This window comes from Homo sapiens, chromosome 7 (genome assembly GCF_000001405.40).
Source record: "Homo sapiens chromosome 7, GRCh38.p14 Primary Assembly".
Classification (NCBI taxonomy): Eukaryota; Metazoa; Chordata; class Mammalia; order Primates; family Hominidae; genus Homo; species Homo sapiens.
Window position 1 is genome coordinate 79,537,707 of NC_000007.14, and position 72,089 is coordinate 79,609,795.

Here is a 72,089-nt window from a genome sequence, read left to right on the forward strand (position 1 = left end):
ATGAGGTGGAAGAATAGGAAATATTCTTGAATTCACTACTGCTAGAATATAATATTGCCAGACAATCCTTTTCACTTAACTCCTTTTGACTTACTACCTTGTCCCTAATTCTGCTGTTCTCCTACTTTCCTTCACATGCTCATCTGAACTCTGATCCTTGGTCTTAGCATAGCATTACTGCTACCTCTGGAGAATGTCACAGCTGCTTGCTGAAGGCCCTCTGAGTGTCCTGTCTGCACCTAGGAATCTCTTTACTTTCAGTCTCTATGTTGTTGTTGTTACTATTATTATTATTATTATTATTATTTATCTCTAAGAAAGAGTATTCCCCCTTGATATAGTTCGGCTCTGTGTCCCCATCCAAATCTTATCTTGAATTGTAATCCCCACATGTAGAGGGAGTGACCTGGTGGGAGGTGACTGGATCATGGGAGCAGTTTCCCCACGCTGCTCTCGTGATAGTGAGTGAGTTGTCATGAGATCTGATGATTTAAAAGTGTGGCACTTCCCCTGCTCTCTCTCTAGCTCTCACTCCTGCCACCATGTAAGAAGTGCCTTGCTTCCCGTTTGCTTTCCACCATGATTGTAAGTTTCCTGAGGCCTCCACAGCTATAGAGAACTGTGAGTCAATTAAACCTCTTTCCTTTATGAATTACGCAGTCTCAAGTATGTCTTTATAGCAGTGGAAAAAGAGACCAATACACTCCTTTCAAAGGTAATTTATCACCTGCTTCCTTAAGGCATCTCCTGCACTAATTATCTACTCCTGTACATTCCTGTCCAATATCTTTGCTTTAGATTTTCCCCTGAGTAAACAAACTTAGTAATGCTTCAAGCTATTATTCTATTTCTCTATTTTCTATCACCATCAAAATGAGTTTTTAAAAATATTCTAGTTACTCTTTATTCTCTCACTTCCTACTCACTTGTTATTCCTTTATATTTTGCATAATCCCCCTGATTTTTCTCATACACTTTTGTTCGGATAAATTCTACCTCTACACCTCTAGAGTTAGTCTCTGGTTCTTGTTTGCAAGGAGCAGGTACCAACTGTGCTCCAGTTAAGTAGAAAAGTAATTTAATGAAAGAGTATCAGATCATACAAAGAATAGATGGGAAGACTATGCAAACGGTTCAAAAATTAAGCAAGAAAGAACTTATAATTGAGCAATAAAAAGACAACCCAATTTTTACAAAGGTAAGGCCAAACCACAAAGAAACCTTTTTATACCCGCTTGGATGGCTACTATAAAAGGACACATAATAAGAAGTATTGGCAAAGATACGGAGAAATTGGAATGATCATAGATTGCTGGCGAGAATGTAAAATGGTGAAAATACTTCGGAAAACAGTTTGACAGTTCCTCAAGATGTTATCAGTCTGTCCATTGGTGAGTGAATGGATAAATAAAATGTGGAGTAAAGATACAAGAGAATACATTTCAGTATTTAAAAAGAAGTTACTTTTGTCATTTGCAATGACACAGATTAGCCTGGAGGTCATTATGCTAAGTGAAATAAGCTAGGCAAAGAAAGACAAATACTGCGTAATTTCACTTATTATCTGGAATCTAAAAAAGTTGAATTCATAGAAGCAGAGATTAGAATGTTGGCTGCCCAGGCCTGGGGGTGGGAGAAAGGTAGAGGGAAATGCTGGTTAAAGGGACAAAGTTTAATTTAGACAGGATAAACAACTTTTGGAGATCTATTGTACATCATAGTGACTACAGTTAATATATGATCTACTTGACAATTGCTGAAAGATTAGATCTTAAATGTCATCACACAAAAATAATAAGTATGTGAGGTGATGGGTATGTTAGTTATCTTGATTTAATCATTTCACAGTGTGTGTGTGTGTGTGTGTGTGTATACTGAAACAGCACATTGTAAATCCACAAATATATATGATTTTTATTTGTCAATTATACTTTAATAGAGTTATCAGTGAAAATCATCTGTTAAAACAGAAGGGCAGAAAAAGTTAAACATGGTGTTGTCGTATGGCCCAGCAATTCCATTTCTACATAGCCAAGAGAAATGAAAATATGTGTGTCCACATCAAAATGTACACACAAATGTTCATAACAACATTATTCGTAATAGCTAAAAGGTGAAAACAACATGCATGTCTGCTAGCTGATGAATGGAAAAATAAAATGTAATATATCCATATAATCATTTGGCAATTAAAAGGTGTGAAGTACTGATACATACAACAACCTGGAACTTTGAAAACATTATGCTAAGTGAAATAAGCCACTCACAAAATATTGCACATTGTAAGATTTCTTTTAATGAATGTCCAAAGTGGAAATATCCATAGAGATGGAAGGGAGAATATTATTAATATTTGTTCGGAGGGAGGTGAAGGTTGACTGTTAATGGGCACAGGGTTTCTTCTGGATGATGAAAGTGTTCTAAAATTAGATCAGAGTGATGGTTGCAAACTCTGTTAATATACTAAAAGCTACTAAATTATAAATTTTAAATGCGTGAATTTTGTGTTGTGTGAATTATGTCTCAATGAAGCTGTTTTTATTAAAGTCAATCAGGGACCAAGGAAGGTCATTCATAATAAGGCATATCTAGCTCTGGCCACAAGACCAGTCAGATTTCCATGCTGCCAACGGTCCTGTTACACCTGAATACATGCTGCCTCTGCCACCAGTGGGCAAAGATATTGAGTGTTGGTGGTGACATGAGGCCTTTTCTCTTCTCTCTTCTCTGTGTCAGCCACCTCAGACTCATGCCCTGAGAGGGAACATCTGATTGTCCAAGTTTAAGACAAGTCTCTGAGGTCTAAGGTCAAGGAGTCTGGGGGAAAAGTACCTGATCTTTTATATAAAACAAAAACAATGCTCTACTCTCTAACTATAGACAAGGGAGTTCAAACACTAGGCAGCTATAAAATGAAAACTGTTACCTAGGGTCTCTACAGGAAGATTTGGATTTGTTTTCCCTATGGTCAGTTGTACTATCTAACTAAATGACCTGCCTAAACTTGAACATTAGAATCCTCAAGATTGGAGCTAGGAGAACACTCTGGCTTTAAAAAATGTGGTACATGTATGCCATGGAATACTATGCAGCCACGAAAAACTACAAAATCATGTGCTTTGCAGTAACATGGATGCAGCTAAAGGCTATTATTAGCCTAAGCAAATTATTGCAGGAACAGAAGCCTGAATACCTTATGTTCTCACTTATAAATGAGAGCTAAACATTGAATACACATGGACATAAAGATGGGAACAATAGACACTGGGACTACTAGAGTGGGGAGAGGGGGGTGGAGAAAGGGCTGAAGAACTACCTACTGGGTACTATGCTCACTCCCTGGGTGATGAGACCATCCATACCCCAAGCCAATATACCCATGTAACAAAACTGCACATGTACCTCCAAATCAAACAAAAAAGGGTGCTCAAGACAACCCCTTAAACCATTATTGGATACTGAATTACTGCATTCTCTCCTTTATTGGAAACTCTATTCATCCTGACAATGAAACAAATGTTACAGTTCTTTTTGATTTCTCACTTCTCATTACTCCCTACCACCAACAAGTGGCAAAGTCTTAAACTCTGTTATTATCCACCCACTCACTTTAAAAATAAGTTATTAGTACTGCTAGTTTTAATTAGTTTAAGCCTCTGTAATTTTCCATTCAATTTATTTCAATTAAATTGTAGCAGGATTTCCTTCTCTCCTAAGTTCAAACCACTTCATATGCCACTGCCTAGAACAAACTTCTCAAGGCATAGCTTGATAAGCTATTGCCCTTTTCAAAACCTTCCACGATAAAACATGAATTGCATGTTAAACCAAAGTGTGATTGATATTCAAGGTCCTTAAAATTTTACCCAGTCTCCCTTTCCATAATACTTTCCCAATTTTCTCATTTAGGTAAACATGTATTGACAAATAAGTTTTGCTTTTCACTTAAAGTATATAATTCAGTGATTTTTAGTATATTCAACGACAATTTTGAAAAATTGTTTCAAAAATAGATAAAATTAAAATCCACAGGAATAGACAAATTTGTGTCATTCCTTTATCACTACAAATCTAATAATTTCTTACTAGAAAATCTGTCATTTAAATAGGTTTAAATTTAGATAAATTAGTTAAAATTTCCTAAACATGGTAAAAGGTATTTCCCTGATCCCTTAAAAAATCTGAATAAGCATACAATTATTCAACAAGTGGCAAACTTTATTAGTGGCTATCAGATATCAGTTATAGGTAAAATGACATAAAATAAATAAGCTTTTGGCCACTTACAATAGACATGTCTTTTTCAATTATAAATACCTACCCTAAAGTGTATCTAATTTTAACTGAAAAGTTTTTTCTTTTTTTGCCTTTTTTGACTTCATGGAAGTATAACTGAAGTCCACTAAACTTCACATATTTAAAGTATACGATGTGATAACTTTTGGCATATGCATGCATACCTGGGACATGATAACCACTGGCAGGATAACAAATATTTCAATTTCTCTGAAAGTTTCTTTGGACCCATTTCTAATCTATCCCTCATGTGCCCATATATTTGTTCTGCTTTTTGTGACTATAAACTAGTTTATTGACATGGTCTGAATGTTTGTGTCCCCCCAAAATTCACGTGTTAAAATCTTAAGCCCTAAGTGATGGTATTAGGAGGTGGGTCCTTTTGGGAGGTGATTGGGTCATAGAGGCAGAGACCTCATGAATGTAATAAGTGTGAAGGGAGGTAATTGGCTCATTCTACCATGTGAGAACACAGCAAGCAGGTGCTATATATAAATCAGGAAACAGCTCACCAGACATTGAATCTGCTGGAAACTTGATCTTGGACATCCAGCCTGTAGAACTGTGAGAAATAAATTTCTATTGTTTATAAGCCACCTAGTTTATGGTTTTTTTTAAAGCAGTCTAAATGGACTAAGATATTGATTCCCTAGAATCTTATATAAATGGATTTATAAGATGTGTTTATTTTCCCCCTTTTTGCTTTTGATTTTTGGCCTGGCTTTGTCCACTTAGCATAATCATTTTGAGATCCAGCCATGTTATAGCATGAATTAATAGTTTCTTTCCATTGCTAAGTAGTGTGTTATTAAATGGATATATCACAATATGTTAACTCATCATGTGCTGGACATTTGAGTTGTTTAGAGTTTTTGTCTATTTCAAATCAAGTCGTTATGAATATTTGTGACCTGGTCTTTGTGCAGTCACACATTTTGGTTTCTCCCCGGTAAATACCTAGGAAAGGAATATCTCAAGTGTCTGATAAGTATATATTTAAGTTTACAATAAACTTTCCAACTCTTTTCCAAAGTGATTATACCATTTTACATTCCCACCGGCTATGTAGGAAAGTCCCAGTTGCCCCATATCTTTTCTGCTTCTGTTCTAATTTTTTTAATTGTTATTTTGCCCATTCTTCTGCATGGGTTGTGATGAATTTGCATCCCCAAACACTAGTGATGTTTTATACCGTTTCTATAGGTCATCTGTGTACTTTCTCTTTCAAGATAACTATTAAACTCTTTTGCTCATTTAAAAAAATGCTGAATTGTTTATTGTTCTATTATTGAGTTGTAAGCATTTTACCATTGACAATGTGACAGTTTGTTTTTATCAAGAAACTTTAGTAGTAAGTTTTTTAAAATAATGTATTGGTTTTATAATACACCAAGATGACAATCCATGAAAGGACATATATAAACAAAGATAATTAAAATGTGAAATACTATCTAAATTAAAAGACCATAATTCAAATTGCTAATAATAATCTTTGTGTAGAAGCAGCTGTAATTTATGAAATTCACCTACCTTCTCATGAAGACTACGAAGCCTTACCACAAATTCAATTATTTAATTACAGTAATCATGCTGTGTTTTTTGTGCTTAAATAAGCATGCGTGATCACAGACAGCACAAAACTTATTTACAGGGATTTTTAGTTTTCTTTAAAATGTATTCCAAGCATCCTTTAAAGTGTATTCCAAGCATCCTTTAAAGTGACAACAGGCTATGTCCTTAAAGAAAAAGCCTTCTTTCTAAAAGAAGTATGCAATAGCTATTCAATACTGCGGTAGTGGTTATATAACTAAGTGATGGAAATGAGCAGTACTCTGCTAACTCTGTTTTAGCGTAGCAACCTTCTCTTTGGTCGCGGAGTTCTTATGTCTTATGCTAGCAGCCAACACATATTGCTTTGGATACAAGACTTTCATTGTTTTTAGGTGTTTCTCTGTTAGAAATGATAGAAGCTCTGTATGCTGTAGCAAGAGGTCTCAGGGTAGAAATTCTAGAAGTATTTCCAGGTTGTATTGGTTTATCTAAGGTTTTGATTGGTGATGTAAAGGCTGAAGATGGGGATGATAAAGCACATCTGTCACTGTTTTCTGTAACACTTGCATCAAAACATGGTTGTACACCAATCATGATGAATTCTCTAAAAATTCTCCTGTCTTTGCTTAAGGCTTTCTAGGCCTACAGTTTAGATTAATAACAAATATGCAATTTCCTGTGTGTTAGACATAACGTATTTTAAGATATTCCCATAGTATGCAAATTATAATATGTAAAAAGCAGGTGCTTGAGGAAACCCAAACACAATCACTCAAGTGTCATTGAGGTGATATTCTGAAGTCAGAGGATATCCTTGAGTATAAAAGGTTCCAAGTGGGCGGGAGATAATGCTGTCTTTCATGGCTGACTGATATGTGCTAGACTAAACATACTTTGCCAAGTTGCAGGAGTAGTTGTCTTAACTCCAACAAGAGGACTCTGCATTAATAAAATGTTTGACTCTCTTCTTGAAACTAAAAGTGTTGATCCAAGCCCTGGTCTAAAAATGTCATTTTATATATACTTCTAACTGGTGGAGCTCCACTTTTATCTTTATAAGCTGGTGTAACTGACTATGGCCGTGATGAGCCACCTGCAAGTAAACATGATCTCATTTCCATTACTCGTACTAGGACCACTAATTGATTGAACTTATAGACTCACTGGAAAATCCATCATTAAAAAGACAGGTAAGAAGTGGACATTATCTCCTGGCTTTGGAGATGTGGATGGATGAACTCACCGTCACTGGTTCAGATCCCAGCGTGGGCACGTATGGTTTCATAGCAAAGGCTGCCACTGTGGCAGGAACTACGCTAATCCTGGGACCTTGAGAGTTGTAAACATTCTTATATCTTTTTCTAATTTATGTGTTTTGAATATTTTCTCTTAGGTTATAGCTTGCCATTTCATTTCTCCACTATATCTTTAGAATAATATGTTTTAAATTTTAAATAAGTCCAATTTGTATTTTTTTTTTAATTTATGGTTCATTGCTGTTGTTTCCTATGTAAGAAAACTTTGATCACCAGGAGGTTGCAAAGATTTTCTCTTATTTTTTTCCTCCAGGAATATTATAGCTTTTGATTTTATATTTAGGTCTATGATTCACTTTGGGTATATTTTTATGTGCAATGTATGATAGGAGTTGCCACTCATTTATTTTTCCATATGGGTATCCAGTTGATACCACATTTCTTGGATTGCCTAGAAGGCATTGTTCCATTGATCTATATGTTACTTTTCTCAAGGTCCATAGTCTTGATTACTGTACTTTTAGAATATGTCTTGAAATCATGTATAGTAAGACCTTCTCTACTTTGTTCTTTTTTTGAAAAAATTGCTTTAACTATATTAGGTTTTTTGTGTTTTCAAATAAATTTTAAAATTCCTTTGTTAAATTCTACAAAGAAGGCTGCTGCAATTTTAATTGTCTCCTCATTTGTTCAATTGCCAAAAAATTATGCCCCTATTATTATTTGCTTTATCTTATAATCTTCTGGGAATTGATATTTGCTGATTGAATACTTCGGGAAAGAGCAGCCCACCTGCCACGGGTATACCATGTCGCATTGTACCAGATACAACCTTTTTATTCCTGACACAAAACACTGAATTCAGTGGTAAGTGGTTGTGATAATACTGACAATATTTATATGCTTAGAAAATAGAGGAAGCAGTCATGATTTGACATCATTGAAACCTCTGCTGGGTGACCAGTATTGAGTTGCCCTCTGAAACTGGATTTTGGCAAAGCTAGTGGAGACTCTACATATTCTGCCTCTAATTTAGTTTTCTTGCTTATATATTGATATTTGATATATATCATATATTTGTATGTGTATATACATGCACAAACACACATATGTTTATGTGTGTGTCTGTTTTCTATCCTTATGCCTGTATTCTATTCTTAATCCTATTTTGGAATAAATAGTTTCTGACAGGATGATGTTCAGCCTTGAGTCACGTAATACGTTATATTGCATATTCCATTGAAACAAAATCTCTAGGTTTATCTATATTTTCTAGAAAGTTACTAATAGAGTTATACTGATAGAGTGCATCTGGCAGAAATTTACAATAAAACATATTGAGTGAGAATTATTTTTGAGAATTTATAAATATTTTAATTATTCATTGTAATTGTTTGCTTTTCCAAGAAGCCAACACAGCATCAAATGATGAACTTCTATAGGTTTATTAATTTCTGCTTATTCAGCCCCATAATTCTTACAGATGAATTTTTATCATAGTCTTCACAATTTCATGGTATATATTAATTTCCTTTAGAATTTTGGTTTTGTTGGGTTAGTCTGAGATTCTATGATGATTAACAACTGTATACTTGTTCACTAAAGAGCCCTAGCGTAAGAATACTTTTTTTTTTTTGAGACAGAGTTTCGCTCTTATCACCCAGGGTGGAGTGCAATGGCACGATCTCGGCTCACTGCGACCTCCGCCTCCCAGGTTCAAGCGATTCTTCTGCCTCCGCCTCCCAAGTAGCTGGGATTACAGGCATGCACCACCACGCCAGCTAATTTTGTATTTTTAGTAGAGATGGGGTTTCTCCATGTTGGTCAGGCTGGTCTCGAACTCCTGACCTCAGGTGATCCACCCACCTCGGCCTCCCAAAGTGCTGGGATTACAGACATGAGCCATGGTGCCCAGCTAAGTGTGCCTTTTTCTAACACCTTTTTAAGGGAACCAAATGTATCTAATATACTTATAAATTTTATGTAATTTTGTATACAAGAAACTACACTGGTGTATATACAAGTGCAATCACTGGTGTATATACAAGTGCAATATTTTTAGAGGAGAGATGGGCTCATGCTCATGTTCATCTTAGCTGCCTGGCCCACTGCCTTCTGGTTTCATATTAGCTATATTTTATTTATGTTTTCTCTTTTTATCAGAGTTGTTTATAATCTACAAAATGTCAGAAAGAAATTCAAGGGCATTTATTATACCATATATTTCATTATGTTACATAACCCATGTAACAATAAGTCCAAAATCAAAACTAGAAAACATATTCTAGAGGTAGAATGCAGGTAAAATATCTTATAAGTATTATTGGAAATAAAGGGATATCTTCCACCAAAAGAATCATTATTTTGAGGTGGTGGTGTTGAGGAAATTAAGACCATAGCATTGGAAAGAATACAGTAAGATAAGTTATTGGGCAATTTGACAGTTTTGTTTAATACATATAGCAAACCAGAATATATCACCTATCTCACCTACTTTTACTGTCTGCGATGATATTTTTCACTGTGATGCAATACTTAGATAAAAGACATTTGATGGTAAACACATTTTTTGGGCCTCTATCTAATATGGCTTCAGTGATGGTGCACGACTTCATTACCATGTCAAGAAAATATATGTGAGAGGGCATTTCAATAATTACATATGCTCAGTTTGAATTCTTAATATGTAGGAGGAAGAGAGAACTATAATTTTTTTTCTTAATGTTGAACTCTGTATTGCCTCAGTTATTTATCATCTGGGAGAACTGAGAATGAGTTCACATAAGGGAGTTTGAAGCTAACATAAAAGGAAATAATTGATAGTCATGTGACACACATACAACAATTTATTTTTTAGTAATTATTATCTTTCCTTAACTGTGGTATTTATTTTTTGTCTATGAGCTTGAAAACACTTAGCTGATACTAACTGGTTGAAAGTCAGTTGCCAAAGAACAATCTATTATGAGAAGGTATATACTCAATTATTTTCTTTTGTAAATCATGATTGAAGGGGAAAAAGAAATGGAAACAATATCTCTTGAAAGTCATTGCAAAAACAAATTTATACAACTTCTACTTCCAGCCAAGATAGACTAATAGAAACATGAGGAATACCCTCTTGCCCCAAGGAGCTTAAAACTAGAAAAAAAAATGATGCTCTATGTTACAACTTACCAAATTTTGCACTTTAAATGAATGCAGGATTTATTTTTAGATTTATCTGTCAAGAAAACTATTTGTAAAAATACCTCAGGTTCTAAATCTCTAAATCTGTACTATGTGTATTTTAGCCATGAATACTTATCCCACTGAAGTCTGGATTCAGCAAGAGTTTCATGGTCTTGTCTGGGATACAACTATTGTTATTCCAAAACATCTTTTTAATTTTGGATGTTTTCTACACAAAGAAATGATAAATGTTTGAGGGGATGGATATGCTAATTACCCTTAATTGATCATTACACATTGTATACATGTATCAAAATATCACTCTGTATATACCCCTATAAGTGTGTACAATTATTACATGTCAACTTTTTATTTTTTTTTTATTTTTTTTTATTGTTTTGAGACGGAATCCAGGCTGTCATTGAGGCTGGAATGCAGTCATGCGATCTCGGCTTACTGCAGCTTCGCCTACGTGGCTTAAGCGATTCTCCTGCCTCAGCCTCCCGAGTAGCTGGGATTACAGGCACCCACCACCATACGCGGCTAATTTTTGTGTTTTTAGTAGAGACAGGGTTTCACTATGTTGGCCAGGCTGGCCTCGAACTCCTGACCTCAAGTGATCCACCCACCTCGGCCTCCCAAAGTGCTGGGATTACAGCCATGAGCCACTGTGCCTGGCCCTACATGACAATTTTAAAAGATAAATAATTAATTTTAAAATGAGTTTCAGGCATTAGATCATGTGAACATATTAATTATGTAAACTACTTTTGCCCAACTTTTGTATGAATCATTGCTTTAAATTATGTTGTCACAAGCATGCAAGATACTCATTGCTATTGAGTGAATTGCATCACCCTCCAAAGTCATCTGTTGATGCACTATACCCCAATGTGTTAATATTTGGAGATAGGCCTTTGGTGGTAATTACGTTTAGATAAGATCATGAGGGTGGAGTCTGCATGATGGGATTGTGCTCGTATAAGAAGAGACGCCAGAGAGGTTCCTCTTCCTCCATCCTGTTAGAAGGCAGCCATCTGCAGGCTAGGAAGAGAGCCTTCACCAGTGCCCAACCATGCTGGCAGCCTGATCTTAAACTTCAAGCCTTCAGATCTATGTGAAACTTTCTGTTGCTTAAGCCAAAAAATAAAAAGTATTTTCAGCTCTTCACTTTGCCAATAACAGCACCCATCATTTTACTCTCAATATAAATGGCTGAAATGAAATTATTGCTCAATTCATAAAGAGGTTATAAAATTCACTATTAAAATACTATTAAAAGGTATTTATGTGTTTACCAATTCTCAGGATTTTATTCTTACGACTTACGTATTAACTCCCTGGGGGTTCAGACACAAATAAATTCAGTTCAGATAAATCCTGGAGTGGCTTCACTCACGTGCATTCATACTATTCAATTATTATTGGCAGAAAATTAGGCTACAGCTAATTACATGATTTGGTAATTACTTGCATTAGTCCTTTCTCCCTTTTATATATTGTCTGCATTTAGGAGTGAAATGTATTACTGCATCATCATAGTTAACAAACAGCCAAAATAGTAATAGTTGTTTATATGCTAATCAACTAAATTAGTCTCTTGTTTTCTGAGATTTAGAAGTTAGTAAAATTTTATAAGTATTTAAATATGCAAGCACTTTGGCAGCTTCTTCTGAGTAACAAATTAGACAATAGCGAACAGCATAATGTAATCTGGTTTTCTTGACACTGTGCATTAGAACAAAACGATTTGAAATTTGCAAATTATTGAATTTTGGTATATTCTTAGATTAAAATTATTTCATTTGTTTAACTGCTGATGGTTCTATATTTGTAGTAATTAGTAATTAATTCAATACCTTATTTTTTTCAAAATTATATCTTGTTTTCTTTGTGTTAGATTCTAATACTTTCAGAATGAGTAAGATAGTCCCTACCCTGAAAGATTGCCTGTATGGTGGGAGAACTATGTAAGCCAAATACTGTAAGATAAGTACTATGGTACAGAGAAGTATGCAGGGAGACACTATTTAGCTGGTGGGCTTGGCAAAATTTTAATTTAAAAAATGTTTATTTATTTTTTTATTAATTAATGATTATTTTTTAACGATTAAAATTTAATACCAAATTCAAACAATATCTGCTTCCTCATCTGTTCTCTACCATGTTGACTTCACAGAAGCAATAACTTTTGTCTGTTTTTACATCTTTTGACAATTACAGTTATATCCTTATTATCAATATGGTGTGTTTTTTTTTTTGTCTCTTAGACATTATTTAGTTTCTGATAGAATACATATTTAGATTATTTATCACCTTCTTTCCCTTCTTTTCCCAGCAACTATTCTCACTTAAATATAATTTTCCTTTTTAATTTCAAGTGGAATACTCAAAACTCTAGTTTTTATTCCATTAACCATAGACTTTATCTTTGGACTCCTCATTTATAAAATGGAAATATTAGCCCTTGCACCATTGGCATCTCTACTCTCCCAGCATCCCACCTCCTAACTTTGATCAGCTATACTTTTAGTGTAATGTGGTCAATGTCCATAACATTTAATCCTCTTATAAGCCTCCATGCTCCTGAGTTGGAAATAATCACTCTGAACAATCTATGGGACAATGCATGTAAAAGGATTTAAAATAGTACCTGGCACACGGGAAATGTTCCATCAGTGGAAAGATTTTCTTTGCAATTATAAAAAGTTAAGTAACTAGTACAGAGAATGACACATGTTTAGTTTTAATAACTTTTAGTTTCCTCCATAATTCTCATCTCTTTCTCCTGTTTAAAGATAGCAAAATACAAATTATCTCAGATGTGATATTTAATATTCTTTTTACGTAGAAATTAAGATTTAAGAGTTTGACTATTAAAGTTTATGTAACCATTATTCACTAATTTATTTTTAAAACAAATATATATAATATTTTATACTTGTAATATTTTATAAGCTATACATAAATCATATAGGAATTCACTAGTAACCTAATTTTTATGCTATGCTAATCTGTTATTTCAATATTCTTAACATTGTAGAGTGGTAGTGACACTTTCCTTTTCCAATTCAAATAAATGTTATAGAAGTTAAAAATTAAAAATATACATCAGTAATCAATTATATTAAATTTCCATTTAAAAATATTTTATTTTATATACTTAAATTGAGTTTTTAAATTTTGGTTTTATCATCATTTATGTGAAAATATACTATATTAACTGCCATTCTAAGATTTAAGTGGATATATAGTTGTGCTTAAAATTAAATCTCTCTGAAATTTGAGTACTACAACTTTATTTTAATATATACATTTAATTTTCAAATGTATTTGACCTGGCTAGGTCCAGTCTAACACATGTTCATATAGGCACATTTGTATTTATTTATTCATCGTTTAATTTACAATTTGTAGCAAAAATGACATTTTAAAATCTGAAAATATAGTAAGGGCATAGTTTATATTTTATAACTGGAAATATCTTAGAATCGCAATGTAGTATTCGGAGGTCCAAGAAATAGAGAACTTCCATACTATCATGGGTTAATGGATGGTATTGGTTTAAATGAAATATGATAGCTTTGATGTACCTTTAACTTGTATAAGTTATTTTCTAAAACTAGTTTTATGATAATTATAAAGGCAATCCATGTACCATATGAAATATAAAATTAATACTGACATGTATGAGAACATAAATTATAGTTTCATTACTCAAAGAGAAACACCATTGATATTCATAAATATTATCTTCCTTTAGTTTTCCCTAAGAAAGACATATCTTAAGGTAAATGAAATATCATATATAATATTTTATGGCTTACTTTTCAATTAAAGTTATGGGCCACATATCTCTCCACAATAAAAATTGTTTTTGCATTCCACTTTCAGGCATAATAGTCTACACTATGATTACACATCAATGTGTTTAACCATTTCCTTGAATTTGGATATTTAGGTTGTTCCCAGAGTACCCTTTCAAAAAATAGTGTTATGATTATTTTTTCTATTAATGTTTTTAGAATAAATTCGCAGAAGGAGGATTATAGGATCCAAAATTATTGGACTTTTAAAATTTCTTTGAAGTTTGTCTAAATTTCCTAAAATGTTTTATCGGTTTTTACACATATTAACAGTGTTTGTCAAAGTTCATTTTACTTATCTCTCTGCAACATTGGTTAATTTATTTTTACCGTTTTAACACTTGAAATATAAACATACACATCTCATTGCTCTGATGTATATTTAGTTGTTTACTAATATGGCAGAATAAAAAAAATATATATATATGCAGCTGACATTACTATTTTCACCAAAATTCATTTGCCCTCTACTTTTAGAAATATGAAAGGGTTATAGTTTCTTATCCTGTGGAAGTTATAGATGGCCATATGTCCTGCCAACTGAAATATACTTTATTAATCTGCCTACCTATTATATTTTAGTTACTTTAATTCCATAATTTATTTTCTATCTAAGAGATATAGTCCCCCATCAATCTCATCAGTCTCACTATTTCCTTTTCAAAATTTTCTAAGCCTGTCTTCCATGTTTATTTGTTCATTTTTATGTTAATATTATTTTAAAACTTTGTAAAATTAAGTGCATACTTTTGCTTAAAATTATACTGGCAAGAATAATTTTTTTAATTAAAAATAAAAATTATGCTGAAATTGCACTTTGATTTGAAAAGAACAGCTATTTCAATAATATTGTCATTGTATGTCAGCACTTAATATAGATCCTCCAGTTTCAAAGTAGAATATTTTTGTAGGTGTTTTATAGTGCAATATATCCTTCATTAATATCTTCCAATAATTTTTTGTTTTGTTTGTCATTATGAACAGTAGATTATGTTTTCCAACAGATTCTTTATCAATATTATTAGAAGATTATTATTAATTTTTGTATCCATAATTTATAAAGTACTGTTAATTTCTAATGATTTTCAATAAATTATTTTGAATTTTCTAGCAATGTAATTATTTTGTCTGTGATAATAAAATTTGGATGCTCTCTAACATTCATTTTTATTATTTCTGGCTCAAATTTTATTGCAATGGCTTAAACTTTTAGAAGATGTGTTAAGTAAATTGTTGACATAAATCAAAGTTGCTTACTTCTTAATTTTCTTAGAAATGTATCAAGTACTTCCATCTTAATTCACGTATTGTTGGTAGCTTTAAGATATACAGAGAGGCATTTTAGCATAATAATTATACTTACGGATTCTGGAGGCAGTGTGCTGAAATTTAAATCATGATCAACTTATTTAAACTCTCTGTCCTATTTTTCTCTAATAGAGGAGTGTCAATAAATGAGAAAAACTAAGAATAATAGATAAAAAAGACAAAGTATAGTGCCTGGGTCATATTAATAATGCAATATATATTAACTATTTTTATTATAATGGTTTCCCAAAGTCTTTGTTTTTGTAGGCACCCCTTTCTCCTGTATTACAAATCTTTTGTAGAATCTCTTATCTCAGAAAAAAAAAAACACATTTTTCACCTCAGATTCCCCTCTAAATACTGTCCCATACGAATGTTGTTCAATCTTCCTAAAATAATTATCTGCAATTCTTGTCTCAGAACTCCTCACATCCCTTTTACTCTTCAACCCACTGCTATCACCACTTCTTAAAAGCAACTGTTCTTGTAAATATAGAAGTCTTTCCTTCTCTGTAGAGAATATGTTCCAATACCCCCAGTGGATGCCTGAAACTACAGATAGTACCAAGCCCTCTGTATACAGTGTCATGTTTTTTCCTGTACGTGCCTATGATAAAATTGAGTTTATAAATAAGGCACAATAAGAGATTAACAACAATAAATAAAATAGAACAATTAAAACAATATGCCAATATCACTACTTTTGTGCTTTCGGGCCATTATTAAGGAAGATAAGGGTTACCTGAACACAACACGGTGATACCACAATAGTCAATCTATGACTGAGATAGCTACTATAAGACTTATGGCCTAGTAGTGTGTGCAAGGTGAATACCATGGGCGAAAGAATGATTCATGTCCTGGTCATGAGGGAGTGATACAGCAAGGGATTTCATCATGCTACTCAGAAAGCTGCCATGCAATTTAAAACTTATAAATGGTTTATTTCTGGAATTTTCCATTTAATATTTCTGGACTCTGTTGACCTTGGGTAACTGAAACCGTGGAAAGTGAAACTGCAGATAAGAGAGGACTACGGTATTGCTAATGATCTCCATCAATCCAAATCCAATGGCTACCTTTATCCTCATTTCACTTGGTAGTTCCAAAGGATTCAGTACAGTTGACAACTCCTGCCTTCTTGCATCTTCTTTCTCTTTTACTTTCATACATTCCAGGGTTTCTAGATGTTTTCCTAGTCATTCTTTCTCAATCGTGTGTGTGTCTGTGTGTGTGTGCATGTTTGATGTCTAAATATTCAAATTCTGTGAGCTCATCCTGGATAGCTTTTTCTTCTTAAGTCTCTCTTTAGTTGGCCTTATTCAGTCCTATTGACTAATATTTTACCTATTTTCTGTGTCAAAGACAAAAACTACATAGGTAAGGAGTCTGATTTTATTTAGGCTATTGCAGTAGATGCAAAGATCCAGACTGTCTCAATTGGATAGTTTTGTCTTAGACTTTCACTGGAAGGAGCAGACAAGTTTCAGTTGAGATTGGTTTGCAATAAGGGAAAGTATCAGTCGGTCAGCGGAATAGGACGTGTGAATCTCTGTTTCTAGATAGTTACATTCTAATCTCAGCTAATCACTGAGAAGATACGGAATAGAGAGATGGCTAGAGGTGAAAGAGAAAGGATCTGTGTTTGGCTTTTTCAGTAGGTTCAGGCAGAAGAGGGAAGATATCCGTGCTTAGTCTTGTCACAAAGGAGTGATTTGTGCATCTTTGGGGAGTTAAGAGAATGAGAGGATAGGGAGGTTTTTGTTTTGTTTTGTTTTTTGTTTTTGTTTTTGTTTTTGTTTTTGAGACAGAGGCTCGTTCTGTCACCCAGGCTGGAGTGCAGTGGCGCTATCTCGGCTCACTGCCAACCGCCACTGCCTGAGTTCAAGCGATTCTCTTGCCTCAGCCTCCCGAGTAGCTGGGACTACAGGCACCCGCCACCACGTTCCGCTATGGGTTTTTTTTTTTTTTTTTTTGTATTTTTTTTTTTGTATTTTTACTAGAGATGGGGTTTCGCCACGTTGGCCAGGCTTTTCTCAAACTCCTGACCTCAGGTGATCCGCCCTCTTTGGCCTCCCAAAGTGCTGGGATTACAGGCGTGAGCCACCGCCCCCGGCCAGGTAGTCTTTTTTCTAAAATATATGAGGAATAATATTCTCTGAGGTAAGTCATTTACTGGAACATAAAAGAGTGGGGGGATTTCTTATCCATTTCTGTTTTGGGGAGCACAGGTCTCAGTTAAAGTTCAACATTGTCAGCTGATAACTCCAAAACCGCATCCTGGCTTTCTCATCTCTTTTTAGCTTTACTATCACTTCCAAGTTTATGACAGCCATATTTATTGTAATAGTCTTATGACTGATGTTTCCTGTCTTATTTTGGATTCCTTAAAATACCTTGCCTGTATACCAGTTAAAATTTTGTTTTTAGTAAAATAAACTTTTCCATCAAGAATCTCAATCAGAAACTATTTTGTTGATGTACACATTTATCATCATCTTCCTCCACAGAATGGAAGCTGAGGTTGTGCCAGTGTGCCTTTCTGTAAGTAAATGGGTACTTAAATGCAGCCCATTGTCTGATGGCAAAACAAGTGCCCTGGAGTGGGCATGAGTCAGTCCAGAGGATGGAATCCCTCTTTTTATCTGAGGACCATAGAAAGGGAGAATTTGTATGTATGAGAGGCGGTCCTGGTAGCAGGCATTTTGTCAATTTTATTCACAGATGTATATGCAGGCCTAAAATGATCTCTGACTCATAGGCAGCAAATGTTTGTTTAATAAAGGAAACAAATTTGATATTTTACTATATTTTTGGATATTTTGAAACAAATTTTATAAAATAAATTATCAGCTCCTTAAAATTTTGAAAGAATTTAGGCACAAGCTTCACTGTGCTGATAAAACATTTAGGAAGCAACAGTTTCATGTAGCATTCATTTTTTTATACGGTTTTCTGTAATCTTTTCAGACTTGTACCCCACAAATGTTGCTAGTTAAAATATATCCAAAAATTATCTGTTACCTGGATAAAGCTATAAGTGTTTCTGTGTCTCCATATTTTCTTCCTTATCACTATGGTTGAATTTTTGTTAATTTAGTCAATGTTAATTTGTGGTCAAAATATTAGCCCTCGGATTTCTTTTTACAAACTTTACCTAGTTAGCATTTTTAATTTTATTAAATTCTATTTACATTGCTATTGTTTTGGCCTTCTCACCTTTCTAAAATTTTCTTGACAACTTTATTTTTAATAAATTTTATTGGCATTATAGATTCTTTCATACGTAAAAACTAATGATTGATTTTTATCTCTGAGTATATTTTTGGCCATTTTCCATGCCATTGTATTATTTTCCTAAATTTTCTTTTTGATAACATGGATATTTTGACAGTGTTTTTAAAAACATTGTAGTTGGTTGAAATACCTTTTGTTATTAACTATACAACTACGGGTAGAAAATAAATAGGACCTCTATTATTTCCTGTATTTAGATTTACTTGTGTGCTTGGATGCGTGTATGTGTGCAGGTTATTATATAACAAAGTTGTAATATCTGTGCACTTAAAAAGAAAGTGATTTTTAGTGTTCTTCATGCTTTTAATTAATTAATTAATTAATTTATTTATTTATTTATTTATTTTGAGACGGAGTATTGCCCTGTCACTCTCTTGCCCAGGCTGAAGTGCAGTGGAGCAATCTCCGCTAACTGCAAACTTTGGCTCTCAGGTTTTCCTGCCTCAGTCTCCCGAGTAGCTGGGATTACAGGTGCATGCCACCACGCCCAGCTAATTTTTTTGGTATTTCTAGAAGAGATGAGGTTTCACCATGTTGGCCAGGCTGGTCTTGAGCTCTTGATCTTAGGTGATCTGCCTACCTCAGCCTCCCAAAGTGCTGGGATTACAGGCGTGAGCCACCGCGCCCTGCCTTCTTCGTGCTTTTTAAATATGCAACTGTTATTTTTTTACACTGGATAAGTCTGTTGAAAATTAATTCATTTAAAAAATTTATCCAGTTTACCATAGATTAAACATTGTGCCTTTAATTTTTGTACGATTTGTGTGTGTGTGTGTGTGTGTGTGTGTGTGTGTGTGTGTGTGTGTGGCTTTCTTGTTTCTATTCTTTAGGTGGGCAGGAGGGACTGCGGCTCTTTGGCATTGTTTTAGCACATTACCATTCATGGCCTTATGTTTTTATTTTATGTTGTGCCCTTGAGTATAGAACTTCTAGGCAGAGCATGAAACAAAGCCACTAGGTTCTCATTAGTGAAGGATACACAGAGGTAGGGGCTCTTTCCTTGTTGCTAGCTGCTGTAGACCTAGTCATGGGAGTTGAAGAACACTCTCTCCCTAGGAGGTGGGGAGAGTAGGAGCCAGAGGGCAAAGGAGGCAACTTTTGTGTTCAAAGACATCCTGAACATCCCATGCATGTCCTAAAACATCTCTGACAGGGGCATGCAATATGTGGGGCAGATGAGCACACGACTCTTGGGGAGAAGTGAGCTGTGGAAAGCTATGGTGGGGATTGGGAATCACCGTTTCAGGTATTGCCTCGGGCCTGGCACAAATAAAACCATCCACAGACTGTAGGCTTCTCCTGCCCCCAGAGAATGAGAAGGCGGCACAGGGCCAAAGCTAGAGTGCAGTGTCTGGGATCCAAAGATTCTGTGCAGCATACAATGCACAAGCCAACATTTTAGGAGACTTTAATTCAAACAAACAAAAAACTAGGCAGATTCTAAAAAAGAAATTACCATTTTATGAGATTTTAAGAGATTATTCACAATAAATTGAACCAAAATCCAGGGAATGATACAAAAGTGAAATGGCTCAATTTTGTGGTCTGAATTTGCTCTGCTCTTTCAACAGGACTGTGTAATAGCCTGGTGTGGTATATAAGGGTAAGAACAAAATTCCTTGATCTGAGATGGACACTTCAGGTTTTCTGTAGGATGTTTCTACTCTCATACTTGAACTGAGTGGGATTTTAGACAACAATTGTTAAGTACTCTGACCTGACTTTGAGAATAGCTATTTTTCATGGGTTGGATCCTGGTTTCTAGGTTCCATATATTGTATGTATTATTTAATTTTTTTGTTTTATTTATATTTTTCTTTATCTTGCTTCAGAATATTTATTTACTATTGCCTTATTGTGGCAACTCAATTGCCTTTCATTTGGATTTTATTTCAGTTGAAGCATCTTTCAAAAATATATTTCCAATATGTTGTATTTTGTTCTTCTTTTTAATTAATTAATTTGGATCTTATCTTTCCATGTAATATTGTTTTTGTCTTATCTGGAATTTTTCTTATTATCTTACAACCTTTTCTCTATATTGTCATATTTTCAACACACATTTTATAATTGCAGCACTGACCCACAGATCTCACTTTTTGATTATTGTTTTAAAACAACTAGAATCACATAGAATAATTTATAGGGTTTTTTGTTTGTTTTTGTTGCTTTTGTTTTTGTATTTTGAGACAGAGGCTCACTCTGTGTCCCAGACTGGAGTGCAGTGGTGTGATCTCAGCTCACTGTAACCTCTGCCTCCTGGGCTCAAGAGATTCTTGTGCCTCAACCTCCTGAGTAGCTGGAACCACAAGCATGCACCATCATACCGGGCTAATTTTTGTATTTTTAGTAGAGACAGGGTCTCAGTACATTGACCGGGCTGGTCTTGAACTCCTGAACTCAAGTGATTCACCTGCCTCAGCCTCCCAAAGTGCTGGGTTTACAGGTTTGAGCCACCATGCCCGGCCAGGATAGTTTATACTTTGTCATTGGAACACAGATGCCCAACCTCAGCTTCCCAGATCTGTTATTTCCTCCATTTCAACCTTTCTAGATCAATTTTTCTCCTACCCCGTCTGGCACAAGGTTGCTTGTCCCAAAGCAAGCAAGTCATGCTGCCTCCCAAGAAGCGGTTCTTGAAGTTCCCCATAGCAGGAAAGGTCAAAACAAAATGAAAACCCTTTTGGTTGAAGCTCAAAGTTTTGACTCCTCCGTACTCTGCCTGATTTTATTTACAACTTAGTATCCTCTGGCAATTGTTTTTGTACTTTGTCCAGTATATCAGCTGTAGGGTTGCTCTGTAGGGGCTTACATACCTACACTGTCAGCAGAACTCTCTCCTGACATGACATCCAGGTACTGAACCATTGGGTAGGTTGGCTAGGTTGCTGGTTGAGAAAGTTTACATATTTTTTTCTTTCTTAGGTATGTAGCTTTATATAAACCAGAACTCTAGGTAGATATGATAGCAACATCTTTCACCATTTATTCAGGAGAATGAGTGGGAGGGCCCTCTGGCCCAGATCCTGCTCTCATGCATTGAGCCTGGTTAATTTATTCTGTTGCCTATGGAGTAATTTTATTATCTGTTATAGAGAGAAGAGACTTTCCAGTTATCTCTACTAGCTTCTAACTAGTTTAGTAGGCTCATAATATAAGCTAACATAGTGGTTTTGTGTTTATTTGTGGAGGTCTTTCCCTTTTTTTTAGTCTTATTATTTATGTTTGGCTTATTTATTTTATATTTTATCTGTCACTGCTATGTACCTGAAGCAAAGGTGGGGCTCCTTAAAACCTAAACCTACAAAGCCATCTTGACAATAACAAAGTACAACTTAACGTCATAGATTCCCATGCAGGGTTTAGCACTGTACTTTATAAAACAAAAAATGCTTACTAAAGCATCAGAAAAGGACTCCCACATGACTTTCACATTTACTAAAAAGTATAAAGAAGTCATTCTGATTAGAAATGTTTCCTTGTTTTTCAATGGATTCACAGAAGCATAGTTCTCTATTGCAAATTCCTTAAAACTAATTCAAATGAGATTCAATTTGCATAGTTTCAACTCACAGACAACATTGTAGAGTGAAATACACCATCATTCCTATGAATCTAACTTTCACTCCATGGGTACCAAGAAAAACGGCTACTTTAACTTGGTAAGGCATAGCTAGAAGACCGAAACTGTCACCCTCAATCAATTCAGTGTGCTTTTTAGTCACCTCTGATATTCACTGATTGTTGTTCTTTCCAGATTTATCAGGATATCTGACCTTTCTCAAACTATAAAACTTATTGCATTCAAGTGTTGTGATTGATCCCTGTCTTCTCTTCTCATTTGGCTCTTTCTTGTTGTAGCTTCTCCCTCTTTTTCAGTTAGTTTCGGGGCTTGAACACATTCTGTGAGTTCCTGAATTCCTTGCCATGACCTCTCCCCTGTTCTTTCATTCCTTTCTTTCTTGAGTCCTCTATTTCTTTATTCTCCAGCAACTTTCTAACAGAATTGCATTAATCCTGTTGGCCTTTCAAAATTTGAAGGAGAGCGAGTTGGTCTGAAATTTTCAGTGCTGTGTCATCACCTCTTAGCATAGTATCCAATATATAGTGACCTCCCACTAATATGTCTTGAATTAAATATTAGTTTCTGAGGCTATCTCCTAAATACCCAGTTGACACTTCATCTCCTCCATCATGACCCTCTTTGTTGATGCCAGAAGGTGTGGACCCTACTGCTTCATTACCACATTGTAATGTAATTACTTGTTTTGTGTCTTTCCCCCCATCAAGCTTCTGCAATCCTAGCAAATAGGAGTTGTGCTATAAATGATAATTGCACTGATCTGTTGAATTATTTGTTAATGTTTTGAAATCAGTCAGATCCAAAAATTGAAGAAGAGATGATGAACATGACAGCCCGTGACAGTTATATGGTATAAAAATGTAGAAGATGACAATTTCTTTGAAGGCAGAAACCATAGCTTTAAAATTTTATTTTCATGGGGCCTAAGAACTGCTAGTCAGAACATAAACTGACAAATAGTTAAATTCAATAAAGTGATAATAATCAAGAATTGAACAAGTATAGGTGAAGGTAGGACAAGTTGACTTTGAATACTTTTTAATTATCAAATTGAAAAGTTAATCTATTGGTTTTTAAAATATAACTGATTTCCTTGAATGCCATTGCTCTTCTACTTGACACTATAGTCCCAGATATTCTTCTTTTAGATATTTTTTGAATCTCAATTTCATTTTTTATGCTAATTACTTTCTTATCCTTTCAAGGTGTTTTCAGATTAAATTTCCCCTTTCATGAAGCTTTATTTGACAATTCAGTAAATATTCTCTATCTCTTCCATTAATTTTAATAGCCTTTACTATTTATGCATTAGAGTAGAAGGTCATGTACTTTGTTATTAAAGCACTTAAGAGCCAAATATTGGAGCCAGATTGCCTGGGTTAGAGTCCAATATGTACCACTTACTGGCTATGTCACTTTGGGCAAGTTTTTCAAATTTCCTGTGATACCGTTTTATTTTCTATAAAATGGAGATAATAAATAATTCCAGCCTCATCAGATTGTTATTTTGTTATTAAGTTAATATATGTAAACTACCTAGAATAGTGCCTAACACATATTAGGTGCTAAGTGTTAATATTTTTCCATTTATTGCATTTCAAAATTTTTTTCATAACTCTTTAAGTTTCATATACCTTATCTTAAAAATTGGAATGAAAAGATCTACTTCGTGGATTGATTATAAGGCTGAAATAACTGCAGCATGAGAAATAGTGTGAGGCAATGGCTGAGAGTACAATTGCTGGATTCAGACTGCCTGAGTCCAAATGGCAGCTCTGTCACTTATTGACTATATCATCTATAACAAGTTACTTAAAACCACTTGACCACTCATACCCTCAATATTCTCCCCTGTAAGCTGTGTATAATATCGCACTCATAAAATAGACTTATGTAGAGAATAAAATGAGTTATTATATGTAAGATGGCTAGAAAAGTGAATGGCACATAGTTACTATTCAAAGTACTAGCTATTTTTACTATGAAATCACCCAGCCTAATAAATTATCACATATTTCAATATATTAGTTTTAATGAAAGTTTCATTTCTCCCCTATATTAAAACTCTTAGTGAATGGAAATACTTTTCTTTCTAACATCCTAATTTGAGTAAAGGCTATAACCCTTATTCTGTGAGTAAACTTGTTCAAGTACTGCTGAATGTCAGTTTACTCATCAATTAAATAATATTCTTGTGTCACTATATTATTTGTTGATTGTTTTTGGCTGTATGTACCATAAAATTATTACCCTAAAGTGAGGATTAAATAAATTTGAGTGTATTTTATTACCATGCAAAAAGATGCCAAGAAGTAGGAAACCACTGTCCTTGATTTGTTATCTGATAGATTTCAGGGCCAAAGTATTGTGATGTTGTGAACCTTTTCTTTATTTTTTATTTTTATTTTACTTTAAGTTCCAGGATATATGTGCAGAATGTGCAGGTTCGTTACATAGGTATATGTGTGCCATTGTGGTTTGCTGCACCCATCAACCCATCATCTAGGTTTTAAGCCCCACATGCATTAAGGTATTTGTCTTAATGCTCCTCCTCCCCTCACCCATCCACCCGCGAAAGACCCTGGTGTGTGATGTTCCCCTCCCTGTGTCCATGTGTTCTCATTGTTCAACTCCCACTTATGAGTGAGAACATACAGTGTTTGGTTTTCTGTTCCTGTGATCTTTTTCTTTATAGTTCTAACATTACTGCTTTGGAATCTCCAACCTTTATGGCTACATCCCAGACAGGAAGCCAAAGTAATGGAGGAGGAAGAGGAAGAACTTGGATTAAAAAACACTTTTCTGAAATCCCAGAGACTTCTGTATATTTGCCTTAACTTGAATTGTGTCACATATCCTTTACTTGATGAAAGGAAATCTAAAAAGATACTACCTTCTTAGTATAAGTAGCCTTAAAATATAAGAAATAAGGGAAAACAGAGCCAGAAGGAATGCTGATTGAGTCACTTACCATATTAGTAGACTTACATCCTAAGATCTTTATGATCAAATAAGTTAATGGATGTAAACTTCCTTTTTAAAATTAATAAAAATACATATGCAAAAATAGAAAGTCATTGGATTTCCCAGAACATATAATTCCCAATATGTTAAACAGTAATTCACCTAAAAAGAAAATAGATAATTTACAACATTTGATAGTTGATTTTCTATTTACAAAGTAAAATGATTTTATTTACCTTAAAGCACTGTGATAGTTTGAATTCACTTTGTAAAAATTAAATTATTTCATATTCTCATGTACTATTTTAAGTGTAAATATTTGTTATCTTTCAAATAATAGAAAAAGACATAGACTTGACTTCAGTCACTCATTCATGCAATATAATAAAACCCTGCTGTAATGTAGTAATTGAGATCCAAAAAATCCAGTCTCACAAATGGAGAATAGGTATGTATCCTACCTTAAATATCTATTGAATTAATTGTCACTGGAGTAGAACATCTGGAGCAGTAATAATGATTTTCATAATCTTGCGGTGACATAGTGCCCATTATTTTGGTCGGTTGGAGGAGAACAGGCTGGGAGACGTCGTGAGAAGATCGAGAGTCTTCTTTTGTGAGATAAGGTTGCCTGTTGATTTCCCATGGCTAGTCTTACATCTTACCCTTGCTTCCATTTCTACTCACCCCTCCAAAGGTCAGAACTTAACTTCATCTCTTTTGGTAATAAGGGCTAGGTGAGTATATCTTACTGGGTGGTTTTAAGATAGACAGGCTGGCTGGTTTATGTTTTGATGTAGTTTATAAAAAGAGAACAAAAGGCCATTACTCAAGCTGTAGCTTACCTAACTTCTAGCCAGTCAGCAACAAAAGATCCAAGAAGCTATTAACCACAAGTCCCTGCTTTAGGGGTCTAGGGACTTCCCCAGGGACCTATACATGCAGTTAGACTTAAATTTCAACTTATAATGACTCCTTACTCATTTTAATATGAAAAAGCACACCCAGGGGTAGAAATTTAAAGTGCTAATGTTACATGTAATGTATGAAAAAGCATGTAAAGCCACTGTGCCAGTGCTAGCGAAACCCCTCCTATACAACCCCTCCTATTCCTTTTGTGATGCTGACTTCCTTGCGCACAAGCTAAAGCTTTTTCTTTCTCTTTGCTGCTATGTCTGGTAATCTTTCTTGATTTCTATCCTGGGAGATTTAAATAACCCAGGGGCACCAGTAGCAGTTTTACTATAATGACTTATTTAGTGGCTATTTATATAAAGGAAACAATTTGGAACCAGGGACTATTGGTAAATAAATAAATAAATAAATAAATAAATAAATAATTCTAATTTGAATAATTGCTGTGACAAAAATTAAATGAAGCCTATGAAAGAAAAAAAATGGTGTCAACAGAGTGGTTGGGAAAGAACTTGGTAAGAAATGTACATTTAAGCTAAGAAGTAATAAAAGGCTGTATCAAATTCCTTGCAGCAAAATATGGTACAATCCAAATGGTTAAATGAGAAAAATTTTTCAAATTTTTATTTCATATTTATTTTGTTTTTCATTTAAATATTTTTTAAATAAAGGAACAATTTAAGAAAAATGGGCATATGTGGTAAAACCACATTTAAAGAAAAACATAAGACAAAATAAATTTAACAGTTTATTTGTGCAAATGAAGATTTGCAAATCTGGGAGCCATCAGAACCAGAAGAGGTTCAAAGAGTTCCACTTCAGCAGTGGGGGCAGTAAGCTTTTAAGTGGAAGGAACTTAAAAAAAATGTATTGGATTGGCATAAAGTGGAAAGACTTGAGTCTACACTAGAGTGGAAAAGGGTAGAGGCTAGTTGACAGTTTCTGATTGGTAAAGTCTCTAGTTTCATTTTACTCTTCTTGGCTCTGGTCCATTTATGGAGAACCTAAAACATTGAGGCTGTCTCAGTTTAAGGATAATCCTATTGGGATGTTTTTTAAACAACCATAAGAGATAGTATAATACTCCAGAGCTAGTAATGGTGGGAATGTGTGTGTGAGCATGTGTGTGTGTGTGTGTTTGTGTGTGTGTATGTGTATGTTGGGAAGGGGACAGCTTGCCACTTCCTGAAGTGTCAAGGAAAAAGAGTAATTATTCTGGTATCAGAGTGGAGAGGGACATTTTCGTAAAGTTTTCATATACTGTAGAGGGATGCAACCAATGCCTGAGAGGATCACTTACAAAGTATTCACATGGTTATATGTTTTTGTGAACTTTGATAAACTAATGTTTAAAAAATGCAATCACTTTCCTCTGTGAATTCTATTACATGTATCTCATATTGGCTGATAATGAGCATTTTTTGGATCTGGCTAAAGTGAATGTGATTTGGAAGACTTGAATTTAGTGTACTATGGCATTTGTAATCACGTCTTTAAAAGTTAAATTATTTTTGATCATTCATGTGTAATGACAGGAGGATTTCTGCCACCCATTTGCTGAATCACTCTGGCTTAGTGACACAAAAATCCAAGCCCAGAGATCCAATCATTGCATAGGCATACAATACAGTGTCAAGCGCTGGAAATAATCAGAGTAGTAGGAGTGAAAGTAACAGAGTTTAAAATGTACACATCCAGAAGCTACTTTGTGGAAAGTTATTTTAACATTCTTATACGTCAAAATTTCAAGTGGAGAAATAGTTCTCTTTGGTGGCTTCTCAAAATGATTGTATTAAATAATATACGGGGAATATATAAGGAATATACAAAGAAAAGTGGAGAGAGTAAAATTAGAAAAGTACCATGCATTTTTAATTTTATGATGAGAATTGCACAAAATATAATTTACCAGTGTTCCTGTGTTTATAGAGTGCTGTAAACAGTAAAACAAACATCTGTATGTAAATTATGATACATACCTTACAAATCCCAACTATCAATAATTATTTTAACCACATTGGAAAATAGAAGAAATTATCTTTCTATTATCTTGATAGAAAATTGTATCATGGAATCAATGTCTCATGAAAAACTGAAAAAAATGTTTGCAGGCAAATAATATAGAGATGTGTCAGGGAGTTAATTAATTAATGTCTTTTTTATCCTAGATCTTGTAATGTTTGTGATATTGGTCACATTTTACTTATGTTTTGTTTGTGCTCTGCCTTCTTAGTATAAATAAATATTTACTTTAATATCAAAGATTGTGTTGATAATTTCTGTCTTGTTTTTCTTAAAGAGGTTCCATGAAACCTGGATCTGCCTTTGAACAGATAAAGGGTGTTTTCTGAGTACTCATCTTCTGCAGTGAAGGAGACAAGGAATATATATCAGGCTTCCAATGACTAGCTTCATTTATTCTTAACTAAAACTCAGTCTTGTGGCAGAACTGAAACCATTTCTGGGAAGGTACAGCTTAACTTTCTTATTAGAAAATGCCAACAATTTGCCATATCAATTACACATTAAATTTTAGAAAGTGAGATGCCTGTGTATAAGAGAGAACTGATTTCTGTTAATGATTATCTTGAGAACTGAGCTAACTGATACCATGTAAGTAAATTAGATAATAGTTTATTCTAATATTCTCTTTGATTAAAGACACTGCATAAAAATATGCACCAAAAGTGACATTTGTAGGGAACATTTTATCTAATAAATGATATATAACTTATAAGTATATTCCTTATATGTGTTTAATATTGAGAAGCCTTCTGAATTGTCCATAATTAATAAGAATTATGGACAATTCTTATTAATCTTATATATAATTATCAAGTAACATAATTTATTCAGTTGTAGTATTGGTTAAATAAACCAAGTTATTTTTATTTTCTGTGTATGTTAATCCCAAATATATCCCTTTGCTTCTAAGTCATATCTTTGGAAAAATGTATGTTAAAAATTCTTGTAATTTTAGATTCTAAATGTCTATACGAATGTGTATACGAGTGTGAAGCTCAAATAATGTCTTTTTTTTTTTTTTATCATATAAGCCTTGGTAGATCTTTTGGTGAATAGATAGGTTTCCTCAGGGCAGCCAGGGGAATATCTCTTGAACATAAATATGATCATCTCACTCTCATGCCTAAATCCTCTATTATTATACCTTCTCACTGATTCGAGGATACAATCCCAACCCCTAACTGTTCTTCAGGCCCTAGGTCATTTCTCAATAGATCTGCCCTCTCACATGAGGCTCCAGCCATGATGAACTCAGTTTTGGGACTAGATCCTTCTTTCTGTCATCCTCAGGCTTTCATATGTGTGTAGGACAATGCGCCCTCCTCCTCTTCAGATGACAGACTCATCCTTTTGGGTTTCAGTCAGAGTCACTTTGTAAAAGAGATCGTTTCCTGAACAAAATAGCAGAGGTTAGTTACTTGTACCTTACGGTGTCCCTAAGAAAGTCTATGAAGATCCTTGTTTAAATCTATCGTATTTCTTTAAAAACAGAACTTCTGTTAAAGGAAGAATCAAGTCCATCTCATTTATATTCCCAGTCCACAATTACTGGCACATGGTTGGCACGTTGGACGAATTAATGCATTCTTTTTTTTTTTTTTTTTTTTTTTTTTTTGGCAGACCTGGTTCGTTTCCCATTTCAATCCTTTTGCTAACTGAACAAAGATGAGTTATTTCACATCTGATTGCTCTACTTATTTCCTGACAGTGGCAGTGAACATAGCTAAAACTTACATCATTGGGTTCTACTTGGGCGACTTGGTACAGGCAGAGAAAACCGCACAGGCAAAGACGCAGCACCAAAGGATTGTGGGGCATATTCAGAAAACAAAGAGTAGGCAGTCCATGGTGGCTAGAGAGTGAGAGACCCCTGGCTGGAAGTCAGACTTGGAAGGTAGGCTGGGCCACAGCATTATGGTCTTTCAAAACTGTGAACTTTTTTTTTTTCTTTTTGAGACGGAGTCTCCCTCTGTTCCTAGGCTGGAGTGCAGTGGCGCGATCTCGGCTCACTGCAAGCTCCGCCTCCCGGGCTCACACCATTCTCCTGCCTCAGCCTCCCGAGTAGCTGGGACTACAGGCGCCCGCCACTGTGCCCGGCTAATTTGTTGTATTTTTAGTAGAGACGGGGTTTCAACGTGTTAGCCAGGATGGTCTCGATCTCCTGACCTCGTGATCCACCCGCCTCGGCCTCCCAAAAAACTGTGAACTTCAGTTGTTTTATGTTTTATATTTTAACTGCAGTCTCCATTGAAGATGTTTTCAGATGGCATTATCAAAACCGTTCTTTGAGGCAAATAATTATTCTGACTGTGGGGGTCTGAATGAAAAAAGCCTTTTCAGTAGAAGTCTCTTGAAAAAGTCCCAACTATAAGGCGTGGACACGAGTAGGAAGGGAGAGAAGACAGAGGCACAGGGGAGTGCAGAGCAGAGTAGTGTGAAATGCGGAGAGAAGGAAGTAGAGGATGAAAGAGGGGAAGACAGAGGGGAGAAGAAGGAAAAGAGGAACATAGGTGAGTAAAATCAGAACCATGAGTTTTTCCAGAATAACAACAACAACAACAAAAAGACGTCACCAAATGGATGTGGAAATGAGAGAAAAAGGTATGACTTTGCTGTTTCTGGCTTTCTTCCCATTTGATGCATAGGATTTTAGTAATAGGAGTATTCATGTCCCACATATAAGCCATGCAACGTGCTCTGTATAACTTCAGCTACAATGGTTTACTTGTGACATATTATTAAAAAGTTTCAAAGTTATCTTGATTATCAAGAGGCTTTTCAAAGGCTGAAAATTACCCTTCAGTGACAAAGGTCATGTGCTAATCTTTTGCTTCCTTTAAGACAGTATAGGCCGGGCGCGGTGGCTCACGCCTGTAATCCCAGCACTTTGGGAGGCCGAGGCGGGTGGATCATGAGGTCAGGAGATCGAGACCATCCTGGCTAACAAGGTGAAACCCCGTCTCTACTAAAAATACAAAAAATTAGCCGGGCGCGGTGGCGGGCGCCTGTAGTCCCAGCTACTCGGGAGGCTGAGGCAGGAGAATGGCGTGAACCCGGGAGGCGGAGCTTGCAGTGAGCCGAGATTGCGCCACTGCAGTCCGCAGTCCGGCCTGGGTGACAGAGCGAGACTCCGTCTCAAAAAAAAAAAAAAAAAAAAAAAAAAAAGACAGTATAAGCATAATTATTTTTAAAACTGAACTGTGTGCTTTTTTATTTTTTGCTTGGAACTATAATAAATACCACACTACTTATGGAAAAATTAATATGCTTACTTATACATGTGAAAATTATACATTTTGATCTGAATGATAAATGTTTTAATATAGAACTAGTGGAGATAGAAATTGACCTGTCAAATTTGACTTAATTAAAATTTTAAGCATTTTTTAAAATCCAAAAACATTGTTTTTAAATGAACCTGATATAGTAAGTAGTAACATGATATAATGACATCTCTTTTCATTCTTTTAAAATCCTCAACTTCCTTTTTGTAGACAGACTGCCATAAGTCAGGTCCAAAATTCTGTTTGCTCTAGTAGTTTCTATCCTGCTGGTCAATAAGTAGTTTGGCATTTTTCTGAACATTTTTGTTCCATTGTTCCCTTGATTTAATGAAGTCTGTATGGTACAATTGAATTCTCCCTCTGCATGCTGTCTATTGAAATTGAGGTCATGGATAGCTCTAGCATTTTCTGGATATTAAATTTTAGACACATTTTGAATCAAAATGAAAATTAATACTTTATTTATTGTTCTGTTCTCTTTTTATATTGACTTTAGTGAAACTAAAACATATCACAGAGTGTGAAATGTTAAATATCCCAATAAAATAGAATTCATTTAGTAAATTCAGACCCCAAATGTCTTCTGACTTTTGTCAAGTAGAAAACCTAATTATAAATATAGGAACATCTTATCTTATGGAAATTAAAATTATTTCAGTTGTTTTCAAGGAATTACTATAATTTTATACAAACAAGTAATTTAAAATTAATGATTTTGAAGCATGCTCTTAATATGCTTAATTTTCCATTTTTTAAAAAGTGTGTGTTTTGTGTTAAGTTCAGTGTTTCAGTGGTGGAAACAACTTCCAACATTATTGATATCACTTACTGGGAAAAGATTATTTGTCAGTTAAAATAAGATGCTATTAGTTGATCTTTACTGTGCTCCTAGATCTGAACTAGGTATTGGATGGCATAATCAAACATAAGAATCAAATTTAAGAGTAAGTTATTGTGTTTCAGGACAAGAGGACTCATGATACATATATGAGCATTTATATATTCGAAGAAACACTAAGCAAATTCTATTATGTGCATAGAACCATATCCATTAAGAGTTAAATATAAATATAAGAAAATCTATAAATGCTAAAGATGCTACTATAGAACGTTTTCCCAGATTAAGATTTCAGTCTGAAATTCAGTCCTGATTTAGCGACAAATTAATAGCACAAGTCTTTCTTTGACTTATTTTGCTTTGCAAAGCAAATTATCCTGACCTGCCCTGTTCTATCCTTTGCTTCAGATAGCCCTGACAACATGAAGAGTTTTAGTTAAGGAATCTATCCCCTTCTGTAACCACCACCTTCCACTCCAGTAGCTGTGATGACTACTCCTCATGCAAGTGTCTCCAGCCTAGGTAGGAAGCTAGACTCCTGGAAAGGAAGCCCAGAGAGACTGGCCTGAGTGGTATGAAAGACAAGCTTCATTGCACCTCCATATATTCACTCAGACCTCAATCTCCTGTTCATTCCCAGTCAAAGCCAGTACATACAGGGACCTTTATTGTGTCTGCATACTGAGGACAATTTCTCCCTGCTTCTGTGCTATGCAGTTAGATTTCTCACTATTCTTTTACTTTTTTTTTTTAATAGATAGGTGTAAAATGTTCTCATGGGACTAAGTCCTATCATTCTTTGACTTGGAAGGAAGGGTAGAATTTTCTCTAAAGCGTCTTTTTTTTTTTTCCCCTAACTATCGCTCATGTCAGACCCAAAAATCCACACTATTTTTGGTACTGAATCTTCAGAAACAATAAACCTCCTCTTGAAAGAAGAGTCCTTTGCTTCCTTGTCATCTCTGAACAGTTCCTACTGAATTTTTACAACCTGTATCCTCTGGTCATCTACTTTGACCTGTCAGCAGATTGAAGTTTTTGCTGAGGTGACATAAATAGGTGGAAGTGGTAGCGTAAGGCCAATAATTCCACAGCTGAATGGCCTCCAAGCAGGCCCAAGCAGGCAATTGCTGTGACTGGGTAACCAAGAATCAACACTGACATGGCTGAGTGGAGAAGTATCAGAACCTAATACTGGTTGTTGAGTGTTGAAAACTCCTTTATTACTAGAGTGTAAATAACAAATTATTTGAAGAGTTCCATATTTCTCTTCTTAGTTCAATCCTTACTAAGAATTATTAACATTTTAAAATGTTTACAATTGTGTCTTCTTTCTTTCTTCAAGACCACACAGGTGAATATTAGTAGGCTTAACTGTCAGAGTTCGAGGATTCTAGAAGTGCATTGCTCACATTTCAGTAATTCAGATTTGTGATCTTTCTATAGGATAATAACAGCTACCTGAATCCAAATCTCTCCACTCATCTTCCAAAAACCATTCAGGCCAGTAAGGGGAGCAAATGAACCATCCGTAACTCATGACTACAACATAGTAATATAATTAGGAGACAGAGAATACAATGAATTTATTTTTACATATACACAGGGAAATAAACAGGGCCCATTCCAGAGTACGGTCTGGCTGTACTATGTCAAATAAGAAAAAGAAAAAAAAAAAACAGTGCACAGAAAGAAAAAGATTCTATTAGTGGCAGAATAGAAAAGACATCAACCAAAGAACCAACCAACCCAAATACAGGTTTGCCAGTATTTACTGGCAAATACTAGTGTATTGGAACACTTTATACTCGGAAATCTGAAGGAAGATGTTTAAAAATGCATGGGATTAGAAGTGGCAGATCTTGGAGTTATCAGTTTTAGGGAAGAAGAGGTTGACTTGGATATAAATGAGAACATCTTTTGGGGACTTTATACAAAAGCAAATGAGGGAACAATTTAGAGATATTAAGGGTCCTAGAAGCACAAGAGAATATCATAGAATCAAAAGACAAACTGATTTCCTTTAAAACAGGGCACCCATTATTTGTTGTAGAAATTATTCTTCACTATGCCAATGTAAGGTGAAATTCCTTTTTTATTGATTCATAATAGATGTATATATTTTAAGGGTACAAGTGATAATTTGATAATCAATATAATATGTAGAGATTGAATCAGAGTAATTGAGATATCTGTCACCTTAAATATGTATCTTTTCTTTATGCTAGGAACATTTGAATTATTCTCTTGAAGTTATTGTGAAATATATAATTAATGTTAACTATTATATCCCTACTGATCTATTGAACACTAGGTCTTATTTCTTCTATGTAAAAGTATATTTATACCTGTTAATCAACCCCTCTATTGCCCCCTACTCCTACCCTTCCCGACCTCTAATAACCACCAATCTAGTCTTGATCTTCATGACATTCACTGAAATTTTAACTCCCAGATGTGAAGAGAACATCCAATATTTGTCCTTCTGTGCTTGGCTTATTTCACTTAACATAATGACCTCCAGCTCTTTTCATGTTGCTACAAATGACAGGATTTCATTCTCTTTTATGGCTGAAAAACATTGCATTGTCTCTATATACCGCATTTTCTTTATCCATTTATCCATTGAAAAACACTTAGGTTATTTCTATATTTTGGCTATTGTAAATAGTGCTACCACAAACATGGACGTGCAGATATATCTTTGATACATTGACTTCTTTTCTTTTGGATATATACCCAGTAATGAAATTGCTGGATAATATGGTAGCTCTGTTTTTAATTTTTTGAGGATTGTCATACTGTTTTCTATAGTGGCTGTATTAATTTACATTCCCACCAACAGTGTATGAGGATTCCCTTTCTCCACATCCACAGCAGCATTTCTAACTGGGTAGAGGTGGTATCTTATTGTGGTTTAGATTTGCATTTTTCTGATAATTAGTGATGTTGAGAATTATTTTATATACCTGTTGGCCATTTGTATGTATTATCTTGAGAAATGTCTGATGTCCTTAGCTCATTTTTAAATGGACTGTTAATTTTCTTGAGTTGTTTGAGCTCCTAATATATTCTAGTTCATAATTTCTGATCAGATGGATAGTTTGCAAATATTTTAACCAATTCTGTGGGTTGTCTCTTCACTTTGCTGATTATTTACTTTGCTGTGCAAAGGGCTCAGACGAAGATAGAAAAATATGGGAAAGTTTGGAACCTCCTAGAGACTTGTTGAATGGCTTTGACAAAAATGCTGATAATTATATGAACAATAAGGCCCAGGCTGAGGTGGTCTCAGATATAGATGAGGAACTTGTTGGGAACTGGAGCAAAGGAGACTCTTCTTATGTTTTAGCAAAGAGATTGGAGGCATTTTGCCCCACCCTAGAGATTTGTGGAACTTTGAACTAGAGAGAGATGATTAAGGGTATCTGGCAGAAGAAATTTCTAATTAGCAAAGCATTAAAAAGGTGATGTAGGTGCTGTTAAAAACATTCTATCTTAAAAGGGAAACAGAGCATAAAATTTCAGTAAATTTGTAGCCTGACAATGCAGTAGAAAAGAAAACCCCATTTCTTGAGGAGACATTCAAGCTGGCTACAGAAGTTAGCATAAAAAGAAAGGATCCTAATGTTAATTCCCAAGGCCATGGGGAAAGTGTGTCCAGGCCATGTCAGAGACCTTCACTGCAGCACATCCCATCACAGTCCCAGAGGCCCAGCAAGAAAAAGTGGTTTCATGGGCCAGGCCCAGTGTCCCTGTGCTTTGTGCAGCCTAGGGACTTGGTGCCCTGTGTCCCAGCCACTGCAGCCATGGCTGGAAGGGGCCAACATAGAGCTTGGGCTGTGGCATTAGAGAGTGGAAGCCTCAAGCCTTGGCAGCTTTCACATGGTATTGAACCTCTACGTGCACAGACATCATGAATTGAAGTTTGTGAACCTCCACCTAGATTTCAGAATATGTATGGAAATGCCTAGATGTCCAGGCAGAAGTTTGCTGCAGGGGTAGGGCCCTCATGGAGAACCTTCGCTAGGGCTTTGCAGAAAAGAAATGTGGGGTCAGAGCCCTCACACAGAGTCCCTACTGGGGCACTGCCTAGTAATTAGTTTTAATGATGCAAATATAATTATGCAAGTTGAGCATGATTGCATGTGAGAAGAGCTGTGAGAAGAGGGCCACCATTCTCCAGACCCCAGAATGGTAGATCCACTGACAGCTTGCACTGTGTGCCTGGGAAAGCCGCAGACACTCAATGCCAGCCCATGAAAGCAGCCAGGAGGGAAGCTGTACCCTACAAAGCCACAGGGGCAGAGCTGTGCAAGACCATGGGAATTCACCTTTTACATCAGTGTGACCTGGACGTGAGACCTGGAGTCAAAGGAGATCATCTTGGATCTTTAAAATTTACTGCACTGCTGGATTTCAGATTTTCATGGGCCCTGTTACCCCTTTGTTTTGGCCAATTTCTCCCATTTGGAATGGCTATATTTACCCAATATCTGTACCCCCATTGTATCTAGGAAGTAACTAACTTGGTTTTGATTTTACAGGCTCGTAGGCAGAAGGGATTTGCCTTGTTTCAAATGAGACTTTGAACTGTGGACTTCTGGGTTAATGCTGAAATTAGTTATACTTTGGGGAACTGTTGAGATGGCATGGTTGGCTTTGAAATGTGAGGACATGAGATTTGGAGGGGCCAGGGGTAGAATGATATGGTTTGGCTGTGCCCCCACACAAATCTCAAATTGAATTGTATCTCCCAGTATTCCCACATGTTGTGGGAGGGACCTAGGGGTAGGTAATTGAATCATAGGGAGCCAGTCTTTCCCATGCTATTCTCATGAATATTCTCATGGGACTCCCATGCTATTCTCATGGGACTGTGATGGGACGGGCTGCAGTGAAGGTCTCTGACATGGCCTGGACACACTTTCCCCATGGCCCTGGGAATTAACATTAGGATCCTTTCTTTTTATGCTAATTTCTGTAGCCAGCTTGAATGTCTCCTCAAAAAATGGGGTCTCACGAGATCTGATGGGTTTATCAGGGGTTTCCGCTTTTGCTTCTTCCTCATTTTTCTCTTCCCGCTGCCATGTAAGAAGTACCCTTCATCTCCCACCATGATCTGACGCCTCCCCAGCCATGTGGAACTGTAAGTCCAATTAAACCTCTTTTGTTCTCAGTTTCAGATATGTCTTTATCAGCTGCATGAAAATGAACTAATACACTGTTAAATAATGATGCAAAATATTTTCAGAGTTTTATTATTATCCTCCATTAGAAGAAAAAACATACCTTTAACATAAATCACATTTTAGTGGACTAATATTTAATATAAGTCAACGGCACAAATATACGAAAAAATTTCTGTCCAATATTATTTATTATTTTTTCAATGTATTTGGTAAAAAAAGTAAAAAAGAAATAGTAGTTTTTAAAAAATTTAGGATGAGTTATTAAATTTCAAAGTAAAGGGCAATATTTTTCTACCTAATGTTCTTTTATGTGATTTTTAAAAATACAATGAAAAGACTAACAAGGCTACTAAGTAGTTATTTACTTGTTTCTGCAGATAAAAACCATGAAAATAATAAATGCTTTACCTTGAAGTATCAGCCAATCTAGGATTCATATATTTTTGAATAAACAAACAATTGCCTGATAAGTTATTCTATTTATGAGTGCATTCATGTATTCAGAAAGGTTAGATGCAATTGCTGTGGACTGAGAAAGGCAAACAACTTTTTTATAGTAAACAATTACACCGGTAAATGTCTATGTCCATGCTTATATCTACTGAATAAACAGTAATATATATTTATATATCATTCTTTATCACTGAATTTAAATTTAAAATGTAAATAAAATTATTTTGTTTTACATTTTATAGTCAATACATTTATAACGTTTTAAAGTTTGAATATTTGACAGATGAGTGTTTTAAAATTGAAAACAGATTTAATTTGCTGTCTGTATTTCTTTTTTTTTTTTTTGAGACAGAGTCTCGTTCTGTCACCCAGGCTGGAGTGCAGTGGCGAGATCTCGGCTTACTGCAAGCTCCACCTCCCGGGTTCACACCATTCTCCTGCCTCAGCCTCCCGAGTAGCTGGGACTACAGGCGCCCACCACCACACCCAGCTAATTTTTTGTATTTTTATTAGAGATGGGGTTTCACCATGTTAGCCAGGATGGTCTCGATCTCCTGACCTCGTGATCCACCCGCCTCGGCCTCCCAAATAATTTACTATCTATATTACTTAGTAGAATATTTTTAAAGTTAGGAAACCAATACAATTTGTGAAGCTGATTTTTAATTATAAGTAGAAATTTTATACGAAATCCAGAAGAATTAAACTTGTTTACATTATTAAAAAAAAGGTAAAATGTATTTATGAATTTGCATTTATTTATAACCTGCAAATATGTTATGGAACTCTCTATACTTTCAAGGATGAAAGAGGTTTTTCTCAAGACCAGAGATTGAGTGAAGGATTTGATAGTGACTGAGTGTTGACAAGGCTTTCACATAAAATTATTATGGTCTAGAAGCTCACGGAGTGTCATGGCTAAGAGTAGAGGCAATTCCATGGGCTTGAAAGCATGACTAGAGGAGTAGTCAAAGCCATCAGAGCTAACAGAAAGACAAGTCAAGGGACCAGAGGTGGTTGACACATCCATTGGAAATCTTGGGAAATCACGTTCAGAAGCTCACTAAAATTTGATATGAAATTTAGTACTTGTAGGAAAACCAGCATAACATAGTAAGTCCTTTTACAAAACATGCAAATATTTTTACCTCAAATTAAGTACTTTAAATAAGTCTAAAGGATTTGCTTGGAATATAAATTCAAAAATTCAAGTTAATGAGTGATTTAATTGGCAAACTTGCTGACTTGGGTCAAAAGATTTTAAAATGTCCGATCTGTTTCTTTACAGATCAAAGATGGCAAAGGACGGAAAGTTACCAAAAACAATAGCTTAGAAATAGTGCATATGGAATAAAATACATTTTCAATATACTCATAAGGTGAAAGGAATTCAAGCTGCTCACCATAAGCATCCAGTGGTGAATTCTTTATTGTAGAAATTGATTGAAATACTATTTTCAATTGACCTTTTGGAGTTACCCAAGGACTCCTGTGTCAAAGCCCCATGTTATCAGACAAAAGTAGCAAATGCTATTGAGGAAAATCGTTTAAATGTTCTCAAAGCAAGGCCAAACCACACAATTATGGTAGCTAACATCACCAGCTTAACTTGAATTAGAATAAAAATCAGCATGTAATTTCTGATTGTTTCGTTCTCAAAAGGTAGTGAGAAAACTGAATGAAAACAGGGCCAAATAAAATGCAGAAGTGGAAGATTTACTAGTGGTAAAAGTAAAGGTTAAACTGTGAACAAGAAGACCCCATGAGTTACATAATTAAAGTAATACACAAATGAGTGCCATTATATTTTCCATTACGTTCACTCAAGAGATTCATAAATTCCACAGCAGGATGGCCTGGCAGTTACCAAATGAAATAGAAATATCCAGAGGCAAAGAGCAGTTGCACACCACTGTTTCAGCCAACAATAAAGAGATTAATACAATTCATGTGAGCAAATTCAGATAGAATACTCTGAGAAATTATTAAAAGCTTTAAAATGTTACTAGATTTTCATCTTTGTGTTTAATAAATAATTGGCATTTCCAGCATTGCTATTGAATGCTAGTTTCAGAGTAAAATCATTTAAATAACTTTAGCATAAAATCATAAAGACATTTCATACAGGCTTCCGAGGAATGGCATTCCATTGACAATACAGAATAAAGAACGGGTATTTAAGGTTAACACCAAAATTAAAATCTGTGACTGACTGAAAAAATTCTGCAAAAGAAACCAAGGGGAAAAGGGGGCTAGTGATAATCATTTCAACATTATTGCTAAAAGAAGGAAAATCCCAAATTTTATTATGAGAACTTTTCTATTATGTTCATTTATAATTATTTTAACAAAAAAATACATAAATTGGTGGTAAAACTACCTGACCCCAGTTTTAAATTAATGCTAGTATTAAATTGCATGGGAAAATTATGAATAGAATCAGAAAATTTCTATAAGCTTATAGCTCTATGTTTGCATTTATAAAAAATGCAAAACAACTGATAATACTTCAAGGATTAAGATAAAATAGAATATGTACTTTATTTTTGTGTGTGTAAACAAAGGATACTTATTTATTTTTTGTACAAGTGTTAAAGATATTCATTTAGAGCAAGAAAATCATATACAGTAGACTTGTTATATGTGGTAAGATCAAATTATATATAGTATTCCAAGAAGTGTGTGTGTGTGTTTGGGGGGCGGGTCTTCAATGTTTAAAGTTTGTGTATTCAGACTTAGTTACTTAGTTATATCTGAAAAGTAGGGTTTTAAATGTAGTATGGAGTAATATTGGAAAAAGAAGTCCTTTTTGCATGTGCTTTTACAACTGCTGTTAAGACATTACAAGCAGATTAGAATTTTAAAAGATTCTGCCTGACATTGAACAATGTTGATTATAATAGTATTACATTCTCATTGAAAAACATTGGAAATAGATGAATATCACAATATAATTCCATTATTTAGAGAAGTAGGATTATATGGTGTTTTATTCCATTCTGGCTGCTGTAAGAAAATACCATAAACTGTGTGGCTTGTAAACAACAGAAATTTACTTCTTACATTTCTGGAGTTAGGAAGCACGAAATCAAGGTACAGGCAGATATAGTGTCTGGAAATGGCTGGTATCCTCATGGATATCTTCTCATTGTAACCTCAAATGGCCAAAGGGGCAAAGCTGATCTCTGGGGCTTCTTTTTATCAAGGAGACTAATCCCATTCACTGGGGCTCAGCTCTCATGACCTAATCATGTCCCAAGGGTCTTACCTCCTAATACCATCACTGGTGATTAGGTTTCCACATAAAAATTTGGGGTGGATACATTCAGACCATAGCACATGCCATCTTCATTTTATACTTTGTTTCACAATGATTGGCTGAATAATGGCTCCCCGAAGATGTCCACATCCTAATCCTCAAATCCTTGAGTGTTACCTTACATGGTAAAAACAACCTTGCAAATGCGATTAAGAATCTTGTGTTGGCATCCTGTTATCCTGTGTTATCCAGGTGGACCCAATGTAATCAGAGAGTCCTTATTAGAGGGAGGTAAGAGGATCAGAGTGAGAAGTAGAAAATATGACAGTGGAAACGAGAGGATGACACAATTCAAGGAAGGGGCCAAGAGCCAAGCAATGCAGATGCTCTTCGAAAATGGAAAAAAAAAAAACAAGAAATTCTTCTGACGTCTGCAGAAGGAACACAGACTTGCCAATGCCTCGAAGTTAGACTTCTGACTCCAGAACTATAAGAAACATTTATTAAGCATGGCATTAAATATTAGATAATATCTCATTCTCTTGATACATTGTAATTTGTAAAATAATTTCACATTTTTGGACATTTAGTTTGTTTCCAAAATTTTGTTTCATAAAAAGTCTGTGACAACATTAATTATTTACTGAGGACAGACATTTTGAAGAAGAATTTCTAAATAAAATGGAGAAGCATTTTCAAGCACAATATATTTTGACAAATTGCTTTTAAGGGAGTTTGGGCCTGTCTCCTCAGCTTATTTCATTCTATCTTCATTAGCACTGAGTATTAGTTCTGATATTATCTAAAAATGTCCTAAGTGAAAAAAAAATGTTATCTCATTGCTTTAAATTTGCATTCCTGTTTACTGGTGAAAATGTTTCTTTTTTCTTTTTTTAACCAAATGTACATTACCCTTCGTATGTTCCTTTTGAATAGCCTGCTCATCTTCTCATATTGAGTATTATTTTTATAATAATTTGTAAGAATTTTTATATAACAAGGTATATAATATTATTTCTTTCACCTTTATTGCAAGCTTCCAAATTTAACTTCATTTTGGTACTTGAATAGCAAGAATCTTTTAAATATTACACAATCAAATTTGCCAGCATTTCTTTTCATGAGTACTAAAAACATTTAGTATTTCCTATCTAGGGAGCAATTAAATAGAGCCCAACATCATCACCTTTACCTTTTAATTTTCAACAGTTAATTTTGAAATTTAGTTGAGTGATTGAAGTGAGCAGATACTCTAATTGTATGTTTCTAAATGGTCACTTTTTCTTAACAAACTTTGTTTTTTTTGTCTATTCCACATTGAATTATAATGTGTCATTTGTGATAACACTATGAATTATTTTTATTGTAATTTTGTTATACTATATGATATGTGGTAAATAATATTTTGCCTTAATATTCAAATATTAGATAATTTCTTAGCTATTCTAGGCCATTTTTTGTTCCTGAGAATATTTAGAATTTATACATTGTCTTCACATTCACACACACATATTTTGTTTGAGATTTTGGTTAGACATATGGTGTACTTTGAGAAGACAAGACGTTTTACATATTCAAAGTTTCCAAAGGATAAATTTTAAAAATTGGATGCAGTCATTTCTTATTAGAATTATTTCTAATGCTTTCTTTATTACTTTGATTTATTTTCTTTTTGAAATGATTATTTTACTTATCAAGTATTAATAACTGGTATAAAGAAAATCCTTTTTTTGTATTTTTAAAAACTCAGCTATTTTGCTTAACTCTTAATAAATCTGATTTCTCCTAAGATTTCTAAGTATATAATTATATAATTTGCCAACAGTAATATTATTATTCCCCTGCATTATTTCTATTTTATAAAGTATTACATCGTCCAGAACTTTCAAATGATGTTAAGTAATAATGATGATTTCTGGGTATTTTCATTTAAAAAAAAAAAAAAGACTGAAGCATGGAAATAATGTTTATAGCATCAATGACTTCTGGTCCCCTAGTCCTTGCTTTGATTCCTTGTCCAGTATTTCAGGAACTGGTAGTCATCCCTGTTCATCAAACCAATGATCTTAGTTTTCTCACCTCATCTTTATATGCCATAATGCTTAAACTAGATCCTCCAAATATAATGCTAAATAATAAAGATGAGAGGGAGCATTTTCAATAGTAAGAAAAATAATAATCCATCTTTAGTGAATTCTGGCTGCTGGTTTAAGATATATCACCTTCCATCCCTCTATAAATCCTGAAAGCAGTACTGAAGATTATAATTTTAATGCTTTTTCAACTGCTATTAATTAGTTTAAGGACATTAACTTGGAATGATTAATATGTTGCATAATATGAATATTAGTCATATTTGCAAATATTTTGTCTGCTGTATATATGCAGTATAAATATTTGAAATTATAATTTAAATTTTACTTCTAAGTGAATAGTTACATAGTCTTAAAGAGTTTTTTTATTTTTAATGAGTGGGATTTTTTAGACTTTTGCTGTGTTAGAACTTCAAAAACTTGTTTCTAGATTCATTGCATTATGTTTAATATTGTAAGAATCATTTCAAGGCTGTGACTGAATTATTCGTAGATTTTTTTTTAGATGGTTGAAAATGAGAAATGGTCATTATAAAGATGAAAATGTTAACCTTATGTCTTAAGTAGGCTACTTCCAACTACTAAAACTATTATATATTTACTTGCTTCTTGCTTTCTTTATCTCTATTTGGCCCAAAAAGTTTGTTACAATATGTTGTAACAATAGAATTGCTATCCATTTTTCTTTGTATTTCTAAATTTTTTATTTCTGCATTTGATACCGTTATTGTGTATATGAAGATCCACAGTTCATACATTTATAACAGTAAATTTTTTATCAGCATAAAATGCCCCTGTTTTCTTGAGGTCTACTTTGTTGGAAATTCATATTGCCAACACTACCTTATTTATTCATTTGCTCGTCACATATTTGTGCTTAAATTTTAATTATATTCCAAGCATACAAAATTTGAAAATATTTTATTAAGTAGAAAAAAATATAACATTCAATACAAATATTTTCATTATATTTTCAAAAGTTACAGTTCTGAGATCTTCAACAGGATTTATTAAAACTAATAGGCAAATACTTAATATAATAAGATCAATAATTAAATAATGCTGAAACATTTAGTTTTAAATTTTACTTAGATTTTAAAAATATGTTTAAAAATAAAATTATTCACAATTCTAGCATTCAATATTCATCTGGCTGTAATTGTGAAAAATAAGTATCATGCTTCTTGTAGTTATCTAAGATGTACATATATGCATATTTAGGAATAATATGAATTGTATTAATATTGTATTTCTCATCCTCCATGTGCATCAGGTGTAGTGTGCCACTGGCTGCTACCCACCTGTCATGTTTGCATACTAAAATTGAACACAAAGAAAAGCAAGACAATGGTCAGCTAAATCCACTTGGAAACCATATTTTGCTATTTGAGAATCTATTGCATTTATGCCTTCTGAGAGAAAGGATTTTCAAGATATTTATTTTGTCTTTTTCATTTCCACTCTCACAGACCTCCATGACATTTTGATTGGGACAGTTTTTGTTTGGAGGACTTGGGGACAAAATATGTGGAGAAACATTTATCTTGGACGTACTTGAATAGTGTTCATCATGAGAGTGAGTTTATAAGATTACAGGATTGTCCTCTGTCTATGCTGAGTACCACAACTGGAGTGAGAGAGCACTAGTGTGTTCCATAATGATTTTTTTGAGTGGGTCTGTTTGTGACACCTTAGGCTTTCTAAAGTTCAGGCTCTGAGCAGGGGTCCCTTGGGAACTAATGTGTGTTGTCTTGGGAGCCTGTACAGGATACTGAGCGAGACTCAGACATCTTATCTTCTTTCAAACCATAAATTGTTTTGTTTCAAACCTGTGAAGATGCATATACTATTACTCTAGTTTTTTAAAAAAATCTTAGTCAAAGAACATATCATTTGCCACATTAATAATTTTTAAGCATACAGTACAATAATGCTAGCTTTATGCACATTGTTGCACAACAGATCTGTAGAACTTTTTCAACTTGCAAAACTGAAACTTTACATTCATTCTGTTTCTCTTTCTAAGAATTTGACTACTTTACATACTTCATATAAGTAGAATCATGCAATATTTGTCTTTTTATAAGTGGCTTATTTCTCTCATTGTAATGTTCCCAGTGTTCAGCCATATTGTAGCTTATGACAGGATTTCCTTCTTTTTTATGCCAGATAATATTCCACTTTATGTATATATCACATTTTCTTTAACCAAAATATTTAGGTTGCTTCCACATATTGACTATTGTGTATAAAGCTGCAATAAATATGGATGTTCAATATCTCTTTGAGATCCTGTTTCAATTTTTTGATTAAATACTCAGAAGTAGGATTGCTAAATCATATGGTAGTTATATTTTAAATTTTTTGAGGAAACTCCATACTATTTTCTATAGCCACTTCACTAATTTACATTCTTATCAACAGTGCACAAGTGTTCCAATTTCTCCACATCCTCACCACTGCTTGTTGTTTTTCAGACAGTGGCCATCCTAAAGAGTGTGAGACCCCATCTCATTGTGGTTTTGATTTGTGTTGCTCCCATGATTAATGACATTGTGCATCTTTTCCTATGCTTGTTGAACATTAGTAAAGTTGGACATCTTTATCCTTTGCATGTGGATATCCAGTTTCCCCAACACCATTTGTTGAAGAGTTTGTCCATTCTCCCATTGTGTAGTCTTGGCACCTTTGTGAAAGATTATTTGACCATGTTAAGTGAGGGCTTATTTCTGGTCTCTATCCTATTCCATTTGTCTGCATATCTGTCTTTTGCCACTCCCATAATGTTTTCATTACTGTTGTACATGAAATTAGTATTTTTTCTATTTCTGCAAAAAAAAATGCCATTAGGATTTTGATAGGGATTGCACTGGAGTTCTAATTATGGGCATTTTGAGAATATTAAGTTTTCTAATCCATGAACACAAATATCTTTCTGTTTATTTGTGTCTTTATTTCAGCTATGTTTTGTAGTTTTCAGTGCACAAATCTTCTGCCTCCTTAATTAATTTTATTCCTAAGTATTTTATTTTTTGAGGCTACTGTCAGTGATAGTATTTTCTTTTATTTCCTTTTAAGATTTTTCACTGTTAATGTAAAACATTACTGATTTTGGGGTGTTAATACTGTATCCTGCAAATTTGTTGAAGTCGTTTTTTAGTTCTAACAGTATTTTTGTGGAATTCTTATGATTTTCTATATACTAGACATGTCGTCCATGAACAGAGATAATTTTATTTCTTTCTTCTCTACTTGGATGACTTTTATTTCTTTTTCTTCCCTGATTACTTAGGCTAGGATTTCCAGTACCATGCTGAACAGATGGTTACCATTTGCATGGAATACTTTTTATCATACTTTTACTTTCTACCTACTTTATTTTTCTTTCTTTTCTTTCTTTTTTTTAAGACAGAGTCTTGCTGTTGTCACCCAGGCTGGAGTGCAATGGCATGATCTCAGCTCACTGCAACCTCCACCTCCCAGTTTCCAGCAATTCTCCTGCCTCAGCCTCCTGAGTAGCTAGGATCACAGGCACATGCCACCACACCCAATTAATTTTTTGTATTTTTAGTAGAGACAGGATTTCACCATGTTGGCCAGGCTGGTCTCAAACTCCTGACCTCAAGTGATTCACCTGCCTCAGCCTCCCAAAGTGCTGGAATTACAGGCATGAGCCACTGCACCTAGACTGCCTACATATGTTCTTGTATCTAAAATGATTCTCAATTTGGGAGGCCAAGGCAGGAGCATTGCTTGAGCCCAGTGGTTGGAGACCAGCCTGGGCAACACAGGGAGACCTTGTCTCTAAAAGAAAAACAAAATTAAAGTGATCTCTTGTAGACAGCACATAGCTGGATATTGCTTTTAACCCTTCAATCATTCTTAATCTTTTGAGTGTGGTATTTACATTTAAAATAATTACTGATAGGGATGAACTTATTATTGCCACCTTTAAGTTGTTTTCTGTGTGTCTTATAGTTATTTTCTCAATTTCTTTTACTCTTACTGCCGTTTTTTGTGTCTTATTGATTTTTCTGTAGAGACAGGCTTTGATTATTTTGTCAGGCTTTTTTTTGGGGGGGAGTGCATCTTTTATGGGTATTTTGTTTGTGGTACTATGGGGACTACATAAAACACCTTACAGTTATAACAATCTATTTTAAACTGATAACAACTTAACTTTAACTGCATAACAAAACTCTACTCCTTTATGTCTCCCTCCCACACTTTATGTTATCAAAGTCACAGTTATATCTTTTTATGTTTTGTATTCATTAGCATAATTTTATAATTATATTTTTCATGCCTTCATTTTTAAATTCTACACCTGAATTAAAACTGATTTACCTGCCACTCTTACAGTATTACAGGATTCTGTATCATGTATATATTTACCTCTACAAGAAAACTTTCCATTTTTGTTTACTTTTTTTCTTGCTGTCTAGTGTCCTTACATTTTAACTTGAAGGAAGCTCTTAACAATTCTTATAAGGCATATCTAATGGTGATGAACTTCTTTAGCATTTGTTTATCTGGGAAATTATTTCTCCTTCTGCTTTGAACAACACTTTTTCCAGATATAGTATTTTTGGTTTGACTTTTTTATTTCAGGAGTTTGCATATGGCCAACCCTGACATTATTGGGCTGAAAACATTTACTCAGCTCACACTAATAAAAGTGGCTAAACAGCTTCTGCATGGCAAAAGAAACTACCATTAGAGTGAACAGGCAACCTACAGAATGGGAGAAAATTTTTGCTAATATCCATAATCTACAAAGAACTTAAACAAATTTACAAGAAAAAACAAATAACCCCATTAAAAAGTGGGCAAAGAATATGAACAGACACTTCTCAAAAGAAGACATTTATGCAGCCAACAGACACATGAAAAAATGCTCATCATTACTGGTCATCAGAGAAATGCAAATCAAAACCACAATGAGATATCATCTCACACTAGTTAGAATGGCGATCATTAAAAAGTCAGGAAACAACAGATTTTGGAGAGGATGTGGAGAAATAGGAACACTTTTACACTGTTGGTGGGAGTGTAAATTAGTTCAACCATTGTGGAAGACAGTGTGACGATTCCTCAAGGTTCTAGAATTAGAAATACCATTTGACCCAGTGATCCCATTACTGGGTGTATACTCAAAGGATTATAAATCATGCTACTATAAAGACACAGACACACATATGTTTATTGTGGCACTACTCCCAATAGCAAAGACTTGGAACCAACCCAAATGTCCAACAATGATAGACTGGATTAAGAAAATGTGGCACATATACACCATGGAATACTATGCAGCCATAGAAAAGGATGAGCTCATGTCCTTTGCAGGGACATGGATGCAGCTGGAAACCATCATTCTTAGCAAACTGTTGCAAGGACAGAAAACCAAACACCGCATGTTCTCACTCATAGGTAGAAGCTGAACAATAAGAACACTTGGACACAGGGCCTGTTGTGGGGTGGGGACCTGGGGGAGGGATAGCATTAGGAGAAATACCTAATGTAAATGATGAGTTGATGGGTACAGCAAACCAACATGACACATGTATACCTATGTAACAAACCTGCACGTTGTGCACATGTACCCTAGAACTTAAAGTACTGGGAGCAAAAATTCAGTGGACTATTAAGAGAAAAGAAAGATAAGAATAGAGAAGAAAGAACAAATACATCTGATGAATTTCTCATCCATGTAATACCTGCATATAGTTCACAAATAGACATGCCAAGATTACTCCTGGAGCCTATACTAATTGACATGAATTTTAAAGGATTTCTTTTCCTTGAAACCAAATTTCTGAACAAGATAGTTATTTAATTTTAACTAATTTTAAATAGAATATATGTTAATTCTAAATTATCTTAAATATTTTTTAAATTAACCTAAGTATAAGACAGTACAAAACACAGCATAAGTTGATCACATGGTCTTCTACATCGTCTTCAATCTTATTTTTGATGTGTTTGCACAGTGACTCTTCGAACTTTTTCAGTTATTATAGGGTATTTTGTTTAATAAGCTTCTTGAAAGAAGATGCTTCTACTGCCAACTTCCCCATAACAATTCTCTCTGTCATTCATGGTAATGTGAAGGAGGAACATTTTACTTTTACAATTTTTTTGTTGTAAAATTACATGGCTTTTTAACCAATTTTTACAGTTTTTAGGAAGTCAATTATAAAGAAAAATATCATAAAAATCTTCATTTTATTTAGTTCTCTGCCTTACAAAGCAAGAGCATAGTGTGAGCTTTTCACTGGGTGCTTTTCCAACAATAGTGAGAAGCAAATACAGAAACCAACTAAAAAAAGTTTAATAGTTTCTTACGACTTTCTGTCATAAAACTATAAAGGCAAACTTGAGAAGATATGACCTAAGAATGCAATGACTTAAGAAAGACAATTTGAAAATCAATTGGCTTTATGAGGTAACTTCTCTGAATTCCATAGTGTGACAATTTCTAAAATGAAAAAGCTTTTTCTTGTGTGTGCAAATTTTATTGGTTTCTCTAAACTCCCATAGCAGAAGCTATAAAAGAGAACACAGAAAACCAAAAGGTACACAGCACAAAATATTAATATAGTAATTTATTGTATTTTTTAGTATTCCTTCAGTACTCTAAGTACTTTTTAGGCAATATTTAAGTCTTATATCATTGTAAGAAGGGCTACTGGGCTAGTCATTAAAATGTAATATTTAGTTATAGACACTATAAGAAATCTTGGCTAAAATTCTTCCATAGTTTTATATTAATTCAGTTGAACACTGTATTGTCAAAGACTATATTGCCTCAATATTCTCTACCAGGAGATAAAGTAAAAAGAGTGAAATAAATAAATAATACAGTATTTCTCCATTTTATACAAAGATTTTCTATAAATATCGAGGCCCATGACCATGTTTAACAGTTCGGTAACTGAAGTGTTAATCTTTTTTTATGGTTAATTTTCTGTATCTACTATCCAGTTATCATTAAGAAGTGATTCTTAATCTTTCGGGGGTTGGAAAACACTTAGAGCATTTGATAAACAACAGAGGATCTTCTGACAAGAAGACAATTTATTCATTTATATACAACCTAATATATCAAATTTCAGGGAATAAAGAAACTTCAAAACCTAGCTCTGTATTCTCCAAGCTTTTTAACTCTGTTTAGTACCTCAATAAGTTTAGGCAGCCTTAATTTCTTTTATATCCCCACATTTCTTTTCATGGTAAAACATGAGTGTTTTCTAGGATCCTGATAATGAAAACCTATACAGTTGACCCTTGAACAATATGGATTTCAATTATGGGGGCCCACCTATAGCCAGATTTTCTCCCACCTCTGCCACCCCTGAGATGGTAAAAGCCAACTCCTCCTCTGCCTCCTCCTTTTCAGCCTACTCAACATAAAGACAATAAGAATGAAGACCTTTCTGATGATCCACTTCCATGTAATGAATAGTAAACATATTTTCTCTTCTTTATAATTTCCTTAATAAGATTTTATTTTCTCTACTTACCTTATTGCAAGAATATAGTATGTCATACGTATAAAGAATATGTGTTAACTGTTCATCTTACTGTAAAGCTTCTAGTAGGCTAGTAGTAGTTAAGTTTTTGTGGAGTCAAAAGTTATATGTGAATTTTTGACTGCAGCATGAGGGTCAGTACTCCTAAACTCTGCATTATTTAAGGATCAGCCATTCTTCCAGAGTCTGAATGGTATTTAGTGTATCAAATACGTGGGTTGGTTGGTTGGTTTGTTTGTTTTTCTGTCTCACTCTTGAGGTATATGACTCTAAACAGAAAATATTAGCTGTTGGGGAAGTAAATCCAATGGGACATATTTCCTATAAAGTAGCAACTATAGTTAATTAGAGAGTTACACATAGCTGTTGGGAGAGCTATGACAAATATTCAAGTATCCTACTTGGTTAGAAATAATCTTGCAGAAATTACCTTTAAATTAAGTCTGCATAATACAATGTAATTAATAAAGGGTTCTTATACTCTATTTATTTATTTATTTTGGTTCTTGTAAAAAATGGTTAGGTAGTGAGACATATATTATCATTAGCCTTATTTTATAGAAGAGAAAGAATCATGACGCTAAGTAACTTATCCAAGGTGATTCCAAAATAATCTTTAGAGCATGAACTTGGATTCTCCTCTCTCATATCAGGCACAATAGGGTCAATTTCAATGAATGAATAAATGAATAATGTGACAGCACTTTGAATTTACTACACATCTTTTCTAAATTCTTGAAAAGCTATTGTAGTGTCATTCATTCCTTGATTCACTTGTAGATATTGATTGGTTTTCTGGTCTTTGTGGCCTCGTTTAGATGCTGTTTGCACAGAGATCAGTCCCCGTTTGATTGTAGTTAATGAAAGGCAGTGGGCTGTAGCATCATATTAATTGTCAGCTATGACTCATTTAAGATCAACATACCAGAAAAATTGATATTTTTGCTATGCGAACTAAGATCTTGTTTGAGTTATTTAAAATATATAACCATTTCAGATGTTATGATACTTTGACTTTGACCAAAGATAATGTACTTAGTAGAAAATATTGTCTAAATAATTTTTCTGTAATGATGATTAAGTACACTGATTTTCCCATGTTCTCTCATCAGTAGCTTATGAGAGGGTTGTCCCAGTGATTGGCTTGCTGCAGAATGAAGTCAGTGAGCTCATTTATGAAGGTGTAAAAAAAAATGCAAACACATTGTGTTAAACTGGCTGGAACTTGTTCAAATATCAAAGATTTCTCAAGGACTGTCATCTTGGAGAGAAGGATCAATTAGTTATTTCTCAGGTGTTACAACCCACTGAAAATTTGGAACTGCTTAGGGGTCTTGCTTAGTGTTTTCAGATCAGGAAGGGGAGCAGCAGCAACAAACCTGCTACTGAGATCCAGGGAGCAGATTCACATTCTATCAATTCTACAACTCCAGAACAAGTGTTGCATAGATGAGGTTCATTGCTAAAGATGCACAAATCAAGTTTTAAGGCAGGTATGAATTAGCTTGATAGAGTTCTGCTTTGCCAATCAACTTCAAAGACTTGAAGAATGAAGTCCAAATTAATTAATACGTTTTTCTTGTTTAATGTACAATATATTGCCCTTCCAAGTTCACCTTGAATTGATGAAAATTGAGAATTCTCAATAATAAGTTATAAAGGTTTACTGAGCCACTGTTACTTACCTTTGTGTACATGTAAGAATAAAATCTTAAGAATCAAGAATTAAGAAGCAAAAGTGTATGCTTTTCACAATTGAATTAAAATTATTTGGGCCTAGAGCCAAGACATTTTCTTAGACTTGTTTTAAGTGCCTTAACCACCTGGAATTCTTTTTAAAGTACTTTCTAATTCATCTTTTTGAAATGATGGCTTTGCCTTTTAATGAGAAATCTACATTTCTTTCTTAAATAGGAAACATAGTGTCCTTGGCTTAGTTCTCTAAAGACATAGAAGTACACTTTTATGTGTAGTGAAGACACAGCTTGTGGCAAATTTATTTCAGGCATGTCAGACTGAAATTCTGTTTCTACAACAAACAGGCTTCCCTTGAGTTTACTAAGCCATGCTCTTCAAGTAAATGAGATACTTTATGGATGTATAACCTGAATGTCCCTACCAAGGAGTTACCGTTTGATTTATTATTCTAAGAAAACAATCTGAACACTAATCCCCACAGCTGCTAGAAGTCTTTGTCATCCCTCCCCCATATTCCTGAGAACACGGGGTCCTTGTAGTCATCATGGTTTCTCTATCTGGGCTCACCCTGGCTCATTTGTTCTTTCCTTCTACCTATTGCTAGAATCTGCTTGGTTTTATCCACATTACTCCTAAGGTGAACATACTCATCCCCCTTTTATTTTGCAAAGCACTATTACTAAAAATATTTGTTATATATAAAAGAACTTTACTGAAGTTTGAGGGGAACAGAGAGTTATAGAACAAAACATGAAAAAATTTAAATTGGTGATCAGACCCTGTATTCATATTCAACCATCTGCTCCATAAGGAGTCCATTCCTAGCCATCTGTCCATAGTCTAGTCCTGAAACCAGGCTGCTAGAATCCAGGTTCTAACAATATTTTCCTAACCTCTTCTCTTTTCCTGAGTTCCAGCTTACTGACACTTGATCCCAGTGGCCTTCCAAGGTAAAGTATATTTTGCCTAGAGAATGTGGCTTTCCATGTAGCACAGGGTTACATATAAACTATTAAATCACATTTATTAACTATATTGTTTATATATTCTGTGACTTAACTAAATTTTGGGGTTTTTCTGATCCAAAATTTTCTGAGATAAGTAGGTTAAAATTCCTAAGCATGAATGTGGATTGCACAATCTCTTCTACTAATTCTGTCAATTGTGCCTTGCATAATTTTAAACAATATTATAAAGATCATAGGTGTTTGTGGTTGAGATATCTCCTCATTGTTGATTTTTACTATCTGTGTGCCTTTCCTCTTATTAATATTTTGCCTTAAATTATTTTTTTCTGATATTAATATTGTAACATCCATTTTCTGTTGGGTAATACTTGTGAGATATAGTTTTTCCAACCATTCTGTGTAGTTGTTTTTTGTCTAATGCATTTTTCATGTAGAGTCTATAACTAGAATTTTAAAAATTATATGTTCTTTGTCTTTTCATAGGTGAATTAAATATGTTTATATTTACTTTGGTTACTAATATAGTTGGGCATATTTCAGTCAAATATTTTTGAGGTTTCCATTTATCACGTCTTTTTTTACTCCATTATTTTATTTTTTACATTTGGGTAGATTTCAAACATTCTTTGTTATCTACTTCTCTCTTTATTAAAAACCACAAACTTTATTTTTAGTCTTCAATGTGTATTCTTGCATTTTTAACACAGAGATCAAACTTTATAAGTCTGGGATAATTCTAAATTGATTCAGCATTTATATCCTCACAGAAAACACACCAAACCAAAACAAGAAACTGTGTTTAAGAAAAAAAAACTACTGAAATACCCCAGGTATTTTTCTTTTTATAATCTACAATTTTAATTCCAACTGTTTTCAGGAATAGAAATTGAATGGTATATTGTTACAATCACAAAAATAAAGTGAGTATATTTATTTCCTCTCTAATATCCATACCAATACACTTAAGAGTGTATTTGAAAGCCTAAACAGTTAGGTCTGGGTCTTTATAAGAAAAAGGTAATTTAGCCCCTCAAGACACAGTTAGATGTCCAGTTATCCCAAATGTACTACAATCGGCACATGACACTACTCACAGTGACTGACACTAAGGTTATTCAATCATAATAAAACTGAAGTTTATCACTCTTCTGCGATGTGTGAGAGTGAATCCATGTAACACTTCTGGCATCCATCCTATGACTATAAAAGGTGTCACCCTTACAAAGAACCCATCTTTAGAATGAAGCCGACTTTGTGGATAGTAAAAATAAGAAATAAAGGGGAAATAGATATTTGCTTGGATCTGTTGTAAAGCCACTGGATCAACCTGCTCAGAAGATTCTATTTCTCAGAACTTTCCAGTTATTTGACACAGAGAATTCTCTTATTATTTCTGAAATAGTTTGACTCAGAAGTCTGTTACTTACAACATAACAGATGCAACAGTTAAATTTACCAATGTTTCTTACATATTTCTTAGTTCCGTCTGTTTCTTGTATTCTTCTTTGGAGTAACCATTTCTTCATGTTGAAATGGATCCTTCAAGACCTCTTTTATGAAGGGCATACAGGACATAAATACTCTTATTTGTATTTTTTTCTGAAAAAAAAAAATCATTATTTCACCCTCACACTTAAACAAGAGTTTGACTGAAGACTGGTTATTTTTCTTCATTCTGAACATAACTGCTTTCTTCTGGCCAACATTGTTTCTGATGAAAAGTTTTCTGTTACTCCAGCTGTCATTGAATTGTGAGTACTTTTTCTTTTGTAATTTTTAGGGTTTTTTCCTTTCACCTTTGTTATTCTGCAGTTTCACTGGGGTAAATTTAGATGTGTCTTTATTTTCTTAATTAGAGGCCATGTTTTCAATCTGAAATACCCTCTTTTACTTTCTGTGCAATTTTCAACCATTATTTCTTCACATATTTGTTCTCCTGGATTCTCCCTATATTCTGTTTCTGGGAATTTATTTAGACATATGTTCAAGTCTCAATCTATTATCATTCTTCCATATTTATACTTTTATGTTTTTGTATCCATCTCTTTATATCACTTTCTGGACAAATTCTTATGTGCTATTTCTCATATGACAATTTCCTTCTTTGACTATGTTCTATGTCACTCTGCTGTCTAGTAGATATGAAGCATGTGTTCTTATTTAAACATATTTAAATTAATTATAATGAAGTGAAATTAAAACTTCAGTTGCTCAGTCCCAATGGCTACATTTCAATTGCACACTAGCCAGAAGTGGCTGATGACTACCATATTAGACAGTGCAGATACAGAATCGTTCCATCATTGCAGAAAGTTCTGTTGGACAAGGCTAGAGGGTACTTTCTATTTGATTATTTAAATTTGATTACAAAAATGTTTATATTTTATGTTTCTAGTTGGTTATTTTCCATATATATCTGGCTTTGACTGATTTCTTCCTCAGTTTTCTGAAAATGACTCATTTCTTTTATAGATGTCATTTTTATCTCTGTAATGACTTTAAAAATATTTACCTTAAAGCTATTGTTTCAGAGCTATTATTTTCACATTGGTGAGATTATTAATTTTACTGCCTCCAGTGTTTAGTGTTGTTTTATTTTGTTTTTCAAGTGCTTTATAATATTCTCTTGGTGACTCATCTTGAGGCTTAATTCTATTTTGTTGTGTTTCTGTTTTCTTTCTCTTGTCCTCTCATTGTATTTTCTTCCACCTGCCCAATCTTCAGTTCTGCCAGGAATTTATAAGATTCTTGGCTCCTGTCCCATGGATACACTAGGGATATCTCCTATCCATTCCTGGATCCAGCAATTCAGTTGGCAAACATGCTGATTGATCATCTGTCTGCATGCCTTCTGCCAGATTGAGTTCATAGGTCACAGCTACAGAGAATAATTATAGTTATGCTCAGAGTCTTTTATGGATGGAGAAAGTCCATTTCAGCCACAGATTTCATATTATGAACCTGGTTCTTTCCTCTCCCAATCATCTCTGGAGAGCTCTTGGGGCCCAGTTACTCTGGAAGGGCCAAACATCCAGCATCTTTTGCCTGTTACTGAATTTAATGCTAAACAGATCTGAGGCTTTAGTGCCTGGTTTATAATTTCTGACCTACAATGATTTATTTTTCTTCTGGGTTTTCAACATAGCTATACCTCTTTAATTTTCCAAAAAAAAAATGTAGTGTTAATATCATTTGGGATGAATATATACATTTGTAAACTCAAGACCATCTTGATTGGAAGCCTAATGTTTCTCTTCTATTTTGAGAAATTTATTATTTCTTTACTATAATCTTGTTCCTCATAGTTCTCTTCTCCTATTTGGAACTCTTTAATTTCTTGGGTTTAACATTTGGCTGTCATCCTTTATGCTTTCATTTTTGCTTTTTTTGTTTTTATTAGGTCATACTCTGATGTGGTTTGGCTGTGTCCTCACCCAAATCTTATCTTGAATTGTAGTTCCCATAAACCCCACGTGTCATGGGAGGGGCCGGGTGGGAGCTAATTGAATCATGGGGGCAGTTACTTCCATGATGTTCTCATGATAGTGCATGAGTTTTTACAAGATCTGATGGTTTTATCAGGGGCTTTTCCCCCTTTTGCTCGGCACTTCTCCTTGCTGCCACTGTGTCAAGCAGGATGTGTTTGCTTCCCTTTCCACAATGATTGTAAGTTTCCTGAGGCTTGCACAGCCATGCTGACCTGTGAGTCAATTAAACCTCTTTCCTTTATAAATTACCCAGTCTCGGGTATGTCTTTATTAGCAGCGTGAGAATGGACTAATACATACTCTGTGGAAATTATTGAATCTTATTCCTTTTTAAAATGTTGGTGATTATAGAGAATCCATATATGTGATATATGTGACATATATAATAAGTTTTTGTAAAAATTCTTCCTTGTCCTCTTCTTTTTCATTTATCATCCCATTGTTGTTTATAGAAACCATATATTTTTTAATATTTTAAAAAAGTTTTAATATGTATGTGTGTATATATATTTTTTTCTGGTTTTTTAATTATGTGTGTTTTATTTTCTCTGGTTTTATATCCAGTTGTCACTTTTCTTCATGCTACTAGTTTTCCTCAAATGTTGGTGACGTTTGATAGTCTTTTCATATTTTAGAATGACTAAATAGTATTTTAAATAGCAGGCATGGGTGCCTTTGCTGTTATGTAAATAGGTGTATTTTATTATAGCTCTGTCACTTAAGTAGGAAATGTAATATTGTCTTTGGCATGGGACATATCTCCTGGCAAGTTTTCTTTAAGGTAAATTGATGGAGAGTTGAATATTGTCTGAAAAAGCTCATAGTTTCACAACCAAATTCTGGGACACTTAGTGTAGGCCAGTGCTTCTTAAGCTACTTGAAGGCTTCAGGACTGTTTACATTCTTAAAAATTATTCAGTACTCCAAAAAGTTATATTTATTAAAGTACAGCAAATTAGAAATTAAAATTGAGAAGTATTTTATTAATCCATTTTAAAATAGCAGTAAACCTACTATATTTTAACATAAAAACATATTTGAGAAAATTATTTTTCAAAATGAAAAGAATTAGAATAATGGCAGTATTTACATTTTTGAAAATCCATTTAATGTCTGTCTAGAAAACTAGATTTTATACCTACTAATACAGCTGATATTTCTCATCTACTTCTGTGTTCATTCTATCACCATAAGTAAGATACTCTTAGATATGTAGTTGGAAAACATACGAATATTTTATCAGTTTTTTTTTTTTCAGGTAACTGACATTGTTCTTTGATAGTTTCACTACCAAACAAAACTCAAATACTAGATTTTAAAAAGTACAAAAATTAGCCAGTTGTGGTGGCGGGCACCTGTAGTCCCAGCTAGTCGGGAGGCTGAGGCAGGAGAATCACTTGAACCTGGGAGTTGGAGGCTGCAGTAAGCCAAGATCATGCCACTGCACTCCAGCCTGGGCAACAGAGCAAGACTCTGTCTCAAAAACAAAACAAAACAAAACAGAACAAAAAAGTTGCTTGTAATATACAATTTGACAGAATATTAACAAACTGTTATACTAAAATCCTTGACCTATCTTGCATTTTGAACGAATCTTTTTGTTACATGATTTTTTAACATTGTTCCTTGGTCATTTTGGATTCTTTCTCTTCTACTCTGTTTTCACTTGCCTTTTGTAGTGATTAGACCTGAACCTGGAAATGCCTTTTGCTTTGAGAGAGCTATAAGGAAGTGTATATTTGACTAATTAGTGCTATCTCTAGGTTTTATATGAAATGAAAAAAAATTATAAAAATAGCCCATCTGGGCTAGAGTCAGTGGGCTACAAAAGCCAACAGAAATTTAGATTAAAAACCCAGCTTATGAATAAGAATTAAGCTTTTGATGGAAAAGCCTATTCATCCTATTGGTTGGTAACTGGAAAAGGGAAGTCCATGACTTGCTAGGATGTGAATTTCACCAAGATGAAGCATCCCTAATTTGAGAGTCAGTCATCTTCAAAACAAACAAAACGGGAGGCAAAATACTATTTTGAAAAATATGAAATAAAAATTAGAACATTTTATATTGAAAAAAAGTGTTACTTTAGAAAAACAAAACAGCTGGAAATTTCTCAGGCACCACTGACTATGAATTGAAGGTAGTTCTGTTTTTTCCAAACACTGGCTTGTCTTTTGTCAATGCATTATTTTTACAAATTGCAAATACATCTGACACTGACACAGATGGAGTAAAGCAAATATACACTGAAATAATGCCTTTATCTTCAGGTAGAAAAATTTGCATCTATTGTAGCAATTGAGATAAAACTATGCCTTCTATAAGGGTTTCTGCCATGTTCTAAGACAGTGATTTTGTGGGTCACAAAACATTTAAGAATATGATCAAATTCATTTCTCTCAAAATATTGTAAACAAGTATGATTGGTAAAAATTTTTAGAGATATGTGGACTTCTTCAATCTCAGATACTAGGAAAAAAAGACAGGCTTCAGTTTAAAAAGCACTGTAATAAGAAAAGTAGTGCATCAAGGAAGAAGTAAGAAAGCTATTACTAAGTGTTAAGTCAATGATAGACTCCTTTTACATGAAGATGTAAACACATTTTTAGAGCACACAAAGGAATAGTAATAAAAAGCCTTGAAATGATTTTGGAATTATTCAGTTTCAGGTTTTTTAAATGTATACTGGATTTCTGAAAATTCCGATGCACCATTACATTTCATTAAGTGATGTAATTCATCAACATTTTCTGGCTTTACAAGACAAAATTTACTGTAATAACAACAGATTGGATCTTTGATGAATATGTTGTTGGTCATTTTCCATATCATTTTTGACAGGGTATCAGAAGGATGTATTCTATATTGTATTTTGAAAGGTTAAACTATGTTAGGGCTATGGAAATGGCAGAAAGATAAAATGACATGTATGAAGTCAGAATAAAGTGAGTGGAATAAAGTGAGCAAGGCATAAAACTAGGAAACAAATTTAATTGTGATACTCCATCTGTACTCCAAATAATGCCTAATGACAGCAGGGTGCCCAGAGTTGGGAGGAAGATTCCATGAATAGGGCTTCATCCTAACAAACAAAATTTGCAATGAAAGATTGAACTTACTTTGTAATCATTTTTAAAAAATTAATAGACTATTTTAAAAAACCTTTAGATTTACAGAAAAATTGAGCAGACTGTCAGTGACCATGTCTCCTTGCCCCCCCCCCCCAGTTTTCCTGTTATTAACATCTAGCATTGGTTAGTACATTTCTTACAATAAATTAACCAATATTGATAAGTTGTTGTTAATTGAAGTCGATAGTCTGTTTCACTCTTTGTGTTGTGCTGTTCTATGGGTTCCGACAAACACTTAATGTCATATTTCCACCATAAAGTATCAAACAGAATATCCCCTACACTTCAACTAGGCCTTTGTACCCTCCTCCTCTGCTTCTGAAACTTTGGAAACCACTAATCTTATACAGTGTCTATAGTTTTGCTTTTCCCAAAATGTTACATATTTGAAGTCACACTAACTTCTTTCAATTAACAATATACAAGAAATTCAAGTTTCTTCCACTTTTTTTCATGACTTGATAGCTCACTTCTTATTAAAGCCTAATGGTATCCCATTATATAGATGTACAACAGTTTATCTTTTCTCCTACTAAAGGAAATCTTAGTTGCTTCTAGGGTTTAGTGACTATGAATGAAGCTACTATAAATATTTATGTACAGGTTCTTAAGTGGACAGGTGTTCAACTAAATCTGGCAGATATCCAAGAGTGAGATGGCTAGATTATTTGGTAAAACTACTTTCAGTTTTGTAAGCAACTGCCAACCTGTCTTCCACAGTAGCTGTTACCGTTTTACATTTCCCCCAGCAGTAAATGAGAATTGCCCCACATCCTTCCCAGCGTTTGGTACTTGTCCGTGTTTTGGACTTTAGCCATTCTAATAGAAGTATAATGATACCTGATTATTATTTTAAATTAAATTCCCAGTGATATATGGTGTTGTGTATCTTTTTATATACTTATTTTCCATCTATTTATCTTCTTTGATGAAGTGTCTTCTTAGATCTTTGGCCATTTTTTAATGGAGTTGTTTTACTATTACTGTGTTGAGTTTTAAGAGTTCTTTGTGTATTTTGAATGAAAATCTTTTATCAGTAATGTGTTTTGCAAATACTTTATCCTAGTCTTTGGCTTGCATTTCATTCTCTTCAGCAGACAAGAAGTTTTTAATTTTAATAAAGTCTGACATAATTTTTTTAATTTCATGGTTCATTCTTTCGTCTTTACTTCTATATATACACAGACAAATCCAGAGTCACAAAGATTTTCTGCTATATTGTTTTCTAGAAGTTTTATAGTTTTTCAACTTGCATTTATATCTATGATTCACTTTTAGCTAATTTTTGTCAAAGGTTTAGGTCTATGTTTAGTTTTTTGTTTTGGGTTTTTTTTTGTTTTGCATTTTAATATCCAATGATCCAGTATCAATTGTTGAAAATATTATCCTTTCTCCATTGAAATGGCATTGTTCATTTGTCCAAAGATTACTTGACCTGTATGTGTGTCAGGGGGAGGGACAGTATATTTTGAGGTTTTATATTTTGTTTCATTGATTTCTGTCTATTCTTTCATGAATACCACTCTGTCATGATTACTGTAGCTTTATAGTAAGTCTTGCAGCCAGGTAGTATCAGTCCTATGACCATGGTCTTCTTTTTTCAATATTCTGTTAACTCTTCTATGTAAATTTTTCTCTCTTCTTGCCCATCAATGTAAACTTTAGAATCATTTTGTATATATCTGCAAAATAAATTGCTAGAATTTTGATTGTGATTACTTTGATGTATAGATCAGTTTGGAAGAATTGATATCTTAACAATATTGTGTCTTCCTATCCATTGATATGAAATATCTCTTCATTGATTAAATATTATTTGACATATTTCATCATAGTTTTGTAGTTTTTCTCATACAGATCCTGTACATATTTTGTTACATTCATACACACATACTTTCTTTATTTCTTATTTTTGGGTTGCTAATGTAAATGGTATTTTAATTTCAAATTCCAAATGTTCATTGTTGGTATATAGAAAAGTAATTAACTTTTGTATATCAACCTTGATTCTGCAAACTTGCTATAAGCTGTTGTTAATTTCAGAATTTTTTTGGTCAATCTTGGGGGGTTTTCTATATAAGTAATCATGTAACCTGTGAACAAAGATAGTTTTATTTCTTCCATCCCAATATATATACCTTTTACTTCCTTTTAAAAATCTGATTGCATTAGCCTGGACTAATGTATAATGTTTAAAAGAGTGTTAAATGGGAATATCAGTGCTTTTTCTTGATCTTAGCAGAAAAATTTCTAGTTTCTCACCATGAAGTATGATACCAACTCTAGGCTTTTTGTAGATATTCTTTATCAAGTTGAGGAAGTTTCCCTCCATTCCCAGTTTACTGAGAGTTTTTATCATGAGTGAGTCTTAGATTTTTACAAATGCCTTTTCTGCAATGTTCTGTTATTTGTCATTCTTTTTTCTCTTTGCGTTTCAATTTGGAAAGTTTATGTTGACATGCCTTCAAGCTCAATGACTTTCTCCTGGCTGTACCCAGTCCACCACTGAGCCCATCGAACATTATTCATTTCTCTTGCACTGCATTTTTATTTGTAACATTACCTTTTGATTATTTCTTAGAATCTCTATTTTTTGTTTATATCAATCTGTCCTTGTATGTTGTTTACATTTTCCACTAGAGACCTTCATGTGTTAATAATTGTTATTTTTAATCCCTATATAATTCCAAAATCTGTCTCAAATCTAAATGTGGTTCTGATGCTTATTTTATCTCTTCAGTTTGTATTTCTCTTCCTTCTCTCTTAACATGTCCTTTTAACTTTTTGTTGAAAGCTGACATGATGTGTCAAGTAATAGGATGCATTAGGATAAATATACATCCTAACAGACTCTGTTTTAAAGTTTGTTGTAGCTGTGGATACCAGAGACCAGTTTCCTCTCGTTTCCTCTTTTTTTCTCCCATATTTTTATTTCTCAAAGAATTTCTTCTAATATGAGTTTGTGTATTGCAGCTCTCTGTTGCAGTCCATGGTTATTACTGGAAACATGATGATATGATGGTAAAATTGGGAGGAGAGGAAGGATTATATAATCTTGTCATTAAATCTTCAGTTTTTACTTGACTTGAGTCTCTAGGCTGTGACCTTCAGAAGTATTTCTTAGCCTTTTTTTTGGTCGTTGTAGTGAGATAGAAAGGGTAGAAAATGCTGAAGTGGTCTCCTTGCCCTTTCCCAACATCAGATAATACTCTGGCAAAGTAACTTCCCTTCGAGGGGAGACCTTTGTTAGGGACAATGATCTGGACATATTTTTTAAAATGGTTCATTCCCCCCTGAGCATGTCTAAAATATGAGGGAATTTTTGTTAGATCTTTATAGCGACAGTCTGGTGGGGGCTCCAGGAAGGCCCTCACTCCTGCCTTTCTTTGTAACCACAAAAGTAGGGACCTAGGATCCCATCTAATACAGGGTTTCCAGGCAATTTTAATTGTCAAGCTTGTCCATGCCCTGCTTCTAAAGATTCCTGATGATTGGTGGGTGCATCAAAATCTCATAAATCACCACTAAAGAACTTACTCAAGTAATCAAACACCACCTGTTCCCCAATAACCTATGGAAATCAAATAATAAATAAAATAAATAAATGTCCCAATAGAATTTTGAAAAGATTTGTCAAAATTACTATTTAAGTGTTGTTATCAGTTACCAGCTCTAATGACTTCTGTTCCTGGTAACCTGATCTCAACTGTGATTCTCTGTGTTTGCCTCTTGCCTTACATATTTCAGAGTGATGATTTGCCCTATGACCTCAATTCTCTGGTGGCTCTAACAAAAGTCATTGATTTTTAGCTGGTTTAGATTTTTTTCACTAGAAAAAAAATCACAAAACAGCTTCCAAGCTGTTTAGATGTTGGAGCAAAATCAAATATCCACTATAGAAAATTTTCAGTTTCTTTGTAGTATAAAAACTACATAAAAATCACATATCTCCAAATTAAATTACCAACACATGTTCACAGCAGAGCATTTGGAAAATATAGGAAGTAAAAAGAAAAAAATATTTCATAGAATTCCACAATTCCAAATGCTGTTTCTGTCATGTTTCTGTCATATAAATTATATCATATTTTTGCATACCCATAAACTTATATTATTAGTTTGATTTATACTGATTTGCAGTGGTTTAGTTGCATTCAAACATAGGGAAAAAAATACTATTAAATTAATCCAATTCTTATTTTGGCTCAAATCACTGTTTACTATTTATATGGACACACATAAATAGTGACGTGCACATTTATGTGTAAAATCAAATATTGTCTTAAGAATGACTAATATTTTTAATCTAATAGAAACTTGGAACGCTATTGTCTGTGATCTATTTTAATGTAAACCATTCTTTTCTTTCTCTATGAATTTTTCCTTTTTTCTCAAATCTATGAAGTCCCATTATCTTGAAATGAGGGAAACACACATTTACATATACGTTCAGATTTTCCATGGCTTTAACTTCTGCATGTAATTCTGTTTTCTTTTTTTTCTTTTTTTTTTTTTTTTGAGACGGAGTCTCGCTCTGTCTCCCGGGCTGGAGTGCAGTGGCGTGATCTCGGCTCACTGCAACCTCCGCCTCCCAGGTTCAAGCAATTCTCCTGCCTCAGCCTCCCGTGTAGCTGGGACTACAGGTGCCGGCCACCACACAAGGCTAATTTTTGTAATTTTAGTAGAGACGGGGTTTCAGCATATTGGTTAGGCTGGTCTCGAACTCCCGACCTCAGGTGATCCGCCCGCCTCAGCCTCCCAAAGTGCTGGCATTACAGGCGTGAGCCACCGCGCCTGGCTTGCATGTAATTCTTTATTTCCTCCAGAGTTCAGCTTCATGCATGGTATATGGAAATTCTCAATTCTACCATCTGTCAAATATCCTATCAATTATTTTCTCACCACAAATGAATAATTCTTTCTCTATTGGTCAGAAGACCACCTTCATTATAGTAATAAGAATATTCTATTCCATTGATTTATTGTTCCATCTTTTTATCTTTGTGCTAGTATCACACTGTTTTTAATCCTTAGAATTTTAGTATGGGCAGAACATTTTTAATAACTTATTTTGTTTTGTTATTAAGTAACATAATGTTATAGATCAAATGTCAAAAATATGTAGTAAAATATCTTCATCCATCTTCTATTCCCCATCTGCCCAATTTCCATCTCCTTTCACAAACAGCAACTCCCAGTTAGATATTATTTACGTTTCTAGATATTTAAGTCAATACAGATATCTATCTCCTTAAAATACACAAATGCTAGTATATTATAATGTTCTTTTTGAGAACTCTCCCTAGTAAAGGAAGAGATTTCTAATTTCTGTTTACAGCTGCATAGCATTACAAATGGATGTCATATCATTTATTTAGCTATCCCCATATTGATGAACATTTAGGATTTTTTATTATGCAATTCTTATACATATTCAAGCACAATGCAACAATATCTGAAGTTAAAAATGTTTTTAAACATAATCCTTTTTTAAATTTAACTTTTTAGTTTTAGAAAATTGTAGATTCATGTGCATGTATAAGAAACAGTACAGAGATATCCCAGGTACCATTTACCTGGTTCCCCAGTGATAAATCTGCAAAACTATAATACAATATGACACTTAAGATGTTGAGCCTGATACAGTCATGATAGAGGCAATATATATGTAGACTATTGTGTCATATGCAAATATGAAGAATTATATTTTTATGATTGCTATTTCTTTTTTTTTGCCCTTTTGCACTGACTAGAACATCTACTATTACATTAAATAAAAATGATAAGGATGAAGACTATTGCTTTCTCCTCAATCTTAGAGACCAATCATTCCATTTTCCATCAAGTATAATGTTAGCTGTATGGTGTTCGTAGATATTCTTTATCAAGTTGAGGAAGTACCATTCTGATCCTATTTTTTCTGATACTTTTTTTTTAATCATATATGGGTGTTTAATTTTGTCAAATGCTTTTTCTACAACAATTAATTATCATGTGATTTTTTTATTTAGCTGATTGACTTTTTAATATTGAACAAGACTTGCATCCATGGAATAAAACCAACTTGATTATGGTGTATAATTTGTTTTAAATATGTTGCTGAATTGTATTTGTTAATATTGTGTTAAGATTGTTTGGTGTCTATTTGTAAAGAATATTGGTAGAAGCTTTCTTTTTTCGTTCTATTCCTGTCTAGTTTCAGTATCAAGGTAATATGAGCCTCGTTAAATTAATTTGGAAGTGTTCCATCCTCAAGCTCAGTCAGTGGTTGTTGGTAGTATTGTTAAGCTCTGCCCAGGAGCTTACAGAATGAGCCCTGTTGGCCTCTGCCTGGAGGCCACCCTCACATTTTGGAGCTCTATTGTCATCTCCTACATGGAGGCTTGCTTCATCAAAGTGTGCAAACAAAGATGATAGAAGAAAAACTTTGGAAATCTTACATATACATGGAAATTAAACAACACACTTTTAAATAACCGAAGAATCAATGATGAAATTTAAAGGAAAATTTAAAAATTTCTTGAGACAAGGAATAAACATACTGCTTATAAGAATAGAAATAAATACCAAAATACATTCAAAAAAAATTTCTTGAGACAAATGAGAATAGAAGCGTATCATACCAAACCCTGTGGGACACAACAAAAGTAGTTCTAACAGAGGAGTTCATAGCAATAAATGCCTACATCTAAAAAGAAAAGATGAAAGATTTCTAATAAACATCCTGACTATGCACCTCAAAGAACTAGGGAAACAAGGATAAGAATGTGTAAACTAGAAAAACAAAAACGCTTTTGGTTTATTAGAAGAAAGGAAATAAAGCTCAGAGCAGAAATAAATGAAACAGAGACTTAAAATACCCAAAAGATCAACAAAACGAAGAGTTTTCTTTAAAGATAAACAAAATCAAGAAACATTTAGCTAGACAAAAAAAAAAAAAAAGAGAGAGAAAAGATCCAAATAATTAAAATCAGAGATGAAAAAGGAGACATTACAACTGATATCATGTGAATACAAAGGATCATAAGAGACTATTTGAACTATATGCCAACAAGTTTGAGATCAGAGAAATAGTTAACTTCCTGGACACTTAAAATGGGCCGAGATTAAATTTTGGAAAAAAATAGAAAATCAACACAATAAAGGCCATGTATGACTAATTCACAGCTAACACCACACTAAACAGGGAAAAGCTGAATGCTTTTTCTCTAAGATAAGGACAAGATTAGGAACAAGACAAGGATGCCTACTTTTTTTTTTTTTTTTTTTTGAGGTGGAGTTTCAGTTTTGTTGCCCAGGCTGGAGTGCAATGTGCAATAGCATGATCTCAGCTTACCGCAACCTCCGCCTCCTGGGTTCAAGCGATTCTCCTGCCTCAAGCTCCCAAGTAGCTGGGATTACAGGCATGTGCCACCATGCCTGGCTAATTTTGTATTTTTAGTTGAGATAGGGTTTCTCCATGTTGGTCAGGCTGGTCTCGAACTCCCAGCCTCAGGTGATCCACCCACCTTGGCCTCCCAAAGTGCTGGGATTACAGGTGTGAGCCACCACTCCCGGCAAGCTTGCCTATTTTCAACACTCATATTCAATATTTTACTGGTAGTCGTAGCCAGAGCGATTAGGCAAGAGAAGGAAATAAAAGGCAATAAAAGTTGGAAAGGAGGAAGTCAAATTGTCCTTGTTTGAAGATGACATGATCTTCTATATAGAAAATCCTAAAGACTCCACCAAAACACTCTTAGAACTAATAAATGAATTCAGTAAACTTGTAGAATACAAGATCGACATACACAAATCAGTATTGTTTCTATATGCTAATAACAATCTGTCAAAAAGAACAATCTGAAAAAGAATTAAAGAAAATAACCTCATTTACAACATCTATGAAAAAAAGACACCTAGGAATAAACTTAAGGATATAAAATATCCCTACACTGAAAACTATAAAACATTGATAAAAAATTGAAGACATAAATAGAGAGATATCTCATGTTCATTGATTGGAAGAGTTAATATTGTTAAAAAGACCGTAGTACTTAAGTCAATATACAAATTTAATGTAACACCTACAAAAATACCAATGACATTTTTCACAGAAATAGAAAAACAACCCTAACTTCAAATGGAATCACAAAAAAAGCAAATAGGCAAAACAATCTTCAGTGAAAAGAACAAAGATGGAAGCATCACACTACCTGACTTCAAAACTATACTACAAAGTTATAGTAAACAAATCAGCACTGTACTGGCATAAAATACAGACACATAGACCAATGGAACAGAATAGAAAGCCAGAAATAAATTCATGCGTCTACAGTGAACTGACTTTCAACAAAGATGCCAAAAACACACATTGAGAAAAAGAAAATCTTCAATAAGTGATGCTGGAAAAAGTGCATATCCACATTCAGAAGAAAGAGACTGAACCTACAATTTTCAGCAAACACAAAAACCACCTCAAAATGGGTTAAAGACTTAAATGTAAAACCCTTAATAATGAAACTACTAGAAGGAAACATACAGGAAATGCTTTATGACATTGGGCTGGGCAAGAATTTTTTAAAATAAAACCTCAAAAACATAGGTAACAAAAACAAAAATAGGCAAATGGGATTACATCAAACTGAAAAGCTTCTGCACAGCAAAGGAACACAATCAATAGACTACAGAGACAATCTACAGAATGGGAAAATATTTGTAAACCATGTATTTGACAAGGGGTTTAATATATAGAATACACAAGAAATGTCACAGGAAAAAACAAATGACCAGATTTTAAAATATGCAAAAGACATTAATAGACATTTCTTAAAAAGGACATGAAAAAATTCTCAGCATCATTAATCAACAGGGAAATGCAAATCAAAACCACATCTTTCTCCAGTTACAATGGCTTTATCAAAAAAGCGAAAGAAAACAAGTGTGGAGAAAATGGAACACTTACACACTGTTACTGTGATTGTCAATCAGTACAGCCACTATGGAAACAGTATAAAGGTTCCTCAAAAAATCAAAAATAGAACTACCATATGACTCAGAAATCCCACCTTTGGGTATATAACCAAAGACAATGAAATCAGTATGTTGAAGAGATATCTTCACTTCCATGTTTATTGCAGCATTATTTACAATAAACAAGATATGGAATCAACCCAAGTATCTAACAATGGATGAATGGATAAAGAAAATGTTGTACATGTACACAACTGAATACTATTCAGCCACAAAAAAGAAGGAAATCCTGTTATTTTCAACAACACGGATTGACCTGGAGGACATCACATGAAGTGAAATAAGCCAGACACAGAAACACAAATATTGCATGATCTCATGTGGAATCTTAAAAACAAACAAACAAACAACAGTTGATATCATAGAAGCAGAGAGTAGAACAGCGATTATCAGAAACTGGGGTAAGGAGGGGAAAGCAGCGGATGGGGAGAGGTTGGTCAATGGTTACAAAGTTTCCATTAGATAGGAGTAATAAGTTCTGGTATTCTATTCCAGAGTAGGGTAATAATGGTTAACATATTGTATATTACAAAATAGCTAGAAGAGGCTTTTGAATGTTCTCACCACAAAGAAATGATACATGTGTGAGGTGATGCATATGCTGTATACCCTGATTTGATCATTATATGACATGTATATGTATGAAAATATCAAATTGTAGCCTATAAATATGTACAATTACAAAGTGTCAATAAAAACAGATGGCCATAGGGAGAGTACTAGCAAAAGAGAAGACACAAGGAGCTTATTAATTTATTTTTTATTACTAGAATACAACTTCTTAATTGAGAAAGCAAGTCTATAGGCGTTATTTTATTTACTCCGATTTATCAGATGAAAATATGCCAGCTGCGAAATTTTATATGATTTCCCTGAATTGCTTGTCTCAGAAATTAGAACCACAAATCTAATCTGAATTCATATGTACCTTTTGTTTCTTAGATTTTAATGTGGCAAGTAAAATAGGTATGCAGATTGCTGAAATGCACAACAGTATAGAGGAAAATGAAGTAGGAAAGAGATAAAATGTGTTGAACCATTGCTATGTGCCAGGCCATTAAAAAAACTTATCTTCTCTAATATGACATCACCATGAGATAGGAATTGATAGCTTAATTTTAACAGAATTTGAAGATTAATATGGTTGGCTATATTTTCCAAGTGTAGTAGCCAGTCTTCATTATGGCTCCCAATAATCTTTGCCTCCTCATATGCCTACCCTTTTATAGTGCCCTCCCACACTGCACCAAGGCCTATTGGCCTTGTGTGACCAATAGAATACGGCAGAGGTGATTAGATCATAAAGCATTGCAGTTTGTACCTTGGACTCTCAGATCACTGGCTCTGGGAATTCAGCTATCATGCTATTTACACAATCAAGAAGCCCCATGAAGAGTTCAATGGGCAGAGCACTGGAAACCCTGATCATTAATTAACATTAAATTGTCAGCCTTTTGAGTGCACACTCTTGTAAATGCAAACTCCAGTCAAGCTTTCAGATGACTGCAGCTCCAGGAAACATCTGATTGCAATCATAGGAGAAACTTCAAGCAGTTACTATCCAACTGACCCCTCCCAAATTCCTGACTTACAGAAACTGGAAGAGATAACAAAATATCATTGTAATTTTAAGCCAATATATTTTGGAGCAATTTCTTATGCAGCAATAGATAACCAGTACACTAAGTAGCATAGTAAATATTGAGGCCTAGATTTAACCAAAGTGTCCAATTCAAATACTATACTGCTTTGAATATTTATTCCGGAAAGCATATCACAATATCAAATTCTAAAGGTTCACTGTTTCCAGATATGTCTAGGAGGGGACGAGGAGGGTCTGCCTTTGCATGAATATCTTAAATGCATCATGGAGAAAAAAAGCTCAATTTAAGGGAAGGGGAAAAGTATCAGCGGCCTTAATGGCCACTTTTTCTCCTGCATCCATTATACCTTTTGTAAGTTATCCGGAACCTTAAAAGTTTAGCTGTTCTATGCAAGTATTCTCTGACTACTAGGATAGTTATATTTTCCCAGGAGCAAGCTTTTCTCAATTGCGTCTGTTTGTGTGCGTGTACTGTGTACATATACACACATGTGCTCATGAATGCATGTGTGCATATGTGTGTATATGACTTTCAATATTCCATAAAAGGGTCTCTGTTGCTACTGTCTAAGGGCAGAGAATATTTCTTCTTATTCTTCTGGGAATCTCAGGGTCATCACAAAACACATATTGCTATTTCTTTTATAAACCAAAATTATGACTGCCTGTTACAGACTCAAGCATGTAATGCTCATGGATTGTGCAACCTGAGTTGGTTTATTTCATTTTCCTCAGAAGCCTTGCTACCCACTTTTTCAAATTTAAATCTCTAGTGGCAAATATATTTCTGATTTCTTTGAGATCTAAAGCAAGAACACAAATGATGGTCAACATATTAAATGCTTATATATTTCAAAGCTATATATCAGATTATAAATTCTAAAATATATTCTATCTCCTATGTTGGCCAAAAGACCTTTGATTTTATTTTATTTATATATTTTTGCTTTTTAATTTCTTTTAGGGTTAGAGATTCTAGAACTACCTCACAAGACGTCAGCCCTGTTCACAGGCAAGGGGAGGTAAACAGGGCAAACGGACCTTTTAAATAGAAACAATTAAAAATAGAACGTGTGTGTGTTTGCGTATGTATATATATATGTGTGTATCTCTCCATATGATTGAGGTGAAATATAAAAAAAGTTGAATGTAAGTATTGTTCAACTGGTCAATGATGATGTTTGAGTGATAAATACTTGTAATTTATAAATTACTTAGTATTTAGCTCATAAAACCTGTTTTTCTTTTACTTTAAATCGTGATGTTATTAATATAATGTCTTTTGCATAAATTGTGTTCTTATAAT

General features: G+C 34.1%; 1 pseudogene; it reads right to left on the reverse strand.

Moving 5' to 3' along the window:
- NUP35P2 (nucleoporin 35 pseudogene 2) lies at positions 5,602-7,162 on the reverse strand (annotated as a pseudogene).